At 41.4% G+C, this 72,089-nt stretch overlaps 1 protein-coding gene across 2 annotated transcripts; it reads left to right on the top strand.

Moving 5' to 3' along the window:
• The first annotated feature begins 27,960 nt into the window (after positions 1–27,960).
• Positions 27,961–62,863, top strand: LOC121283316. Of its 2 annotated transcripts, none has more exons than XM_041197764.1 (11): positions 27,961–28,123; positions 33,563–33,916; positions 36,407–36,733; positions 39,790–39,906; positions 44,393–44,815; positions 47,760–48,122; positions 52,290–52,601; positions 53,717–54,043; positions 57,312–57,629; positions 58,454–58,751; positions 61,397–62,863. In XM_041197764.1, the coding sequence occupies exons 1-11, from the start codon at positions 28,048–28,050 to the stop codon at positions 61,440–61,442; spliced, it is 2,961 nt and encodes a 986-aa protein (XP_041053698.1). In that variant the 5' UTR covers positions 27,961–28,047; the 3' UTR covers positions 61,443–62,863. The 2 variants fall into 2 exon arrangements, with proteins under 2 accessions (XP_041053698.1, XP_041053699.1); XM_041197765.1 differs by having other exon boundaries at positions 27,962–28,123; positions 58,454–58,761.
• Positions 62,864–72,089: the final 9,226 nt, after the last annotated feature.

The following is a 72,089-nucleotide window of genomic DNA, read 5'->3' as shown; positions in this document are numbered from 1 at the left end:
GCCACTGAAAGTCAAAGGGAGATGGTCAGATTCTCTCTTGTTGGAGATGGTCATTGCCTGGCACTTGTCTGGTGTGAATGTTACTTGGTATCCATTTTTGTCTAACTATACTTCTCTTGAGTGCCTTGAGACATTCTATTTTGTTAAAGGTGTTCTATGAATGTAGCGTATTGTAAATTTCTGACACCTTTGTTCAAAATTTGCTAACTTGTTTATGAATTGTAGTTGCTAACTCTCCTCTTCAAGGTTGCCCTTGCATCTTAATTTAGATTTGCAAATTCTGTAATCAAGCCACAATACCTAAATCTAGGTAGTTTGTATCCATTGAGAGTAATATCCTCAACACCGATCCCTATGTATTACACTGTTTATGTTCTTCCAGTTCAAGAACATCCATCAACAATTCCCTGTTTCTGTCCTTAAACCAACTTCCTATTCCTGCTTTCATATTAGTTTTTTTTAATATTGTATGCTTTCATCTTCTCACCTTCCTATGTACTAACATAAGGAATAGGAAAATGGAGAGACCACACAGCCCCTCGAGCCTGCTCATGATCATTTGCTTTAACTCCATGTTCCTACCTGCTTCCCATATCCCTTGATCCCCTGAGACACCAAAAACCTGCCTATTTCAGCTGTAAAATATTTCACAATAGAGCATCCACAACCTCTGGGATAGAGAATTCTAACTATTTGCAACCCTTTGAGAAATTTCTCCTCATCTCAGCTCTAAATGACTGGTCCTTTATCCTGAGATTGTGCTGCCACATTTTAGATTCCCCAGCCTCTAGACTGTCAAGACCCATCAGAATCTTAAACAAAAACAGAATTACCTGGAAAAACTCAGCAGGTCTGGCAGCATCGGCGGAGAAGAAAAGAGTTGACGTTTCGAGTCCTCATGACCCTTCGACAGAACTTGAGTTCGAGTCCAGGAAAGAGCTGAAATATAAGCTGGTTTAAGGTGTGTGTGTGGGGGGCGGAGAGATAGAGAGACAGAGAGGTGGAGGGGGTTGGTGTGGTTGTAGCGACAAACAAGCAGTGATAGAAGCAGAATATCAAAAGATGTCAACAACAATAGTACAATAGAACACATAGGTGTTAAAGATAAAGTTGGTGATATTATCTAAACGAATGTGCTAATTAAGAATGGATGGTAGGGCACTCAAGGTATAGCTCTAGTGGTTTTTTTTTTTTATTTTATATAATGGAAATAGGTGGGAAAAGGAAAATCTTTATAATTTATTGGGAAAAAAAAGAGAAGGGGGAAACAGAAAGGGGGTGGGGATGGGGGAGGGGACTCACGACCTAAAGTTGTTGAATTCAATATTCAGTCCGGAAGGCTGTAAAGTCCCTAGTCGGAAGATGAGGTGTTGTTCCTCCAGTTTGCGTTGGGCTTCACTGGAACAATGCAGCAAGCCAAGGACAGACATGTGGGCAAGAGAGCAGGGTGGAGTGTTAAAATGGCAAGCGACAGGGAGGTTTGGGTCATTCTTGCGGACAGACCGCAGGTGTTCTGCAAAGCGGTCGCCCAGTTTACGTTTGGTCTCTCCAATGTAGAGGAGACCACATTGGGAGCAACGAATGCAGTAGACTAAGTTGGGGGAAATGCAAGTGAAATGCTGCTTCACTTGAAAGGAGTGTTTGGGTCCTTGGACGGTGAGGAGAGAGGAAGTGAAGGGGCAGGTGTTGCATCTTTTGCGTGGGCAAGGGGTTGTGCCATAGGAGGGGGTTGAGGAGTAGGGGGTGATGGAGGAGTGGACCAGGGTGTCCCGGAGGGAGCGATCCCTACGGAATGCCGATAAGGGGGGTGAAGGGAAGATGTGTTTGGTAGTGGCATCATGCTGGAGTTGGCGGAAATGGCGGAGGATGATCCTTTGAATGCGGAGGCTGGTGGGGTGATAAGTGAGGACAAGGGGGACCCTATCATGTTTCTGGGAGGGAGGAGAAGGAGTGAGGGCGGATGCGCGGGAGATGGGCCGGACACGGTTGAGGGCCCTGTCAACGACCGTGGGTGGAAAACCTCGGTTAAGGAAGAAGGAGGACATGTCAGAGGAACTGTTTTTGAATGTAGCATCATCGGAACAGATGCGACGGAGGCGAAGGAACTGAGAGAATGGGATGGAGTCCTTACAGGAAGTGGGGTGTGCCATCCCATTCTCTCAGTTCCTTCGCCTCCGTCGCATCTGTTCCGATGATGCTACATTCAAAAACAGTTCCTCTGACATGTCCTCCTTCTTCCTTAACCGAGGTTTTCCACCCACGGTCGTTGACAGGGCCCTCAACCGTGTCCGGCCCATCTCCCGCGCATCCGCCCTCACTCCTTCTCCTCCCTCCCAGAAACATGATAGGGTCCCCCTTGTCCTCACTTATCACCCCACCAGCCTCCGCATTCAAAGGATCATCCTCCGCCATTTCCGCCAACTCCAGCATGATGCCACTACCAAACACATCTTCCCTTCACCCCCCTTATCGGCATTCCGTAGGGATCGCTCCCTCCGGGACACCCTGGTCCACTCCTCCATCACCCCCTACTCCTCAACCCCCTCCTATGGCACAACCCCTTGCCCACGCAAAAGATGCAACACCTGCCCCTTCACTTCCTCTCTCCTCACCGTCCAAGGACCCAAACACTCCTTTCAAGTGAAGCAGCATTTCACTTGCATTTCCCCCAACTTAGTCTACTGCATTCGTTGCTCCCAATGTGGTCTCCTCTACATTGGAGAGACCAAACGTAAACTGGGCGACCGCTTTGCAGAACACCTGCGGTCTGTCCGCAAGAATGACCCAAACCTCCCTGTCGCTTGCCATTTTAACACTCCACCCTGCTCTCTTGCCCACATGTCTGTCCTTGGCTTGCTGCATTGTTCCAGTGAAGCCCAACGCAAACTGGAGGAACAACACCTCATCTTCCGACTAGGGACTTTACAGCCTTCCGGACTGAATATTGAATTCAACAACTTTAGGTCGTGAGTCCCCTCCCCCATCCCCACCCCCTTTCTGTTTCCCCCTTCTCTTTTTTTTCCCAATAAATTATAAAGATTTTCCTTTTCCCACCTATTTCCATTATATAAAATAAAAAAAAAACCCACTAGAGCTATACCTTGAGTGCCCTACCATCCATTCTTAATTAGCACATTCGTTTAGATAATATCACCAACTTTATCTTTAACACCTATGTGTTCTATTGTACTATTGTTGTTGACATCTTTTGATATTCTGCTTCTATCACTGCTTGTTTGTCGCTACAACCGCACCAACCCCCTCCACCTCTCTGTCTCTCTATCTCTCCGCCCCCCACACACACACCTTAAACCAGCTTATATTTCAGCTCTTTCCTGGACTCGAACTCAAGTTCTGTCGAAGGGTCATGAGGACTCGAAACGTCAACTCTTTTCTTCTCCGCCGATGCTGCCAGACCTGCTGAGTTTTTCCAGGTAATTCTGTTTTTGTTTTGGATTTCCAGCATCCGCAGTTTTTTTGTTTTTAACCCATCAGAATCTTGTATGTTTCAGTGAGATCGCCTCCCATACTTCTCACTTCCAGAGGACAGGCACAATTTACTCGGCTGTGGTAGTAGCTGGAACAGAGGCCTGCTCAACAGGGTATTGTACTTGGGCATTTGGTGAGTGAGGGAATTCCGTGTTTTAAGGCTGAGGTTTGTTTTTTAAAGATCTAGTGAAGTGTTGTATTTAGCTTTTAATTTAACTTTAATATGAAACTTGTAATTTCTCCCAGTCTTAATCTATGGTGAAGAAGCTGCCAGCTAGTTGCAGCTGCACTGTTAGTTAATTAGGTGGCTCGTTAAAACTGGCTCCCTAGCCAGCAGGATCTGACTTTTTAATTGTTCACAAGATGGGGGCATTGCTGGCTAAGTGAGCATTTAATGCCCATCCCTGATTGCCCTTGAAGAGGTAGTGGAGAGTTGCCTTCTTGAACCGCTGCAGTTCATGTCGTGTAGGAACATGAGTGCTATTAGGGAGGGAGTTCCAGGATTTTGACCAAGTGACAGTGAAGGAATGGCGATATATTCCCAAGTTAGGATGGTGAATGGCTTGGAGGGGAACTTCCAGGTGGTGGTGTCCCCACCTATCTGCTGCCATTGTCCTTCTAGACGGTAGTGGTCGTGGGTTTGGAAGGTGTTCGCTAAGGAGGCTTGGTGAGTTGCTGCTACTGTACATCGGTGTTTGAGGGAATGAATGTTTGTGGATGGGGTGTCAGTCAGACAGTCTGCTTTGACCTGGATGGTGTCAAGCTTCGAGTGTTGTTGGAGCTACACTCATCCAGGCAAGTGGAGATTATTCCATCACATTCGTGACTTGTGCCTTGTAGATGCTGGACAGGCTTTGGGGAGTCAGGAGGTGAGATACTGCAGGATTCCTTGCATTTGGCTTGCAGTTGTATGCCTAGTCCAGTTCAGTTTCTGGTCAATGGTAACCCCCCCAGATGTTGATAGTGGGGGATTCAGTGATGGTAATGCCATTGAATGTCAAGGAGTGATGGTTAGATTCTCTCTGTCGGAGATGGTCATTGCCTGGCACTTGTGTGGCACGAATGTTACTTGCCACTTGTCAGTGCAAGCCTGGACATTGTCCAGGTCTTGCTGCATTTGGACATGGACCACTTCAGTATCTGAAGAGTTGTGAATGGTGCTGAAAATTGTGCAATCATCAGCAAACATCCCCAGTTCTGACCTTATGATAGAAGGAAGGTCATTGATGAAGCAGCTGAAGATGGTTGGGCTGAGGACACTACCCTGAGGAACTCAGGCAGTGATGCCCTGGAACTGAGATGATTGACCTCCAACAACCATAATTATCTTCCTTTATTCTAGGTATGACTCCAACCAGGTTTTCCCCCTAATTCTCATTGACTCGTTTTACCCAGGCTCCTTGATGCCACACTCAGTCAAATGCTGCCTTGATATCAAGGGCAGTCACTCTCAACTCACCTCGAGCTCAGCTCTTTTGTCCATGTTTGAACTCCGGCAGAACCCAAACTGAGCGTCAGTGAGCAGTTTATTGCTAAGCAAGTGCTGCTTGATAGCACTGTTGATGACCCCTTCCATCACTTCACTAATGATCATGAGTAGTCTAATGGGGTGATAATTGGCTGGATTAGATTTGTCCTGCTTTTTGTGGACAGGACATACCAGGGCAATTTTCCACATTGCCGGGTGTTGTAGCTGTACTAGAACAGCGTGACGAGGGTGTGGCAGGTTCTGGAACAGAAGTATTCAGTTTTATTACTGGAATATTGTTAGGGCCCATTGCCTTTGCAGTGTCTAATGCCTTCAGCTATTTCTTGATATCATGTGGAATGAATCCAATTGGTTGAAGACTGGCCTCTGTGATGCTGGGGCCTCTGGAGGGGGCCAAGATGAATCATGAGTTTACAGATTGTGGTTGAGTACAATTCTGCTGCGCCTCATGGTCGCCCAGTTGCTAGATCTGTTGAAAGTCTATCCCACTTCATCTCCACAAGCACTGTGTGGTGGTCCCTTTAACCAGTACTGTTATGGCCAGATGCATCTGTGGCGGTCAAGTATCTTTTCCCTTTTGTTGGTTCCCTCACCACCTGCTGAAGACCCAGTCTAGCAGCTATGTCCTTTAGGGCTTGGCCAGCTCAGTCTGTAATGATGCAACTGAACCATTCTTGGTGATGGATATTTGAAATCCCCCACCCAGAGTACATTCTGCATCCTTGCCACCCTCAGCACTTTCCAATTGGTGTTCAACATGGAGGAGTATTGATTCATCACCTGAGCGGGGTGTGGTATGTTGTTATCAGCAGGAGGTTTCCTTGCCCATGTTTGACCTGATGTCATGAGACTTCATGAGGTCAGAAGTTGATGTCGAGGACTCCCAGGGCAACTCCCTCCCGACTGTATACCACTCTGCTGCCACGTCTGCTGCATCTGTCCTGCTGGTGGAACAGGACATGTCTAGAGAAAGTGATGGTGGTGTCTGGGAGGTATGATTCCATGAGTATGACTATGTCAGGCTGTTGCTTGACTAGTCTGTGAGACAGCTCTCCCAATTTTGGCACTAGCCCCCAGATGTTAGTAAGGAGAATATTGCAGTGTCGACAGGGCTAAGTTTGCCATTGTCGTTTCCAGTGCCTAGGTTGATGCTGGGCGGTCTGACTGGTTTCATTCCTTTTAGACTTCGTAGCAATTTGATTGACTTGCTAGGCCATTTCAGAGGGCTTTTAGAGTCCACCACATTGTTGTGGACCTGGAGTCACATGTAGGCAAGATCAGGTAAGGACAGCAGATTTCCCTCCCTAAAGGACATTAGTGAACCAAATGGGCTTTTATGACAATCAACAATGATTTCAGGGTTATCATTAGACCTTTAATTCCGGATTTTTATTGAACTCAAATTTCTCCATTGACCATGATGGGATTTGAGCCTGGGTCAACCAGAGCATTATCCCTGGGTCTCTGGATTACTAGTCCAGTGACAATACTCCAATGCATCTGCTGCCCTTCTGGTGGTATAGGTCATGGGTTTGGAAGGTTCTGTCAAAGCCTTGGGGAGTTGCTGCAGTAGGTCTTGTGGATGATACGTATTGCTATCACTATGTTGTGGTGGAGGGAATGAATGTTTAAGATGGTGGATGGAGTGCCAATCAAGCAGGCTGCTTTGTCCTGGACGGTATCAAGCTTCTTAAGTGTTGTTGGAGCTGCACTCAGCTGGAATTCCACTTGCCTGGATAATATAAATACAGGAGGTTTATCACGCATGGAGTAAGTAATATGGAGGCCAGCTCAATGGAGTACTGCTCGACAGATTACTGGACTTGGGAATTTGGTGGCTGAAGGAATTCAGCGCAGTGAGGGAAGAGACATTGGTTTAGTCTTTACAGAAGAGAGAGAGCGAGAGCCACCACAACATGAGACCTCAAGCAGGAGGCATTAACTACATGAGCAGGTAAATATTTCGTTGATAGGTTTTATGATTCGTTTTTCCTCTAAACAGGGGCAGTAGTTTAAAATAGTGCTGAAGAGACATTAGTACTGTACTAAATTTATAGTTTAACCAGTTAAACTACTTTGACTATTATTGTTAAGTGGTATTTCTAAACTTGAAACACCAATCAGTGTTAGGTTAGTAAATCAGATTTAATCTGTGGTTAGGGAAGGGGAGGCTGTGACTACGAGTGAGGCAGGTACGGGGATCCAGAAGGTAGCACCCAAGGAACCTTAGCTCTTCCACTTGTCCAATAGATTTCAAGTTCTTGCAGCCTGTGTGGATGAGAACAGTGACTACAGGGAGAATGAGCACTGCATACAGCACTGTGGTATAGGAGGCCATTCAAATGGGGAGAGCATATATGAATATAGTATTCGGGGACAGTATAGTTAGAGGGATAGGTGCTGTTCTCTGCAGCTGAGAGAGAATTACTGAAGACTGTGTTGCCTGCCCAGTACCAGAATTAAGGACCTCTCCACAGGACTGGAGAGGAACTTAGGGCGGAATTTAATTCCCTCTCCCATGACTACTTTGGTGGTGGGAAGGACATTTAATCAAGCAAGAAGGTGGCAGTTGGTAGCCCTGCGAATTTCTCATTTCCATCCTGATTAAGTTCATGCTGGGAAAGTTCATGGACAGCTTCCCCTGCCCACCATCTCTCCCCCTTCCCATTAAGAGGACATATAGGACATATAATTTGACTAGGGTCATGACAAATTGTATACCTAAGGATGTAGAAAGGGCTTTAAACTAAATAAAGGGAAAGATTTAGAAAGTTAATGAGAAAGGATGAGTGCAGTGTTGCAAAATGGGGAATGATAACCAGAGTGTAACAAGAAGGAACAAAGCATACAAACATAAGAGTATACCAGCAAACTGGATCAGAGTAGGGAAAAATGTTAAAAAGACAAATAAAGGTTCTTTACCTGAATGCATGCAGCGTTCATAGAAACTAGGAGCCTGCTCCGCCATTCAATAAGATTGTGGCTGATTCTCTATCTCAACGCCATATTCCCGCTTTCTCTTCATACCCCTTGATGCCCCTACTATCCAAAAAAAATATCAATTTCTTTCTTGAGTATACTCAGTGACCTGGCCCCTGCAGCCTTCTGTGGTAGAGAATTCCACAGGTTGACCATCCTCTGAGTGAAGAAATTTTTCCTCATCTCGGTCCTAAATGACCTGCCCCGTATCCTGAGAGTGTGGCCCCTGGTTCCAGAGTCCCCAGCCAGGGGAAACATCCTCCCTGCATCCAGTCTGTCTAGCCCTGTTAGAATTTTATACGTTTCCATCAGATCTCCTCATATTCTTCAAAACTCTAGTGAATACAGGCCCAGTCAAACCAATCTCTCACCATATGACAGTCCTACCATCCCCAGTATTAGCCGATTGAACCTTCGCTGCACTCCCTCTATGGCAAATATATCCTTTCTTAGGTAGGAAGACGAAAATTGCACGCAATACTCCAGGTGTGGTCTCACCAAGGCCCTGTATAACTGTAGTAAGACACCCTACGTCTGAACTCAAATCCTCTTGCAATGAAGGCCAACATACCATTTGCTTGCTAATTGCTTGCTGCACCTGCCTATTTACTTTCATTGACTGGTGTGCAAGGAGACCCAAATCCTTTTGTACATTCACATTTCCCAGTATATCACCATTTACATAATACTCTGCCTTTCTGTTTTTCACACCGAAGCATATAACTTCACATTTATCCACGTTACACTGTATCTGCCATGTGTTTGCCCACCCAGAAAACTTGTCTAAATCGCCCTGAAGCCTCCTTCCATCTTCCTCACAACCCCATCCAGTTTTGTGTCATCAGCAAACTTGGAAATATTGCATTTGGTTCCCTCATCCAAGTCATTTATATATATATCGTGAATAGCTGAGGCCCAAGCACTGATCCCTAGTCACTGCTTGCCACTCAAGAAAAGACCCATTTATTCTGTTTCTGGTCTATTAACCAATTCTCAATCCATACCAGTATAGTATCCTCAATCCCATGTGCTTTAATTTTATTCACTAGCCTCTTATGTGGGACCTTATCAAAAGCCTTCTTGAAATCCAAATACACCACATTCACTGGTTCTCCCTTTTCTATTCTACTAGTTACTGCCTCAAAAAACTCCATTAGGTTAGTTAAGCATGATTTCCCTTTCATGAAGCCCATGCTGACTTTGTACAATTTCGTTAATGCTTTCTAAGTGTTCTGTTACCATGTCTTTTATAATAGACTCTAGTATTTTCCCAAAACAAAAACAAAAACAGAATTACCTGGAAAAACTCAGCAGGTCTGGCAGCATCGGCGGAGAAGAAAAGAGTTGACGTTTCGAGTCCTCATGACCCTTCGACAGAACTTGAGTTCGAGTCCAAGAAAGAGTTGAAATATAAGCTGGTTTAAGGTGTGTGTGTGGGGGGCGGAGAGAGAGAGAGAGAGAGTGGGAGGTGGAGTGGGGGTGTGGCTGTAGGGACAAACAAGCAGTGATAGAAGCAGATCATCAAAAGATGTCAACAACAATAATACAAAAGAACACATAGGTGTTAAAGTTAAAGTTGGTGATATTATCTAAACGAATGTGCTAATTAAGTATTTTCCCCACTGCTGATGTTAAGCTAACTAGTCTGTAATTCTCTGTTTTTATTCTCTCCCTCCTTTTTTAAATAGTAGGGTTACATTTGCCACTCTCCAATCTGTAGGAACTGCTCCAGAGTCTGTAGAATTTTGGAAGATAACCACCAATGCATTCAATATTTCCAGGGCCACTTCCTTTAGTACTCTGGGATGTAGATTATCAGGCCATGGGGATTTTTCAGCCTTTAACCCCATTAATTTCTCCAGCACCATTTTTTTTACTAATACTGATTTTCTTCAATTCCTCCCTCTCACTAGCCCTTGGTTCCCTAACATTTCTGGTAAATTATTTGTGTCCTCTTTTGTGAAGACAGAACCAAAATATGTGTTCAATTCTTCTGCCATCTCTTTGCTCCCCATTATAATTTCCCCCGTTTCTGACTGTAAGGGACCTACATTTGTCTTTGCTAATCTTTTTCTCTTCACATATTTACAGAAACTTTTACAGTCAGTTTATGTTCTTGTAAGTTTACTCTCATACTCCATTTTCCCCTTCTTGATCAATCTTTTTGTCCACTTTTGCTGAATTCTAAACTGTTCCCAATTCTCAGGCTTGCTGCTTTTTCTGGCAATTTTATATGTGTTCTCTTTGGATCTAATAGTATTCCTAATTTATTTTGTAAGCCATGGTTGAGCCACCTTTCCTGTTTTATTTTTTGCACCAGACAGAAATGAATAATTGTTGTAATTCATGCATTCATTCCTTAAATATTAGCCGTTGCCTATCCACTGCCAACCCTTTTAATAAGGTTCCCCAATCCATCATTGCCAACTCGCACCTCATAACCTTGTATTTCCCTTTAGCTTCAGGAGACTGATTTTGGATTCAACTTCTTCACTCTCCATCCTAATAAACAATTCTATTATTTTATAGTCACTCTTCCCCAAGGGACCCGCACAACAAGATTGTTAATGACTCCTTTCTCATTGCACAACACCCAGTCTGGGATAGCCTGCTCTCTAGTTGGTTCCTCCAGGAGTACACACTCCAGGAAATCCTCCTTCACGGTATTATTGCTAGTTTGGTTTGTCCAATTTATATGTAGATTAAAGTCACGCATGATTACAGTTGTACTCTCATTGCATGTGCCTCTAATTTCCTGCTTTCTGCCTTCCCCTAATCTCCATGACTGTTTGGGGGCCTACAGACAACCCCCAGTAATGTTTTCTGCCCCTTGGTGTTTCATATCTCCAGCCAAATAGATTCCACATCATGATTTTCTGAACCAATATCCTCCCTCACTATTGCATTGGTTTCCTCCTTTACTAACAATGCTACCCCACCTCCTTTCCCTATTTGTCTGTGCTTCTTAAATATTGAATACCCCTGGATATTCAGTTCCCATCCTTGGTCACTCTGTAGCCATGTCTCCGTAATTGCAACTATATCATAACCATTTATATCTATTTGTGCTGTTGATTCATCTAGCATATTGTGAATTAAGAGACAATGCCTTTAGATTTGTCTTTTTAACCCTGTTAGTCACCTTAGCTTTATTTTGTACTATGACCCCATTTGTTTTTCGCCCTTGTTTTTTCTGCCTGCCATTTTTGCTTCTTACTTTTCTGTCTTTTGTTTTTATCCTTGTTTCCCCCTCCACTGTCTCCCTGCTCAGGTTCCCATCCCCCTGCCATTCTAGTTCAAACCCTCCCTGACTGCATTAGTAAACACCCCCACCCCGTGGACATTGGCCCCATCCTACCCGGATGCAACTCGTCCTGTTTGTACCGGTTCCACCTTCCCCAGAACCAGTCCCAATGTTCTATTTCTTCAGCCAAGTATTCATCTGATATATCCTGTTATTTCTATTCTTGCTAACATGTGGCACTGGTAGTAATCCTGAGGTAACTACCTTTGAGGTTCTGCTGTTTAATTTATGTCCTAACTCCCTACACTCAGCTTGTAGGAACTCATGCCTTTTTTTTACCTATGTCAATATGTACCACGACCACTGGTTGTTCACCCTACCCCTTCAGAATGCTCTGCAGCCTCTCCGAGACATCCTTGACCCTGGCACCAGAGAGGCAACATACCATCATGGAGTCTCTTTTGTGGCCACAGAAATGCCTGTCTGTTCCCCTTACTATTGAATCCCCTTTCACTATAGCCCTGCCACTCTTCTTCCTCCACTCTTGTGCAGCAGAGCCACCCATGGTGCCATGGACTTAGTTCCTGCTGCTTTCCCCTGAAAAGTCATCTCCCCCAACAGTATCCAAAATAATATGTCTGTTAGAGAGGGGGACAGCCACAGGAGACTCCTGTACCACCTGCTTTCCTCTAGTCTGCCTGGTGGTCACCCACCCTTTCTGCCTGTATAGTCTTTACCTGCGATGTGACCACCTCACTGAACATGCTGTCCATGATAATCTCAGCATCGCGGATGCTTCTCAATGAATCCACCTGCAGCTCCAGCTCTGAAATGCGGTTAGCCAGTAGCTGCAGCTGGATACACTTCCTGCACACATGGTCACCAGGGACACTGGAAGTGTCCATGACTTCCCACGTAGCGCAGGAGGAGCATATCATGGATGTGAGCTCTGCTGCCATGACTTCTCTTTAGATTAAGCTCGTTAGTTACTCCCTTTAAAGGATACTAATTATGCTAAGGGCCTTATTCCACTCCAAACACTCCCACTACAGTCCAAAGTCCTCACCTTATTTTGTTTAAACTAATGGACTGCAGCAATTTAATCAGTAGAAAAAGTAGATTTAGAAGTACTCACTTGACCCTATTTACCAATCACCTGCCTCCCCTGCATCACGTCATTTATTGAATCATGACATCCTCGAATCGCTTTCAGCCCCGAGTCTCCCCGGAACTCTTGCTCTGTCCTCAGACTGCTTTATGCCCTGAATCTCCCTGGAACTCTCGCTCTGTCCTCGCATCACTTTCAGCTCTGTGTCCAGCTCCCACTCTTTTTAAATCTCTGCTTCTGCTCTTTTTAAATCTCCGCTCTGACTCTCAGCTCCCACTCTTTTTGATGGCTGAATTCCTAGCACAAATAGAAATAAATGGGTATGGTATGATTGTCAATACAGAGATGTGGTTGCAAAGTATCTCAGACTTGGAATTGAATATTCAAGAGTCTTTGACATTTCGGAAGGATAGGAAGAAAGAACAAGTTGCTGCATTAGCTCTGTTAGTAAAGGATAGTATCAGCATAGTAATGAGAAATGATCTTTGCTTGGAAAATCAAGATATAGAATCAGTTTGTGTGTAGATTAAAAAAAAATAGCAGTGGAAAGAATTCACTGTTGAAAGTGGTTTATATGCCCTCTAACAGTAGCTACATCATCGGATGGAATACATATCAAAAATGATGGGGCTTGGCAAATCAAATTGGTAAAGGTGGCTTTGAGGGTATTTGGGACAATTCCTTAGAACAATATATTCTGAACATTCTAGGGAATTGGCTATTTTAGACATGGTAGTGTCTAATAAGCTAGGATTAATTAATGATCTCATAGTACAGGATCCTCGAGACAAGAGTGATCAATATATCATAGAGTTGCACATTCAGTTTGAGGGTGAGAAACATGGGTCCAAAATTTGTGTCTTAAAATTCAAAAGGCAATTACAAAGGTGTGAAAACAGAGTTGGCTACAGTGGACTAGGAAATAGGTTAAAAGGTAAGACAGTAGATAAGCAGTGATAGACATTTAAGGAGATACTTTAAAACTCTCCACAAAGACATATTCCATTGACTCTGGGAAGTTTGCACTATTTGTGATGAAGGAACTTTTCAAATTGAAAGAAAGGAGGTACAGTGCTGAGAACTGCTAAGCCTGGTGAGTGAGGGAGATTTAAGGGTTGATTTCTTTCTAAAGTCTATTTTTTCCCTTTAATTTAGCAATCAACTAAAATTACTCAAGTTAAGGGAAGCTATGTTTATTCCAGCCTTAAACAGGGATATAGCAGCTCTGAGAGCAGCTGCAGCTAACTAATTAGGTAGCTATCTTAAACTGGTTTTCAGAAGTATAAAAACAGGGGTTCCTCAGTGCTGCTTAATTGTACAGAGGGTCAAGCTGGGGGTTGGGTGGGTGAGTGAGTGAAGTTTCAGCCTCCTATTTTGGTACAGGGAAGAAGCTGATTGGTGTGTAACTGATAAGTTCTTCTACTTATTCTAATTGCAATACATAGTTTTTAAAGTTACAGTATGGCAGGTCACCTCAGCTGAGTGGAATGTACATCCTGAGGTATGGAGAAAGTTGTGGATGCACCATTTGTCCTAGATGAACACATATGCAGGAAGTATCACTGGCTACAGAAGCTTGAGCTCCCAGTTTTGGAACTCCAGCAGCAACTCGAGTCACTGTGGTGCATCTGTGAGGCGGAGCACTAAGTGGACAGAATATTTAGGGAGGGGGTCACACTGCAGCTTAGGAGCATGCAGTCTAAGAGAACCAGGCAGGTAGTGCAGGACTCTCCTGAGTCTATCTTGTTTGCTAATTAGTTTTCTGTTTTGGTGAGGGCAATGCTCCGCAGGGGACTGTAGCCAGAGCCAAGTCTGTGGCACTATGGGTGGCTCAGCTGCACAGGACTGGAGGAAGAAAAGTGGAAGAGTAATAGTGATGGAGGATTCGATAGTCAGGGGATCAGACAGGCATACCTGCGGCTGTAGTGCTCCCTAGTGCCAGGGTCAAGGATGCTGTGTGCAATCAGGTAGAGTGCCCTTAACTTTGTGGCTGCAGGACATCCTTCTGGGGGGATGGTGAACAGCCAGAGGTTGTGGTCCACATTGGTACCAATTACATAGATAGGAAGAGGGATGAGGTCCTGAAAGCAGATTTTAGGGAGCTAGGAAGGAAATTAAAAAGCAGGACCTCAAAAGCAGTAATCTCAGTATTACTCTCAGTCTCACATGACAATGAACATAGGAATAAGAAGATTGAGCAATTGAACATACAGCTGGAGAATTGGTGTAGGGGAGAGGATATCAGATTTCTGAAGCATTGGGGCTGATTCAGGGACAGGTGGTACCTGTACAAGATGGACGGGTTACACCTTAACAGGATCAAGACTAATATCCTAGCAGTGAGATTTGCTAGTGCTATTGGGGAGGATTTAAGATAGCTTGTCAGGGGTGTGGGAATCTGAGGGATAGGTCAAATTTGAAGGAATTGAAGCTGGTAACAGGAAGTATAAAAGTAGCAAGCAAAATTAGAAGGTGGGGAAATGAAAACAGGCATTAGCTAGGCTTAGAAATTAAAAAGACAAAGTTAAGGGCACTCTACCTGATTGCACACAGCATTCACAGCAAAGTAGATGATTTAAAGGCACAAATAGAGGTAAATGGGTATGATCTAATTGCTCTTACGGAAACATGGCTACACGGGGATCAAGACTTGGAAGAATATTCAAGGATATTTGACATTTAGGAAGAACAGGCAAAAGGAAAAGGAGGTAATGTTGCACTGATAATAAGGGATGGGATCAATACATTAGTAAGAGAGGATCTTAGATTGGAAGAACAAAATGTGGAATCTGTTTGGGTGGAGCTAAGAAACAGCAAGGGGCAGCAAACATTGGTAGGAGTTGTTTATAGGCCACCAAACAATAGTGGTAGTGTGGGGCATGGTATTAATCAAGAGATTAGAGAAGCATGTAGCATGGGTAATACAGTAATTATGGGTGATTTCCATAGAGTCATAGAGGTCTAGAGTGTAGAAAAAGGCCCTTCGGTCCATCGAGGCTGCGTCGGTCAAACAAGTACCTAACTACTCTAATCTCATGTTCCAGCACTAGGCCCATAGCCTTGTATGCCATGGCATCACCAGTGCACATCCAAATACTTCTTAAATGTTATGAGGGTTTCTGCCTCTACCACCCTTTCAGGCAGTGAGTTCCAGATTCCCACCACCCTCTGGGTGAAAAAATTCTTCCTCACATCCCCTCTAAACCTCCTGCCCCTTACCTTAAATCTATGCCCCTTGGTTATTGATCCCTCCACCAAGGGGAAAAGTTTCTTCCTGTCTACCCTATCTATGCCCCTCATAATTTTATACACCTCAATCATGTCCCCCTTCAATCTCCTCTGCTCCAGGGAAAATACCCCCAGTCTATCCAATCTCTCCTCATAACTAAAACTCTCCAGCCTAGGCAACATTCTGGTAAATCTCCTCTGCACTCTCTCTAGTGCAATCATATCCTTCCTATAATGCGGATTCCAGAACTGCATGCAATACTCTAGCTGTGGCCTAACCAGCGTTTTATACAGTTCCAGCATAACCTCCCTGCTCTTATATTTTATGCCTCAGCTAATAAAGGCAAGTATCCCATATGCCTTCTTAACCACCTTATCTACCTGCCCCGCTACCTTAAGGGACCGGTGGACATGCACACCAAGGTCCCTTTGATCCTTGGTACTTCCCAGGGTCCTACCATTCATCGTGTATTCCCATGCCTTGTTTGTCCTGCCCAAGTGCATCAACTCACATTTATCTGAATTAAATTCCATTTGTCACTGATCAGCCCATGTGACCAGCCCGTCTATTGCCCCCTGTAATCTAAGGCTATCCTCCTCACTATTTACCACCCCACCAATTTTCATGTCATCCGTGAACTTACTGATCAACCCTCCTACATTCAAGTCTAAATTGTTTATATATACCACAAACAGCAAGGGACCCAACACCGATCCCTGTGGAACCCCACTGGACACAGGCATCTAGTCACAAAAACACCCCTTGACCATCACCCTCTTCTTCCTGCCACTCAGCCAATTCTGGATCCAATTTGTCAAATTGCCTTGGATCCCATGGGCTCTTACCTTTGTTTCAGTCTCCCATGAGGGACCTTATCAAAAGCCTTGCTGAAATCCAAGTAGACTACATCAAATGCATTGCCCTCGTCTACACACCTCTTCAAAAAATCCAATCAAATTGGTCAGATATGACCTCCCCTTTATAAAACCATGCTGACTGTCCTTGATTAATCCCTGCCTCTCCAAGAGTAGATTAACTCTGTCCCACAGAATTGCTTCCAATAGTTTCCCCACCACTGAGGTTAGACTGACTAGCCTGTAGTTCCCTGGTTTATCCCCCACCTCCCTTCTTGAATAATGGTACCACATTGGCTGTCCTCCGGTCCTCTGGCACTTCTCCTGTGGCCAGAGAGGTATTGAAAATTATTGCCAGCACCCCTGCTATCTCCTCCCTTGCCTCACTCAATAGTCTGGGATACATTTCATCTGAGCCTGGAGATTTATCTACATTTAAGCCTGCCAGACCACCTAGAACTTCCTCCCTTTCCATGCTAATTTCTTTAATTATATCACAGTCCTTCTGCCTGATTTCCATACCCACGCCGTCCCTTTCACTTGTGAACACCCACACAGAGTATTCATTTAGAACCCTACCTATGTCTTCCGGCTCCACACACAAATTACCACTATGGTCCTTAAAGGGCCTTACTCTTTCCCTAGTTATCTTCGTACTCTTCATCTACTTGTAAAATAACTACAAGTACGATCTGCATATAGACTGGGTAAATGTAATGAGAATTAACGTTGTGTAGAATGAGTTTCTGCAGTGTGTTAGGGATGGTTTTCTAGAGCAGTATGTTGGGGAACCAACTAGAGACCTAGTATTATGCAATGAGAAGGGGCCAATTAATAATCTTGTTTTAAAAGAGACTTTGTTTGTATGTTTGAAAGTGAGGTAGTTCAATCTGAAGCCAGGGTGTTGAATTTGAACAAAGGAGATTATGAAGGTATGAGGGGAAAATTGGCTGAGGTGGTTTGGGAAAACACATTAGAAGTTATGATGGTACACAGTCTTTAAAGCATGCTTACATAGTTTACAGCATTAATACATTCCTTCAGGGCACAAAAATTCAAGGAGAAAGTCAGTCAACTGTGACTAATAAAGGAATTAAGATTAAAAGAAAAGGCCAAAAGGTGCCAGAAATAGGAGTAAACTGGCAGATTAGGAGCAATTTAGAATACAGCAAAGGGCAACCAAGAAACTGATAAAGGGAGAATAGAATATGAATGTAAACCAGCAAAAAACATTAAAAATGAACTGTAAAAGCTTCTTTAGGTATGTGAAAAGAAAACATTTGGCTAAGACAAATGTACGTCCATTACAGGAAGAGTCAGGAGAATTTATAATGGAGAATGGCAAAATGGCAGAGAAGCTAAATGATTATTTTGTATCTGTCTTCACTGAGGAAGATGCAAGAAATCTCCCAGAATTAGAGATCCAAGGGACTAGGGAGAATGAGGAATTGAAGGAAATTAGTATTAGTAGGAAGGTTGTACTGGAGAAATTAATGGTTCTGAAGGTTGATAAGTCCCCAGATATTATCCCACATCCTAGAGTGTTGAAAGAGGTAGCTGTGCAGATAGTGGATAGTGATCATCTTCCAAAATCCTAAAGATTCTGGAATAATTCCTGCAGATTGGAAGTTAGCAAATGTCACCCCACTATTTAAGAAGGAAGGGAGACAGAAAACGAGGAACTACAGACCTGTTAGTCTTATATCAGCAGTATGGAAAATGCTGGATCCTGGAAAGGACATGATAAATGGACACTTAGATAATAATGATCTAATTGGGCATTGTCAACGTGAATTTATGAATGGGGAATCATGGTTGATGAACCTGTTGGAGTTTGTTGAAGATATTACTAACAGAATTCATAAAGGGGAGTCAGCGGACGTAGTGTACTTGGATTTTCAGAAGGAGTTTGGTTAGCAAAATTAAAGCACATAGGATAGGAGGTAATATACTGGCATGGATTAAGGATTGGTTGACAGGCAGAAAACATAGTAGGAACAAACAGGTCATTCTTGCGTTGGCAGATTGTGACTAGTGGGGTAACGCAAGAATCAGTACTTGTGCCCCAGTTGTTCACGATATAAGTCAATAATTTGGCTATGGGGACCAAATGTTTTCCAAGTTCATGGATGAAACAAAGCTGGGTGGAAATGTGTGTTGTGAGGAAGGTGCAAAGAAGCTTCATGGGGATTTGGACAGACTTAGTGAGTAGGCAAGAACGTGGCTGGTGAAATATAATGCGGAAAAATGTAATGTTATCCATTTTGGTACGAGGAACAGATGTGCAGAGTATTTTTTAGATGGTAAGAAATTAGAAAGTTTAGATGTATAATGGCCTGGGTGTCCTCATCAATAAGTCACTGAAAGCTACCATGCAGGTGCAGCAAGCAATTAGTCTTTATCACAGAACGATTTGAGTGCAGGAGTAGCAAAGTCTCATTTCAAATGTGTAGAACCTTGGTTAGACAACACCTAGAGTACTGTGTGCAGTTTTGGTCCCCTTAACTTAGAAAGTATATTATTGCCATAGAGGGAGTGAAACAAAGGTTCACCAGACTTGTTCCTCGGATGGGAGGACAGTTCTATGAAGAGAGATTGGAGAAACTGGGTCTGCATTTTCTAGATTTTCGAAGAATGAGAGGTGATTTCATTGAAATCTACAAAAATACTTAAGGATAGACAGATTAGATGCGGGTCAGGTGCTTCCCATGGTTGGGGAATCTAGAACCAGGGGACAGAATTTCAGGGGGAAGCCATTTAGGAGCGAGATGGGGAGAAACTTTTTTACTTCGAGGGTTGTGAATCTTTGGAATTCTCTACCCTAGAGTGCTGTGGAAGCTCAGTTATTGAGTATGTTCAAAGTAGTCATTTCTAAATACCAATGACATAAAGGGGTATGGGAAAAGGCATTGAAGTTGATGATCAGCCATGATCGTATTGAATGGCGGAGCAGGCTCAATGGGCTGAATGACCTACTCCTGCTCCTATGTTCCTAAGGCTGCAAAGATTAGTGGTAAGCCAGAAGATTGGGAAAACTTTAGAAACCAGCAAAGTATAACTCAAAAAAAAGGAAGAAATTAGAGTATGAGAGTAAATGAGCAAGAAATATGTAAACAGACAGTAAGATCTTCTACCAGTATATAATAAGGAAGAGTAGCAAAAGTAAGCATTCGTCTCTTGGAAGATGAGACTGGGGAATTAATAATGGGAAACAAGAAAATAGCAGAGAATATTTTGTATCTGTCATCATAGTAGAAGACACAAAAAGCATCCAAAGAATAGTTGAAAATCAAGGGGAAAACGAAGGACGGGACCTTAAAACAATCATTATCGTTGGAGACAAAGGACGAGGTAAACGAATGAGACTAAGAGATGACAAGTCCCCTGGGCCTCATGGCCTGTATACTAGGGTCTTAAAAGAAGTGGCTACAGAGGTAGCCACTGTAACATTCCAAAATTCCCTAGATTCTGGAAAGGTCCCAGTGGTTTCGAAAACCACAAATGTAACACATCAGTTTAGACAGGAGTGATACAGATAGCAGGAAACTATAGACCAGTTAGTCTAATGTCTGTTAATGGGAAAATGCTGGAATCCATTATTAAGGAAGTACTGGTAGGAAATTTAGAAAATCATAATACAATCAAACAGAATCAACATGGTTTACAATTGTGAGCTTTATCAGATTATTATGTTTTTGAACTGTATCTTTTGGTTTGTATGATTACTATAGTTTAGAATTGAGCTTTAAATGTAAGGAAAGGGGATGTCTGAATATGCTGACAGTTTGCCCAACGATAAGCCTGGATGGTTTAATTGTTAGTGATCAAAAGGACTCAGATGGTGCAAGGTATTTAAGCTTGGAGACAGTGATAACAGTTTCTAACTCTACAATGAGCAGACCCTGAGTCTTCCAATATCCAGAATGGTGTTATGGATATCAAGTTGCACACAGTTGTGCTGTAAGTTATCCCTTTACTCCTCAGATAAAAGGAAGTTGGGATCAAAGTTAACTGATTAGCTTTGTATCTAAGTAGAAATGCTCATTTTTCCTATTGCAATGGAGCAGAAGATAGGGGAAGCCATTGTGAGATCAGGTTACAAGCTTCTCTATAAATCTTGAAATATCACAGACAGATAGTGGTTGCAGTTTTGTCTTGTGTGGTCTGCAACTAAATAAGAGATGAGAATAAGAGATAGTAAGAGCCAGGTGTGCATATGAAGTAAAGAAAATGCTGACTATCATTCACCAAGCATAACATGGGTGGGAGTTCATACACAGATTGAAGATCAAGTTTGTGAGGAGTTAAAAGAGGCTGGGAGACTTGCCTAGCTTGGAGCTAGAAAAAGAAATTTACAATGTAACCCTCATTGTGAGAAAGAATTCTGTAATTAGAAGTCACCCAGTTGGAAAGTAAAAAAAAAAGCAACCCATGGGACCCTAGGAGCAACTGTGAACAGTTTTCAGAGTGTAATGTACAAGTAATAAGGTATCGTTATTCCTTTAGTTTAAAGTATAAGTTGCCTACAAAAGAAAATAATTTTTAGGCAATACCGATTTTTTTAGTCATTCAATACAGTAAAATTTTTAAAACATGAAATCTTGACATGTCATTCCTTCAGCTCATTACTAGAAGTTATCAGTTTCTACGAGATCATAATGGTTTTATGAGAGGGAAATCATCTTTGACAAATTAGTGATCTTTGAGGATGTAACAAGCAGGATTAATAAAGGGGAACAAATAGATGTAGTGTATTTGGATTTCCTAAAGGCATTCGATATGGTGCCATATTAAAGATTACCATACAAAATAAGAGCTCATGGTGTTGCGGGTGATATATTAGCATGCATAGAGGATTGGCTAACTAACAGGAAACAGAGTCAGGATAAATGGGTAATTTTCAGGTTGCCAAACTGTAACTAGTAGGGTGCCACAGGGATCAGTGCTGGGCAATTATTTACAATCTATTTGATGCTTTGGATGAAGGGACTGTGTGTATTGTAGCCAAATTTGTAAACAGTACAAAGGCAGATAGGAAAGCAAGTTATGACAAGGAGGCAGTTTGCAAAGAGATATAGATAGCTTAAGTCAGTGGGAAAAATGGAGTGTAATGTGGGAAAATGTGAAGGTATCTACTTTGTAAGGAAGTATAAAAAAGCAGAATATTATTTAATTGGAGATAGACTACAGCATGCTGCAGTACAGAGGGATCTGGCTGTCCTTATACATGAACCACAAAAAGCAAGCCTGTAGGTACAGCAAGTAATTAGGAAGGCAAATGGTATGTAGACCTTTATTGGAAGGGGGAAAAATATAAAAGCAGGAAGCCTTGCTACAACTGTACAAGTGATTGGTGAGACCACACCTGGAATACTGTAAACAGTTTTGATCTCCTTATTTAAGGAGGTATATACTTGCAGTTGGAGCTAGTTCAAAGAATGTTTATTAGGTTGGTTCCTAGAATCAAGGGGGTGAAGGAAAAGCTGAGCAGTTTGGGCCAATACTCATTGGACTTTGGAAGATGAGAGGTAATATTATTGAAAAAAATTAAGCAGGGCTTGACAGATGCTAGATGCTGAGAGGATTCTTTCCCCTTGTGGGGGAATCCAGAATTAGGGGGCACAGTTTAAAAATAATGGGTCTCCCATGTAAGATGGAGGTGAAGAGGAATTGCTTCTCTTGTGGGTCATTAATTTGTGGAATTGAATACCCTGGAGATCAATGGTGGTTATTTAATATATTCAAGGCTGAGTTAGTCAGGTTTTTGATCTACAAGGAAGTCAAAGGCTATGGGGGAGGAAGAAATGTTGAATTAAAGCCACAATTGGATCAGCCATGATCTATTAAATAGCAGAGCAGCTCTGAAGTGCCAAAAGGCCTACTTCTCCTATTTCTTATGTTCTCTTATCATAGGACAATCCTTTCATCCCAGGCACCAATCTGGTAGACCTTCGCTGTACCATCTCCAATGCAAGTATATCCTTCCTTAAATATGGAGACCAAAAACTGCATTGTGGGTGGAATCTTCTGTTCTTTCTACTGGTGAGCTGGGAGTTGGAAAGGGCATTTATTTAAGTGGGATAGCAGTGTACTGGAACCCCTTTGCCTGTGCTAGAATTATGTTCTGGGCACGAACGCCCATGGTCAAAAATTGAGTTCCCCAAATGAGGCCCTTAAGTGGCCAATTAATGACCAGTTAAGGACCTAATTTGGCCGCTGTTGGTATTAACCCAGCTGCAGGTGACCTATCACCATTTGGCATGCACAGCGGCTAAAACTGTGCAGCCAGCTTGTCCCTCAATCCAAGACACTCAATGCCTGACTGGACAACGGGTAGGGGGTCTGCTGAAAACCAACCCCCTGCCCTTGTTGCTGACCACCCCCCCGCACCCCTCTCCCCATGACACCCTCACCCTGTGAAATCCAACCCCCCACCCCCGCCACATTACTTACCTGTGGCCTGGTTTGCTGCATGATCCTGGGACTCCAGTGCCTGCCTTTCCAGCAGCAGCCATGGCCTCCCCAGTGGTGCTGCTGATCACTAGAGCTACAGACCTCTGATTGGCTGGCAGCTCTCAGTAAGTGAGACTTCCATTCCTGGGGGTCTTGATTCCAGGGGACGGCCCCCCACTGCCTGATTGGCTTGTGATTTGGCAGGTCTTCCCAAAAAGAGGCAGCACAGATCTCTCGCCAGCTCTCCAGTCAGCAGGCAAGAACCCCAATGCCTCAATAAGATTCTGCCCAGTATTCCAGATGTGCTCTCATCAAAGCATTGTACAATTGTGGTGAGATTTCCTTATTCTTGTATTCCAGTTGCCTTGCAATAAAGGCCAACATGCCATTTGCATTCCTATTCTATGGAGAGAGAGAGAGACAGAGATAACGTTTCAAGTCAGTATGACTCTTCTTCAGATTTAAAGAGAGGTAGAGATGTGGTGAAATATTTACTGATTAAGGGGGGTGGGACAGGTGAAGCTGGATGGAGGGCCAGAGATAGGTGGAGGCAAAGGAGAGATGGCAAAAGATGTCAAAAACAAAAGTTCAAAGAGTTGTTAATGGTGGTGGTACTGGCTAAGTGAGGTGCTAATGGTGACATTAAGAAAGCAAAATGTGATAATGGCTGGACCAGGGTAAGCACGCTGGAAAGTGACAGATGACCCTGGTGGGGGTGGGATGGGAGGAGGGGACGGTGGTGGGAAGAAAGATCGAAAATAGGTTAAAAGCTGGGGATAAAACAATGAATGAAAATGGAAATAAATTTTAAAAATAATAATGAAAATAAGTGGAAAACAAATTAATAAAAATGAATATGGGAAAAAAGAGGGATGTAAAAGGAGGATGGGGATGGAGGAGAGAGTTCATGATCTGAAGTTGTTGAACTCAATGTTAAGTCTGGAAGGCTGTAAAGTGCCTAATCGGAAGCTGAGTTGCTGTTCCTCCTGTTTGCATGAGCTTCACTGGAACATTGCAGCAGGCCAAGGACGGACATGTGGGCAAGAGAGCAGGATGGGATGTTGAAATGGCAAGCAACAGGAAGGTCTGGGTCATGCTTGCAGACAGACCAAAGGTGTTCTGCAAAGCAGTCACCCAGTCTGTGTTTGGTTTCTCCAATGTAGAGGAGACCGCATAGGGAGCAGTGAATGAAGTAGACCAAATTGAGGGAAGTGCAAGTGAAGCAGCGGAGTGTTTGGGCCCTTGCACAGTGAGGAGGGGGGAAGTAAAGGGGCAGGTGTTGCACCTTCTGCGATTGCATGGGATGGTGCCATGGCAGGGGGTTGAAGTGTTGGGGGTAATGGAGGAGTGGACCAGGGTGTCCCAGAGGACACTATTTGTATTCCATGACCGAGTATACCAAAGTCCCTCTGAACATCAACATTTACACATTGCATGCCTTTTAAAAAATATTCTGCTTTCCCATTCTTACTACCATAGAAACATAGAAACTAGGAGCAGGAGTAGGCCATTCGGCCCTTCGAGCCTGCTCCACCATTCATTATGATCATGGCTGATCATCCAACTCAATAGCCTGCTCCCGCTTTCTCCTCATTTCCTTTGATCCCTTTCACACCAAGAGCTATATCTAACTCCTTCTTGAAAACATACAATGTTTTGGCCTCAACTACTTTGTGGTAGTGAATTCCATAGGCTCACCGCTCTCTGGGTAAAGAAATTTCTCCTCATCTCAGTCCTAAATGGTCTACCCCATGTCCTCAGACTGTGACCTCTGGTTCTGGACTCCCCACCATCGAGAACATCCTTCCTGCATCCACCCTGTCTAGTCCTGTTAGAATTTATAGGTTTTTCTGGGATCCCCTCTCATTCTTCTGAACTCCAGCGAATATAATCCTAACCGACTCAATCTCTCCTCATATGTCAGTCCAACCATCCCAGGAATCAGTCTGATAAACCTTCGCTGCGCTCCCTCTATAGCAAGAACATCTTTCCTCAGATAAGGAGACCAAAACTGCACACAATATTCCAGATGTGGTCGCACCAAGGCCTTGTATAATTGCAGCAAGGCATTCCTGCTCCTGTACTCGAATCCTCTCGCTATGAAGGCCAACATACCATTTGCCTTCTTTATCATCTGCTGGACTTGCATGCTTACCTTCAGTGATTGGTGTACAAGGACACCCAAGTCTTGTTGCACGTTCCCCTCTCTCAATTTATAGCCATTCAGTTAATAATCTGCCTTCCTGTTTTTGCTACCAAAGTGGATAACCTCATATTTATCCACATTATACTGCATCTGCCATGCATTTGCCCATTCACTCAGCTTGTCCAAATCACACTGAAGCATCTCTGTATCCTCCTCATAGCTCACCCTTCCACCCAACTTTGTGTCATCTGCAAATCTGGAGATAATACATTTAGTTCCCTCATCTAAATCATTAATATATATTGTGAATAGCTGGGGTCCCAGCACTGATCTCTGCGGTACCCCACTAGTCACTGCCTCCCATTCAGAAGAAGACCCGTTTACTCCTACTCTTTGTTTCCTCTCTGCCAACCAGTTTTCTATCCATCTCAAAACACTACCCCCAATCCCATGCATTTTAATTTTACACACTAATCTCTTATGTGGGACTTTGTCGAAAGCCTTCTGAGAGTCCAAATAAACCACATCCACTGGCTCCGCCTTATCAACTCTACTAGTTACATACTCGAAAAATTCCAGTAGATTTGTCAAGCATGATTTCCCTTTCGTAAATCAATGCTGACTCTGTCCAGTTCTGCCACTGTTTTCCACATGTTCAGCTATTAAAGCTTTTATAATGGGCTCTAGAATTTTCCCCACTACCGATGTCAGGCTGACTGGTCTATAATTCCCTGTTTTCTCTCTACCTCCCTTTTTAAATAATGGGGTTACATTAACTACCCTCCAATCTGTAGGAACTGTTCCAGAGTCTATAGAATCTCAGAAGATGACCCCACCAATGCATCCACTATTTTTAGGGCCATTTCCTTAAGTACTCTGGGATGTAGATTATCAGGCCCTGGGGGTTTAATCGGTCTTCAATCCAATCAATTTCTCTACTAATGCTGATTTCTTTCAGTTCCTCCCTCTCACTATCCCCTGTGTTCCCCAACGTTTCTGGTATATTATTTGTGTCCTCCTTTGTGAAGACAGAACCATAGTATGTATTTAGTTGGTCAGCCATTTCTTTGTTCCCCATTATAAATTCCTCTGTTCCTGACTGTAAGGGACCTACATTTGTCTTCACCAATCTTTCTCTCTTCACATATCTATAGAAACTTTTACAGTCGGTTTTTATGTTCCCCGGAAGCTTACTCTCGTACTCTATTTTCCCCTTCTTAATCAATCCCTTGGTCCTCCTTTGCTGAATTCCAAACTGCTCCCAATCCTCGTCTGCTATTTTTACTGGCCATTTTGTATGCCTCTTCCTTGGATCTAATACTATCTCTAATTTCCCTTGTAAGCCATGGTTTGGCCACCTTACCTGTTTTACTTTTGCACCAGACAGGAATAAACAATTGTTGCAGTTTACCCATGCGCTCTTTGAATGTTTGCCATTGCCTTTCCACCTTCATCCCTTTAAGTAACATTTCCTAATCCATCTCGTGCCTGATACCATCGTAGTTTCCTTTATTAAGATTCAGGACCTTAGTCTCAGAATCAACTACGCCACTCTCCATCTTGATGAAGAATTCCATCATATTATGGTTGCTCATCCCCAAGGGGCCTCACACAGCTAGATTGCCAATTATTCCTTTCTCATTACGCAATAACCAGTCTAAGATGGCCTGTTCTCTAGTTGGTTCCTCAACGTATTGGTCCAGAAAACCATCCTGTATACATTCCAGGAACTCCTCCTCTACAGTATTATTACTAATTTGATTTGCCCAATCTATATGCAGATTAAAGTCACCCATAATAACAAATTTTCCCTTATTGCATGCATCTCTAATTTCCTGTTTAATGCCATTCTCAACATCACCACTACAGTTTAGGGGTCTATATATAATCCCCACTAACATTTTTTGCCCCTTAGTGTTTCTCAGCTCTACCCATACAGATTCCACATCTTCAGAGCTAATATCTTTCCTCGCTATTGCGTTAATTTCCTCTTTAACCAGCAATGCAATTCCACCGCCTTTTCCTTTCTGTCTGTCCTTCCTAAATACTGAATATCCCTGGATGTTCAGTTCCCATCCCTGGTCACCCTGCAGCCATGTCTCCCTAATCCCCGACTACATCATACCTGTTTACATCTATTTGTGCAGTTAATTCATCCACTTTATTGCGACTGCTCCTTGCGTTAAGGCACAAAGCCTTAAGGCTTGTCTTTATAACATTACTTGTCCTATTCCCATTATTTTTTACTGAGACCCTGTTTGATTCTTGCCCTTGATTTCTCTGCCTATCACTTATCTTATTCTCCTTTCTGTTTTTTTTGCTCTTGTCTTTGATTCCCCTTTCTCTGACTTCTTGCATTTTAGTTTAAACCCTCCCCAACCACCCTAGCAAATATTCCCTCTAGGACATCAGTCCCGGTCCTGCGCAGGTGTAACCTGTCCAGTTTGTACTCATCCCACCTCCCCCAAAACCTGTCTCAATATCACCACAGTGCATAAACTCACAAATGTAGCATCTTATTAAGCCTTTTGAGAATCCATACATACAACATGTACAGCATGTCCTAAGTAATATAAACTGACCTTTTCTATATCATATCAACCTTCACTAAAGCTGAAGAAAATAAAGAGCAAACTGTTTCCTTCTAAACTACTTATTAATTTTCCTTTAAAATGACAAAGCTATGAGATCAGATAAATCAAATATTTATGTCATAAATATTATAATTTATATAATTAATATAAATATTTATATGAATCAATTATTTAGCATACCTGTGCTTGTTTTTATGTACTTCCTCCAGTATCACCCATCTGCATTGTTTTTTTCAGGGAAGCATCTTTGGCTCCTCTGGCCTGTCGACATTGAACAAGTGACAGGCAGCGCCCTCCAGCGGTAGAGGCGGCAGCCTACAAGGAGAGGGTGAGCGTGCAAACCCCGCCCGCTCCCGGCGAAAGTGAAACTTGCGCGGAGCCGAGGCTGTTCCGGCTTCTTGCTGACAGCGAGAGAAACTCGGAGCCGACCGAGAGAGAGAGAGAGAGAGAAAGAGAGGGGCCATGGGCTGGTCCGAGAACTCGTTGCCGTTCCTGGTACAGGTCGTGGTCGCGCTGGTGACTCTGGCACCGCTTTCAGGTAAAGGACGGGAAGGGACGGGCGGCGGCGGGAAATGGACGGAGCCCTAATCGGGCCGGTTTCAGGCTGGGCCGGAGTTCGGGAACCGCAATCTCTTCCCCCCCCCTCCACCCCCCCCCCCCCCCCATGGTGGGGGCAGGGCGTTGAACTTGAACTCAGGTTGACTGCTGGGGTTGGAGAGTGAACTACAGCAGCCATATCGAAGCCGGCTTGTTAGAGCGAGAGCAGCAACTGATCAGTTCACTCAGGTGCTCAGCCGTCCCTGGGTACCTTCCCACAGGGAGAGCCATTCGGCCCCTCGAGTCTGGGAGGCCCGCTCTCCACGCATTCGCCCCATTTCCCACTTCAACTATTTAGCTCCACTTTCCTTGCTGAAGCTTATTATTGAGCCCGCTTTAATGCAGTTTACAATTTCAAAATAAGAAGTTTACCGGAGACATAGAGGAGGATTTTTTTTCCACATGAGCGTTGTTAATTTGGATTTCCCAACAGTGCAGTGGAGGCTGGGTCATTGAATACAAGAAACATTTTTGATCTACAGGGGAGTCAAAGGTTATTTGGGGCGAGGAGCGGTGGGTGTGGTACAGGCAGAAAATTGGAATTAAATCAACAATCAGATCAGCCAAGATCTTTTTGAATGGTGGGACTGGCTCGAGGGGATCAAATGGCCTACTCCTGCTCCTGTCTCATGTTCTTATGATAATTGGAGGCATAATTTTTATTTTTTTATTAATTCATGAGATCTGAGTGTCAAGAGCAAGGTCCGCATTTATTGCTAGGTTGGAAATTAGGTTGCTCCATTTGTGTCAGAGTTTGAGGAGGCAAACAACCAGAGTTCTTCAAACTAATTAGATCAGCTATGGAAATTGTGAAAAAAAAATTGATATATTTAAATACATTATCTCACATTACATTTCAGATATTGCACCTCAGTCAAAAAAATCCTGAATGGTTTTGAGTTGGGAAAGGGGGGCTTGAGTTGCCTTAATGTACCTTCAGTTATGTTATATCGCTGGTTCAGAAGGTTTCATCAATGATTGAATGAGCCAGGGTAGGTCCTCTGCATCATTAATTTATGTCAGGAGGAGTGCCAATAAGATGGTACTTCTAGCTTTAGCACTGGGACTTAGAGAAGTTGAAGCCTTTTTTTATTCATTCATGGGATGTGGGTATCACTGGCTAGGCCAGCATTTATTGCCCATCCCTAATTGCCCTTGAGAAGGCGGTGGTGACCTGCCTTCTTGAATCACTGCAGTCCATGTGGTGTAGGATCACCCACATTGCTGTTATGGAGAGAGTTCCAGGATTTTAATCCGTTGACAGTGAACGAATGGCGATATATTTCTCAGTCAGGATGGTAAGTGGCTTGGAGGGGAATTTCCAGTGGTGTGCCCATGTGTCTGCTGCCCTTGTCCTTGACGGTAGTAGTCGTGGGTTTGGAAGGTGCTCTCTAAAGAAGCTTGGTGAGTTTCAGCAGTGGCTCTTGTAGATGGAACACGCTGCTGCTACTGTGCATTGATGGTGGAGGGAGTGAATGTTTGTGCCAATCAAGCGGGCTGCTTTGTCCTGGATGGTGTCAAGCTTCTTGAGTGTTATTGGAATTGCACTCATCCAGGCGTGTGGAGAGCATTCCATCACACTCCTAATTTGTGCCGTGTAGATGGTGAACAGGCTTTGGGGAGTCAAGAGGTAAGTTATTGCCACAGGATTCTTAATGATTACCATCACAGTTTTTATATGGCTGGTCCATTTCAGTTTCTGTTCAATGGTAACCCCCAGGATGTTGATAGTGGGGGATTCAGTGATGGTAATATCATTGAATGTCAAGGGGTGATGGTTTGATTCTCTCGTTCAAGTTGGTCATTGTCTGGCACTTGTGTGGCGTGAACGTTACTTGCCACTTGTCAGCCCAAGCCTGGATATTGTCCAGGTCTTGCTGCATTTGGACATGGACTGCTTCAGTATTTGAGGAGTAACAAATGGTGCTGAACATTGTGCAATCATCAGCGAACATCCCCAGTTCTGACCTTATGATGGAAGGAAGGTCGTTGATGAAGCAGCTAAAGATGGTTGGGCCTCGGACACTCCCTTGAGGAGCTCCTGCAGTGGTGTTCTGGAACTGAGCTGATTGACCTCCAACAACCACAACCATTGTCCTTCATGCTAGTAAGACTCCAACCAGTGAAGAGTTTTCCCCCTGATTCCCATTGACTCCAGTTTTGTTAAGGTTTGCTTGATGCCGCAGTTGGTCAAATGTTGCTTTGATATCAAGGGAAGTCACTCTCGTCTCACCTGGAGTTCAGCTCTTTTGGCCATGTTTGAATCAAATCTGTAATGACGTTAGGAGTTGACTGACGCTGACAAAACCCAAACTGAGCGTCAGTGAGCAGTTTATTGCTAAGCAGGTTTTGCTTGATAGCACAGTTGACGACTCCTTCCATCACTTTACTGATGATCGAGAGTAAACTGTTGGGGTGGGTCATTGGCCAGGATCTGTTTGTCCGGTGCTTTGTGTACAGGACATACCTGGGCAATTTTCCACAAAACGGGTTGATGCCAGTGTTGTAGCTGTACTGGAACAGCTTGGTCAGGGGTGCAGCAAGTTCTGGAGCACAAGTCTTCAACACTATTGCTGGAATATTGTCAGGGCCCATAGCCTTTGCTGTATCCAGTGTCTTCAGCCATTACTTTATTATCATGGGGAGTGAATCAAATTGCCTGAAAGCTGGCATCTGTGATGCTTGGGACCTCTGGAGGAGGCAAAATGGATCATCCACTTGGCACTTCTGGCTGGAGATTGTGGCAAATGCATCAGCCTTATCCTTTGCACTGATGTGCTGGAGACCCCCATCTTCGAGGATGGGGATATTTGTGGAGCCTGCTCCTCCACTGAATTGTTTAATTGTTCACTACCATTCATGACTGGATGTGGCAGGTCTGCAGAGCTTAGATTTAATCCATTCATTGTGGAATTGCTTAACGCTGTCGCTCTGCTGCTTCTGCTGTTTGGCACTCAAGGAGTCCTGAGTTGTAGTTTCACCAGGTTGATGCCTCATTTTTAGGTATGCCTGGTGCTGTTCCTGGCATGCCCTCCACTCTTTATTGAACCAGGGTTGAGCCCCTAGCTTGGTGGTAATGGTAGAGTGGAGGATATGCTGGGCCATGAGGTTACAGATTGTGGTTGAGTACCATTCTGCTGCTGTTGATAGCCCACAGAGCCTCTTGAATGCCCAGTTTTAGCTGCTAGATCTGATCAAAGGTTATCCCATTTAGCACAGTGGTAGTGCCACACAACATGACGGAGGGTATCCTCAATGTGAAGATGGGGCTTTATCTCCACAAAGACTATGTGGTGGCCACTCCTATATTAGTTGTCTGATGTTCTCAGCGCTGATTGGTGTTGCTGATGAATTACATGTGTGAACGTTAGGTAAAGAGAGGATCATGTTTAGTTTTGATATCTGTGCTGGTGTTCACTGTAAAGACTTGCAGTTAAATAGTGATTATTCAATAGGTGAGTACCATAAAGTAGCTCATTCCTCTGGAAATGCAGCCAAGCAAGGACTCACTTTTATGAGAAAAGAAAGGAAGGGAAAAACTTGGTGAGAAGATACCCAAAAGTTGCTCAACTAATTTTCAGCATATATGTCATTAATTTCACTCAAAGTCCTTCAAAGCTCTGTCTCCCTCACAAAGAATTTTAACTCCTCTTCTGGGATTTAGCCTGACCCCCAGCAGCAACACACAACCAACCCAAGTTCCACAAGCTCACAAAAAATGACATACATGTGCTGAACCACCTCGAATCTGCTTAGGATGGTCTGGACGGTTAGGATCCACCAATGTTATCTTCAAGTAACAGAATCATCTGCAGCAACTGTACATTTCCCTGGTCTGAGCTTCTGGATCTAGGCTCTGTTGTTTTCAGCCTGCATGTATTGCACCAATTGGATCATCATCTGAGCTCAAATGGATCCTGTGTCCTTTTATATGTTTTCAACCAGTTTCAGTCACCCAGAAGTTTTGGTTTCCAATCTTAGTTTCCTTAGCAACCGGAAGGGTTAGTTTCCTTTTCACTTTCCCTTTTCAACTAGGGTCTGTCTCAAAAAATACAAGCTTTGGAACCACGGATTCCATCACACTTCACAGGAACATTATCAAACTGAGCCACAAAGGAATGTTAGGACATTGCCTCTCTTTTCAGCAATGTTGTGCATGAATTACAGTGCCACTATGACACCAGATACGTAGGCCAGACGCCCCAGTGATTGGCTGATCAAATCAACGAACATATTCCTGCAGTCGTTTATAATAGGCAGCGTACAGATCGTGCTGAACCAGCCAGCACTTGCAGAATTCAAAACAAAATGTCTGCTGTTAATTATGATTCTGTGATTGTTCAAGTTCTGCCCAATCTGGAGTGTGTTAATAGCCATATAAACAACCAATTTAAGGTGATCAGTCAAGCTGACATGGCTCAATTACTCTTGCTAGAAGTGACATAAATTCATATGCAGGGACCTGTTCTCTGCAAATGAGGAACATGTTCAAGCCTTGTGCCTTTTTTGAATTACCTGGAAGCTTGGGAAGCCAATAGTTTCTTGTTGCTTTCTCCATGGCAGAGTCGACTTGCCAACCAATCAGCATCCTTTTCTCCTGTGGTATAAATTGTTGTGATTATTTGAAATTTGACACACTTGGGTTTATCCTGATGAGTGCAAGATGAAAACCTTTAGCAACTTGTCTCTCTTAGTAATATTTCAATTCTATACTGCCAAGCAGCTGGTTGATAGTAGGACAGTTGACCAAAAGCTTGGTTAAAGAGATATGTCTTAAGGACCGTCTAAAGGAGGAACCAGAAGTGGAGAGGTTTAGGGATGAAAATTCAGAGCTTAAAACTTAGCCAGCTGAAGGCATGGCTGCTGATGGTGGAGTGATTAAAATTGGGGATGAGCAAGAGGTCAGAACTGGAGGAGTGGAGAGATGTCAGAGGGTTTTAGGGCTGGAGAAGGTTACAGACATAGGAAGACTCTGGTGGGATTTGAAAATAATGAGAACCCCTCGTCTTGTTGGACCTGTGTAGGAGGTCGGCAAGCACTGGGGTCAAGTTGGATAAAAGGTGAATGGGACTTGATGTCAGTGGGACATGGGCAGCAAAATTTAAAATGAGCTAAAGTTTATGGAGATTGGAAGATGGGAGACTGACCAGGGCAGCATTGGAATAGCTAGATGAGCAAATGAGGGAGAAAGGAATGGAAGGTTATGCTAATGGGGTTAGATGAAGAAGCATAGGAGGGGGCCAATGTAGAGCTGTTAAGCTGAATGGTCTTTTTATGTTCTTCTGTACATTCTGTATATTTTTTGTAAATTGAAATAAATGTAGACAGTCCTGTTTGGTGGACACTAACAAATAGCCTTATGTTCTTCTTAAATCTGCAGAAAGCAAGTTGGAGTTGAGCGTCAGTCAAAGTCCTGTGGAAGTAATTTATAATGAAAGTGGTATTCTGCAATGTGCAATTGCTGAATTCACTGGGTCTACATTGAACTCAAAGAACTTGGGTGTTTTATGGTCTTTCACTAGTGGCACTAAAAAATCAAAGGCCTTTGTCTACACTTCTGGAGTAATAAGTGAAGCATGGAAAGAAGCTGAGCTTTTGGAAAGCTCCATTCTAAACGGAAACATGTCATTGTTGCTAAAACATGTCACGTTTAAACACACTGGACAGTATCAATGTGAAGTTTTCATTCCACCAAATGATAAAGCCTCTAAGACAATAAAGCTTGAGGTTTTAGGTAAGCCGATTTATGTGCAATTACTGTAAATGATTTATACTTTGCAGTGTCACACAATGTCATCAGTTTCATATTATAACAGTTTGTCTTTATATCTTTTAAAAACATAACCTTGCAGAGGAAATGCCCTTAAATATAAAAGCAAGCTACTGCAGATGCTGGAAATCTGAAATGACAATGCTGTAAATGCTCAGCTGGTCAGGCAGAATCTGTGGAAGGAGAAGCAGAGTTAGAGTTTCAGATCAATGACCTTTCATCACAATGATTAAAAAAGAAATAGTTTGCACCTGATGTTTAATGCTTTCTGACCTAATTTGTGTACTTATAATAATGGCCAATAGTATATGTGTTTAGAAGTTGCCATCTGAATGATCGATCCTCAGATGTTGAAACTGTTCATCTGCGTGATGTGCAGTAAAATCTTAACAGTTGACCACCGAAAAGACGAATCAAAGGTAGCTGATTCAGTAAGGTGCTTGAATTAGTGGGAAATAAAATACTTGGTGAAGCTGACTACTAATTCTATGATCATGGGTGGAATTTTACATCAGCGAGATTTTACTGTCCTGCCGAAGTCAGTGGACATTTGAATGGCTCGCCGCATTTCGGGTCCATAAAATTCCACCCCAAGAACGTAACATTAAAATTAAAGTTTGGAAAACATTCTAACAGCTTTCGCCCTAAAAGATGTGAGAAGGAGGCTTTATGAGCAATTTTCCTTAACTTTCACTTGCACACCATGAAAATCTGTTCCTTCTGGCACACTATGGCTGATACAATAATAAAAGTTAATAAATCCTGCCCATTTTTCAGACAGCCATGCAGAGTTTACTATCTATCTCTTGTGGGAAATATTCCAGATTTACAGATCTCTATGTGCTTGATGTTTTCCAAATTCTAATAGTGGAATGAAGGAAACGTAAAACTAAATCAATTCAAGCTTTTACACAATATATTTATAGAAATGCAGGAGTTTCTCTTTTACAATTCAAACTCCTTGCGTATAGGGCATGCAATTAACTGTAGCTAACAGAACAAAGTAAGATCGATGTAAACATCACAGCTTGGCCAGATTTATCCTCAGCCATGTTCCTTTATATATTTAACAGTAAAAACTACAAGTTAATACTGATTGGTATCACACTATGCACTTTTTTAAGTACATTGTAAACCATCAATTAATTGAATCAATAGCAAGAATAAAAGTTAAAATTGAAAGTGTCAGCTCTGTCAGGCAGCAGTTCAAGAAAGAAATAAAACACAAGTGTATGCTTGTTTGAGGAAGTGGCACTTGCCTCAAATAAGTACATTGTTGCCCAGGGATAAGCATGTTATATTACACTGAATTAGTTAAATATGATTAATTATCTGCAAAAGCCTTTTAATGGTTTTCACATGTGCAACTGAAATAGATTAAAAGCTTCCACATCAGTATTCAGGCTTCTCTGAAATTTAAATGTAACTCTCTGTACCAATAAAGAAAAAACTTGCAGTTTGTAGAGCTTTTTTACTTCCTGAAGATGTCACATCCACCGAGTTACATTGAGCTTGCACCTTTTGGTCCAACTGGTCATGAAACTTTTTTTGTTATGTTGAAGACATCTATCAGGTCACCCTCAGCTTCTCACTTCTAGAAAAAAGACCCCCAGCCTATTAAGTTTCTCCTGATAGTTATAACCTTACAGCTCTGGTATCTTTGTGAATCATTCTCTGATGCCTCTATATCCATTTTAAATATAGAAACCAGAATTGTGCACAGCACAGTGAGATATAATCAGGTTTCTATGCAAATTTAACTCTTTTTCAATTCTATCCTTCTAGACATGATGGGTTTGCCTTTTTTAATGGGCTTATTAACTAGTGTTACTTCTAGTGATTAGTGCATCTGAACCCCTAGATTCTGTTTCTCCTCTACCCTATTTCCACCCATTATCCAACCAGTTTGTGGCTTCCTTATTCTTCTTACTAAAATGCACTGCCTCACTTACTGAAATTCATTTGCCTGCACACTCATTCTGCAAGTTTATTAATGTCATGTATTTTTGTCACTTCTTTGTGTTGATTACAACCTTTGGTTTGCTGCCTTCTGCAAATTTTGGAATTGTACTTCCAGTTCCAGAGTCCAATTTGTTAATATAAACGGTGAACAATAGCGGTCCCAGCACTGATCCCTGACGAACACCACTACCCACCTTTTGTCAATCTGATTAGCACCCCTACCTCTTACACTATGCTTTCTGTTTGGCTATCTACTCAGCTATGTGTTCAACTCTCTTTTTAAACATAGGAATCATTGGAGGATGCCCTCCAATTCTGTAGCACTATTCCATTTATGAATGATTTTTAATGTATATAATATATATCATCGAATAGTGCCTCTGCTATTTCTCTACTAATTTATTTTAGTGCACTCATATCCAATCCAATGCATTACTTTTGAAGTATAGCCATAGTTAGTAGTGATGCTAACATACCTGTTTATTTTGGCAGCACGTCCCACAGTAACTGTGGTTTCAGAAAAAACTGTGGAAGTTGGCAAAGGTGGAGAAATGGTCTTGGGTTGTCAGTTAAGTGGATATTATCCTTGCGAGGGCAGTGCTGAGTGGTTTCAGTCAACCCCATCACAAGCAGAAACAAAACTATTAACTGACATTTGCATCACTCCGCCAGTGAAAAACCCTGATGGAACATGTAATGTAACCACTGAAGTTAGATTGGAACCTCGTATAGAAGACATTGGCAGCACTTTCAAATGCTTTGTCTCACACAAGACGTTTACAGAGCCTTTCTTTGTTGAAGCTTTGGTGACTTTGAAAGGTCAGTTGTAGTGATTTTAGTTTTTTTTCAAATGCAAAGTATAAAACGTTTTGGTTAAGTTTATATTGAAAAACACCAATGTTAACCAATGGACTGCAGTTTTAACTTCTTGGAGAAGCAATTTAATGTGAAATTTTTAGATGGATCAGATTTATACTGACAGCTAGTGAATTTTGAACTTTTTTGTCTTTGTTAAAATGTATTTTTATAAAGCATTTTAAATTGGTGTCAATATGAAAATCAATCAACAACATTCTATTGATGTGAACAAATTAGATTACATGTATATTATATCTTATTTTGCTATGGTTTTGAGCATGTTGTGGGAGGTTTATCAAATGCATAGGTTTGTATTATTAAGTATGAGATTTGTGTTCCACTTTTTCCATACCGAACATCTATTTCTGACTGCATGATTCTTGAGAAAGTTTAACTGTGGTTTGTTTAATTGATTTTAATTTTCCACTTCATTGCTTTAACAAATCTTTTGAGTGGAAAATTAGCCTATGGCCATTATTACGATCCCAGCTGATGTTACCACTAGGTGAGCCAGATCTGTGTGGAACCCGGCTTGATAGATCCTAACCTCTATTTTTTGTTTAGATACGTTGAGTATGGCTACTGAACAGAGTAACAGGAGTCAGCTGATAACTCTTAACAAAAGAATAACATATTTATTGAACAAGTAAAGATTACAATACTCCTTCGCCCACAACTATATACAGATTTGTAAGGATAACACAAGTTAACAAAAGTTATCTTATACTTGAACGTTTACGATAAGTACACAGTGCGTGTAAACCAATAGGTGACCTGTGGTCAGACACACCACATTCTGAAACCAAGTGACAGATGCCACCCCAAACAGATATTATGGATCTCTCCTCAACTCCCCCCAGGCGCTTGTCACACCGTGAGCCAGCTGGTCTCACTGAAACTCCACCTTTCACACAAGGGTTTCCAATTTCCACTCTGGAAGAGCTCGCTCTGGAATCTTCTCCCAAACAACACCTCCTCTCAAACGCCTTCCAAAAAGGTCCACCTCCAGGATTTAGAACTCTCCTTCCGATGTTCCTCTCCCCAGGATCGCCACGTGCATTCAAGTTTCTTTCCATGCACTCTCTTCTCATTGACTTAGCCATGTCAACAGAACACCACTGCTTCACATGCCCGTAGTAAAGAGTTAGACTTTCACCTGTCTCTTTGGATCTTCTGGCTTCTCACAAGCTGTTTTTGCTTTAAGTCTGCTTTCTGCAGCTTTTCTCCTCTTTAAGCTTGGAGCTTTCCTCTCTTACTTTCACTTCCTTACTTTCACTTCCAAGTAGCAGGATCTTTTCCAGATTCCTGTCCTTGATCTTTGACTAGACTGTCCTCTTGGGACCTTCCCACTCCTCTAGATTTGGGGACTTCCCTCTTTAGTTCCTGGATCCTGCTGCCTGTATCCTGCTTCTCCTGGCAGCTGGTTTCAACTTTAGTTTGGGACTTGCTATCTCTCCCTCTGCTGTCTGGCTTTAACTGAACTCAAACTGCTTTGTTTTAGTTTTCTGTGTGCATGGGGCCTTCCTTTCTGAGCTCCTGTTGCTAGCAAAGGCACAGTTTTTTTTCCTACTCTTGTTTGTTTCAACTTCCTTTCAAGAGCCGTACAACTCATTAGAATGCAAGCACACAAACCAAGCCTTAGAACTGCTGTCTCCACTCAAAAATTAAACTAGATCCCTAGTTTCACCTTTTTAACCCACACATAGAAAAAAAAATAAACTTAGATATACCTTATTCTTAACACAACCAAATACACATATAACTCTCTTAAACTACCTCTATTTCCTAACTCCATAGACTTGTTCCAATTGTAACTAAGATTTTTTTACATAACATCATAAAGGATATACAGCACTGAAAGAGGCCATTCAGCCCAGCTCTTCTGTTGAAGTTTATAGCCATACTTTAGTTTCCTCTGCCTCACCTCAGCCTTTTAGCATATCTTTCTGTACCTTTTTCTATTGTCTACTTGTCTAGTTTCCTTTTAAAAGCATCTAAGCTGTCCCAGTCACTTCCTCTGGCAGCGAATTTCTCATTCTAATTGCTCTCTTGAGTAAAGAAATTTCTCCTTATTCTGTCATTGGATTTGTTAGTAACTATCTTGTATTTATGACCTTAGATTTGAATTCTCCTGCAAGTGGAAATATTGTCTCCATTTCTACCTTGTCCAACCCATTTGTGATTTTAGAGACGTCTCTTAGGTCACTCGTAAGTCTTTTTTCCAAAGTTGAAGGCCCCAACCTATTCAATCTTTTCCCGATAGCTGTAATCTCTTAGTTCTAGTACCATCCTGGTAAACCTTTTTTTAAAAACTTTCTCCCGTGTTTCTATGCCCTTTTTCTAGCAGGTGACCAGAACTTTGTACAGTACTCTTTATGTGCAACCTGACCAGGTTCCTATACAAGTTTAACAAATTTTGTACCGCTAGAAATAACTCAGAGTTTCCCTGACATTTTTAATGGCTTTGAGTGATTTGTTCAGTTTCCCTAGATTCCTTTGCATGTTTACTCCATTCAGTTTTTATAACTTTAAAGTGTAGGTGATATTTCTGTTTTTCCCCTCAATTGTACCACACGTTTATTGATGCTGAAGTTTAAAAGCCACTTAACTACCTGGCCTGCAATTTTCCAATGCCTTCTCTCATTATGTTGCATTCTTTTTCAGTGTTAGCTGTACCAACCCATTGGTTTGGTATCATTTGCAGATTTCGATCTTGAATTACTTGTCCTGAGCCCAAGCATGAATGTGAATTATGAATAGCAGTGGTCCCAGCACTTGTGGAACATTGCGTTTGCGTTACATACAGCCAGTTTTCCAAGTAACACAACTGGCTTGCAAACAAGATGCGACGTTCGGGTGTGAAAATTAATGCCTATCATCTGTGAGCACTGGCTGGCCCAGAGCTGTGCTACATATTTATCTGCTATACTTCACTCAATTATACAATATTGCACTAAAGAGTAATGGGACAATTAAAAACAGTCAAGTCTGAGAAATGTGCAACTTTTATTTTACAGAAGCAGAAATTCGTCTGTCGACTAGATCAGTAGTTGCGAGTGTGATTGTGAGCATCATTTTTTCAGTTGCCGTAATAGCACTAGGAATTTTCCTCTTTATGCGGTTCCATTATAAAGGTAAAGCTGCTTTCTGGGTTGTTTGCTACTTCGGACAGTTTAGTGAATAAACTTTGTGTAAAATTACTCAAAGGAAACTTGGGTTATGGACTGGGGAGGGAGGCTGTGCATTGAAAACTCTTAGAGCTTCATGATTGCTGTTATTGAAGAAAATTCTTGTACCTTCTGGTTAACCAATGATATGTCAAATTTGCTACAATGTCGGTTTTTTTTGCTTCAGCTTGTAGCAGTTCCAATCAAACTGCTATTAAACAAAAATGATTAGTCTGTCAACAAGAGCATTTAATTGAATTGCAAACTACGTATGAAAAGTTTAACCATGAAGTGTTCTGGATACTTTTCATAAATTTTCTGCCTGGCATCTTTGTTTTACTTCAAATATACTTGCAGGCACTTTGGCGCCTTGAAACCATTCCATAGGCTTGGAATGCAAATAGGTAATTATTTTTGCATTGCTGTAAAAAGAGACAAGCTGTCGAAGGTTTTTGCCTTGCACTCAGCAGGATAGAATTTTAAGAATACCAAATTTCAAAGGGAACAACAATTTATACTACATGCAGAGAGAGTGCTGATTGGTTGGCAGGTGCATGCTGATTGATGAAAGTGTTGCCATGAAGAATGAAAAAGGCAACACTTATTCCCAAGCTTTCGTTTAAATTCAAACCAGTCAAGTGGACTCTGGTCATAGTATTTCCATGGGCAAGGCCCCAGGGAAATGTTGCCCCCCCCCCACCCCCACGGTTCACCTCTTCCAGGCTTTTCTTTGGTTGAAAAAGTTGCAATGCCTGGACATATTCTTTTTGTTTACAGAGGACAGGGCCCTGCGTGTGGATAGATGTAGTTTCTAGCAAGCGTAAGTGAGCCCCATTATAAGCCCTACTGATGATCTTGAACTGGTTGTTAGTGTAATTCTTAGCATGCTCGGGATTGTTAAATAAGTGCTGCCCAATTGCAGAATCACATCTAATGTTGGACCTATGTTCTGAGTTCTGCAAAAACTGACTGAGTGCAGTTAGTACTCTGCTTGAAGTGAACAGCCAAAGGGACATGCTATTTGATATGATCCATCAGCCGTTGGGACCTAAGGCCTACATACATGGCATCACACCGGCATGGAAATTCATATGCCACATTACTCATTAATGTGGTAGGCAGAACATCTTTTTGGTACAATGGCAGCATTCTGTTAGTGACGAGCACCACTCATGTTGCTACTGCATAGTAGCAGTGTGAAATGGCTAACTTCACCTGTTGCTCAAATTTTTGAGATACCAGGATAATCAGAGGTAGACTGGGCACTTTTCAGGACCGAAAGTGCAGCCTTAGGCCCGTTCATGAGTTTGTGTGATTTAGAGCAAGCAATGATCTGATCAAGGTAGCCAATTTCCTGCAAGATAGCTTTGATTCGCCTTATTCCAGCATCAGGCTTTCATGAGCAAATGGCTTGGGCCTTTACTTATGAGGTTGCCGATAAGGCAAATCTTATGGCATGTAGAGCTGTAGGAGTCCCAAAGCGTTTATTGACCAATGAAGGTAGGCCTGTGGTAGACAGTAGCAGAGAATCCATTAGCATATTTGTCAACCAGCACATCGAGGAAAGGAAGCTCATTAGACTGCTCCACTTCAAAGGTGAAATTGAGTCCAGGATGGAACCCATTAATGCTTGTAAGGGAATTCTTACGTGCAGCTGCATATTCAAGCATAGCAAGCATATGATCTATGTATCAGAAATGTGCGAGGGATAGGAGGTTAGGAGTCATTCAAGTAAAGCTGCATTTCTCATGGAAACTGACAAAAATGTTAGCGAGAGCTGGGCCAAGAGGGTATTCCATGGCAACACCATCTGTTTGGTCACAAATGGTGTTAAAGCTGAACTCAACTGTGCAAGTTGGTCTAGATTGCCATGATATGGTAACATGGCACAAATGTCTATGGCTCCCTTGACTGGCACATTGGTGAATCGGCTAGCAATGTTGAATGAGCACATGGATATGACATTGTTATCAATGTGCAGGTCTGCTTGGAAACAAGTTACAGAAATGCTTGTTAGACTTGCGAAAGGGTAACAAGCTGCCTGGTGGTGTATATGGTAGGATTCACCCCCAATGTTCACTGCGTCCACATATGTATGGGTTGCTCAAGATGCACAAAAGTGATGTCGCTTTATGCCCTACCTTATCTATGATTGGTTCTGCACAACATGAATTGGCTAAATGGTTAAGTGAGTTGCTACAACCAGTCCTGAGTGAGTTTTCCACGCACAAGGTTAAGGAAGGATTCCTTCATCTTTGCAAAGATAATACAAGACCTGGTGAGTGCAAGATGTAAAGCTTCAACAGCATGTGTTTTTTACAGCAATGCTCATGTCCTGTACTACTAAGCGTCATAACTATTATTTCTCATTTGTTTTTTAATGTTCTGTTCTATTTTGCAAATTTTTCTGCACTGCATTACCTAAGTCCTCTCCTGTCTAGAACCCTTTCCTGTTGCTTTATTTTTTTCATCTGCCACATCTCTAAGCTTCTAATATTATTTTGAACTGCACCATCATTGACTCTATTTCAAACATACGAATTAGGAACAGGAACAGGCCCCTTGAGCCTGCTCCGCCACTCCACAAGATCATGGCTGATCTGATTTTAACCATATATTCTTGCCTACTCCCGATAACCTGTCACCCCCCCCTTGTTTGTCAAGACTCTATCGACCTCTGCCTTAAAAATATTCAAGGACTCTGCCTCAACCACCTTTTGAGGAAGAGAATTCCAAAGTCTCTCAACCCTCTGAGAGAAAAATTTCTCCTTCATCTCTCCTAAATGGGCGACCCCTTATTTTGAAACAGTGATCCCACATTCTGGATACTCCCACTAGAGGAAATATCCTTTCCTTATTCACCCTCTCAAGTACCTTCAGGATCTTATGTTTCATATTTTCAAAGAGCATTTAGTTTTTTTTTGCTTAACTCTATTTTGAACTTAGCCTGTCGATGTTTGTGCTCAGCTCTTTTCTGGATTAACCACCATCCAGTAAACTGATAAGTTACCATAGAAAATATTCTGCATGCACTTGTAATGAAATTGTAACAGCATTCTTCATAAAAACAAAAACAGAACATGCTTGAAAAACTCAGCATGTCTGGCAACATCTGTGGAGAGCGAAACAGAGTTAGCGTTTCGAATCCGTATGACTTTTCTTCAGAGCTAAAGAGAAGTAGAAATGTAATGGATTTTATACTGTTTAAGAGGGGGTGGAGCAAAATAGAAGGTCAGAGATAGTTGGGAGCTTAAAAAAATTGACAGACATCATGGACACAGGACAAAAAGAGTGTTAATGGTAGTGTTCAAGACTAAAGAAGATGCTGATAGTGGCATATAGGTAAGATAGCAGAAAGTGTTAATAGATGAACAAGGGTCAGTGCTCTGTGAAAGCAAAACATAAGAACAAGTGCCAGATGGCCCTCTGCACTGGGGGTGGAGAGTCGGGGGCCACGTTGTTGCGGGGTGGGATAGTTTGGAGCACCTCATCTTCCGGTTAGGCACTTTACAGCCTTCTGGACTTAACATTGAGTCCAACAATTTCAGATCATGAACTCTCTCCTCCATCTTTACTACTTTTTTAATCCAATTATTTTTTTATTTTTATTTATATAAAAAAACTTTTAATTTTTAATTCCTTTCTTCCCCAAAACCCCCAAACCCTGCACAGGGTCATCTGTCACTTGTTTTGATGTTTTGCTTTCACAGAGTGCTGACCCTTGTCCTACACATTCTGCTATCTTACCTTTATACCACTATCAGCACCTTCTTTAGTCTTGAACACTACCATTAACACTCTTTGTCCTATATCCATGATATCTTTGTTAAATTTCTCTTTAGCTCCCACCTATCCCTGACCTTCTATTTTGCTCCACCCCCTCCTTAAAAAGTATAAAATCCATCACGCTTCTACTACTTTTTAGCTATGAAGAAGAGTCAGACAGACTAGAAACAGAGTTAACGTTTCACTCTCCACAGATGTTGCTAGACCTGCTGAGTTTTTCCAGCATTTTCTGTTTCTATTTCAGATTTGCAGCATCCGCAGTATTTTGCTTTTTTTTTCTTCATAATGTTTGCAATATTGCTGTGTCTCGTGCCCAGAGAAAAGCTTCCTCCTCCAATAATTAGGCTATTCAAGTACATGCCAGATCAAGTGAACCTAAATATGCATGCAATTCCTTTTAAATTTAGAGTCGAAAACAGGGTTTACATAATATTGACGAAACTCCCCTGTCTGACTGAGTAATTCCACGGGGGATCTGCTGATGTTTCATTATATTTAAGGTGCTGTATAGCTAAACTTGATGGTGGACATTAAATATGACAATTAAATCAAATGATTGCATTTCGCAATCAATGAAGAATAGTTTATCCCATCCGATTTTTTCAGGAAGCGCCATTGGTCATGTGGAATAATCCAACATGAAATTTATTTATTTCTTTGTTCCTAGTTGCCCCAAAAGTGTCGCAAATTCAAAGACCTGCCCAACTTATACACCAAGAACTTGCAGAATTTACATGTCAAGTATCTGGATATCGACCTAATGTTATTACTATCAGTTGGTATTTGAAGAGGTGTAATGACACTGAAGAGAAGTTGATTTCTGAATGGCAAGAGGACTACCCATTCCACTTATCTTTCATAATGGGCAAGAAAATAGAAAGGGCTGGAAAAAAGAATGAAACTGACATTGAATGGAAAGTCAAGGCAGCCAGTATCCAGAAAAATTATGATGGAACATTCAGCACTTCCAGCATTCTTGAGGTTTATCCTGACATCAGTCTGGATAATGAAGCAGAAATCATCTGTAAAGTGATCCATCCATCCAACAGTGAAGGCATCTCTAGAAAGATCTGTTTAAAAATTGATGGAAGTAAGCTTTTTATGAGTCAATCAAAGGTCACTATTCCTTTAGGTAGAATATCTGGATGCTGTGTTCGGATTGATCACGACTCCAGTCGCCACTGTTGTCTTGGGATTGCAACATTTAATGTAATCGTATGACATGTATCCTAGCACTGACAATCTTGAGTTTTCAAATTAGTGCTTTATGGTATTTCCTGCAACTTTTATGGATGCCTATTTTGAACAGTATATCATATCCAAGAGGCATTCACAAATTGATACTTCTGGGGTTGAATATTGTCACAAGATATCAGTGAGTTATGTGAGAGTGGGCCTCTTGACAAAGTTTGTTGTCCTCTCCTAGGTGACTGGGTTAAAATTCTGTCTGTTGTAGTAAAATCCCCTGTCTAGAATTCCATCAGAGTGCTTTTAATTGATGATAGTTACTGATTAAGCAAAAAAAGCTGCATGAAATTGAAAGGGAAAATAGAGGTGCTGAAACATTCAATATAGCATCAATAGATGAGAATATATCTGGAACCAAAACTGTAGGCTGTGAGATGTTGCAGAGGAAGTGGGGAAAGCTACAACAATCCAGCAGAGAACCTAATGCAGCTCAAAGGAAAACTTTTATGCAACAGTTGCCATATACATGGTATAAAACAAGGTTCCCTTCATAGCTCATGGTGTGTTTTCTTTTGACTTGCCAAAACACAGTTCTGTAGATTTTTTTTCCATCAATAACATTATGAATTACTTTTTTAATTTATGCCACAAATTAGGATAGAAGTGTTTTACCTTTGTAATTGTATTTATTAGAAGGAAATAGTATAGACTTCAACATTATATCGTAACCATTTTCCAGCTTTTTTGACCTTTTTACTCTCTTGACCTCACTTTATATATTTTGATTTTCTTTAACATCCTTAGTTCTTGTTTTAACATATTACTCTTTTTTAAGTTTCAGTTTAGCTTTTATCTCCACTCTTTTCTTTGATGCATTCTTTTGTGCCTAATAAAAATACCTTTTCTATACCCTTTATCTAACATTTGAAAATTTTCACTGCTGATCCATGGCCCCGTTTACTAACTTCAAATCGCACCATAGAATTGACCAATCATTCTTGTGTGTCTCTGAAATGTTGACATATTTCCTCTAGTATCTATCTCTCCTATTTGATGACCGACAACAATACAAGATTATAACATCTCTCTTCCTTAACTTTATCCATGTAGATTCTGTCCTAACCTAAGCATTTAAAATATCCTTACATTTTAACACTGGGATAGAATACTTTAATACTACACACCCACCTCCCTTTTTTGCTTTTGCATCTCCCCTTAAGAAGTTTAATCAGGAATATTAAGTTCCCCGTTTGTCCAAAGCTTAATTTATTTCTTGATTGTAGCTGCTGCTACATAACCTTAAAGCTACCAGTGAATCCAGTTTGTTTTGAATGTTTTGACCATTCACCTACATACCACTCAACCCTGAGTCCAATTTTTTGGGGGTTTATTGACCTTTTTTCCTCTAATTCTCTCATTTAAGTTTTTGTTATATTTTATTTATTTTGCAAACATATTTTTGCTTCCCATTAACATCAAAGCCCCTTTCTCTCCCTTTCTTGTCCAACATTTTCCCACCATATCAGCTATGCTTTCTACTTCTACTCCAACAGTTTTATTCATTCTGTTGTCCCTCTCTAGTCTTGAACCTAATTTTTTTCCACACCCCAACATACTTGTTATATTCTTTCCGCTGACATATTCACCCTCTTCACAAGGATGTCGGTGTCATATTGGATTGGATGAGGGCTATTTGGCTTCAGTTTGGCCTCATTCTGCGGCTTCGGTGCTTGAATTGGACATAATGTCCATTTTCAAACCTATCAGCTTTGGGTTTAGCCATAAATTAAAAGTTGTTTTATTGGTAGATTAGGAAAGAAATGGTTGTTGGGGTGTTTTGTGTTGAGAAATGTGAGGCTATTTATCTGATTTCATCAGCTGAAGGTGATTTTAGACAAATAATGCAATTGAGTTATTGGAAGTGGCTCCTTTTGTCTGCCTCTCCCTTCTCTTCCCATATTCCACCAGGCTTACAATCTCCTATTCCTGTTGCTGCCAGAGGTGGGGTTCTGACCTATAAGTAGCTGAAAAAAATGGCTATTTTTCCCCACTGATGAAGGAAAGAGCCTAGAATTTTGGAGCAATAGGGCTTGGATGTAACTCCTAGGTTCAGAAATGGCATTCCAGCATGTCCAGATCTCTTGTGAGCATCCTACTTGCTTCCTTTAGTGTTGATGTCTGCATCAGCAGTGCAATGTCATTGACATAGATGAACTCTTTTCCCCCAAAAAGCTGTTGAGGTTAGGTCAATTGAAGATTTCAAAATTGAGATTGATAGATTATTGTTGGGCAGGTGTGTTGAAAGAAAGGGCTTGCATTTTTATATAGTGCCTTTTACAATATCGGGATATGCCAAAGCTCTTTACATCCAATGAAGCATTTTTGAGGTATAATCCCTGTTGTAGGAAATGGGTTGTGGAGCCAAGACAAACAGCTGGAGTTAAGATAAAGATAAGCCAAGATCTAGCTGAATGGGGGATTAACCTTTTACTGCTGTTTCCAGGTTCCTAACTCCGTCCTGAGTGACATTTTTTTGCTACACTTATCCTGAATTTGGAACGACATTGTTGGCATTTTGGGAAATTGGTATGATTGAAAGAAAAATGAGAGCTGCAACATGGGTTAGGATGGAGGAAGTGGAACAAAGAACAGACCACTTGCATGATTTCCAAAGAGAACTGAAAAGGCTTAAGATTAGTGGACACAAGATTGTTTGCTTAATGCATATAAGGATAGTGGCCTTTACTTTTGTGAGTAATGTGTGATAAAAAGATAAAGCAATAACATTTATCTTTGGAAATTGTGTGTCATTAAAACTGAATGTTTTTTGTTTTTTTTCTCTTCAGTTCCTCCTAAATTGGCTGACATAATTAAACCCCCAGTTGTGCATCATAACAATTCTGTGATGCTGACTTGTCCAATAAATTTCTTCAAGCCGCGTCCTCTAAAGGTTACATGGCATAAAATAATAGCTGGAAAGAAAAGACCTTTGCTGAAGTACGCCAATGAAGCTGAAAATAATTTATATCCAGGCAAATATTCCCATTGTATGAGTGAGTTTAGTTATCCTGACTGTACTCACAGTGTCTGCAGTATGCTGCTCTTTAATGCAACAATCCAAGAAGATGATAACAGTCAGTATTTTTGTGAAGTTGGACACATTGGTTTGAAAAATCCAGCAGAGAAACATGTTCAACTGAACGTAAAAGGTAACACAGATGCAGTTTTTGTTTTGTTCAGTCTCTTTTAAAATGTGTTGGTGTTTTCTTTCCTGTGATTACATTGCTATGAAGAATTTCAGTACAAGGAATAGAACGAACATCCATCCCAGGCATCTGTTGTCAGGATGGAGTGCTTCCAAGTGTTTAATTGTATGGATGTGACCAGCTATTGCAAATTTGATAATTTCTTAAATTAGTTATTCCTGTGGCCTTTCTGGGTGGAATTATTCAATTTACAGTCTGTTTTATTCCTTGAACCCCAGACCATTAAGTATAATGTTGAGCTGACTCCAACTTTGCTCATGTAGGATTCTTATAGGCCTGTTTTCATCCTATTTTCTTTGAATATATTTTTAAATCCAGGTACCAGAGGCGAAAGAATAATATGCAAAGTCATGGCGCCACTTTATTCCAGCTCTTCAGATTGCCTATATCTTCCATAAATTTCTATAAATTAAGTTTATTAAACACAATGATCTAAATTCCATAAAGAATTACGCTTGTGAATATAATGTCTAGAGTACTTTAGAAAATAGGGGCAGGAGTAGGTCCTTTGGCCCTTTGAGCCTGCTCCACCATTCAATGTGATCATGGCTGATCCTCTTTCTCAATGCCATACTCCCGCTCTCTCCCCATACCCCTTGATGCCTTTAGAGTCTAGAAATCTATTTCTTTCTTAAATATGTTCAGTGACTTGGCCTCCACAGCCTTCTGTGGTAAAGAATTTCACAGGTTCACCACCCGCTGAGTGAAGAAGTTTCTCCTCATCTCGGTTCTTAATGGCCTACCCCATATCATAAGACTGTGACCCTTTGTTCTAGACCCTCCAGCCAGAGGACACATCATCCCTGCATCCAGTCTGTCCAGCCCTGTCAGAATTTTATATGTTTCACTGAGATCCCCTCTCATTCTTCTAAACTCCAGTGAATACAGGCCTAATCGGCCCAACCTTTCCTCATAAGACGATCCTGACATCCCAGGAATCAGTCTTGGGAACATTTATACATTATCCAAGGAAACAGTCTAAACTTATTGTTGTGGTGTGAAGCATTCAGCTTTTGCTTCCCCATGATGTTCCAGAGATTCTCAAGACCAAATGCACCCACGTTTTTATTAAATGGATGATGTTGATGAGATGAAGCTGATAAGTAAGAGTTTTGTACAGGGTGAAAGCCAAGTATTTTAGGTGGAGGTTAAAAGTATGTCACCTTTGCCTGACACAACTGTTCTCTGAATTGGGATGGAGATGCTAGGTTCAGAAGTGGCATCCCAGCGTGTCCAGGTCTCTTGTGGGCATCGTACTTGTTTCCTTTAGTGCTGATGGCTGCATCAGCAGTGCATTGTCATTGGCATAGATGAACATCAGGAATTTGGTGCAGGCCATGTTGCTCTATAGATGTGATAGATGATCCTGCAGTTGCAGATGATGATTGTGGACGTGCCAGGGACACTTAATTTCACTCTAACTGGCACCTGGTGCTTTTTTAAAAAATTCATTCATGGGATGTTGGCTTTGCTGGCTGGGCCAGCATTTATTGCACATCCCTAGTTGCCCTTGAGAAGGTGGTGGTGAGCTGCCTTCTTGAACTGCTGCAGTCCATGTGGTGTAGGTACACCCACAGTGCTGTTAGGAATGGAGTTCCAGGATTTTGACCCAGCAACAGTGAAGGAACAGCGATATATTTCCAAGTCAGGATGGTGAGTGACTTGGAGGGGAACTTCCAGGTAGTGGTGTTCCCATCTCTCTGCAGCCCTTGACCTTCTGGATGGTAGTGGCCATGGGTTTGGAAGGTGCTGCCTATGGTGCCTTAGTGAATTCCTGCAGTGCATCTTGTAGATAGTACACACTGCTGTCTCTGTGCATCAGTGGTGGAGGGAGTAAATGTTTGTGGATGTGTTGCCAATCAAGCAGGCTGCTTTGTCCTGGATGGTGTCAAGCTTCTTGAGTGTTAGAGCCGCACTCATCCAGGCAAGTAGGGAGTATTCCATCATACTCCTGACTTGTGCCTTGTAGATGGTGAACAGACTTTGGGGCGTCAGGAAGTGAGTTATACATCGCACGATTCCTAGTCTCTGACCTGCTCTTGTAGCCACAGTATTTATATGGCTAGTCAGTTCAGTTTCTGGCCAATGGTGACCCCCGGGTTGTTGATAGTGGGGGATTGAGTGATGGTAATGCTACTGAATGTCAAGGAGTGATGGTTAGATTCTCTCTTGTTGGAGATGGTCATTGCCTGACACTTCTGTGGCGCGAATGTTACTTGCCACTTGTCAGCCCAAGCCAGGATGTTGTCCAGGTCTTCCTGCATTTGGACATGGACTGCTTCAGTATCTGAGGAGTCGCGAATGGTGCTGAATATTATGCTATTATCAGCGACCATCCCCACTTCTGACCTTATAATGGTCGATCATTGATGAAGCAGCTGAAGCTGGTTGGGCCAAGGACACCACCCTGAGGAACTCCTGCAGTGATGTCCTGGAGCTGAAATGACTGACCTCCCACAACCATCTTCCTTTGTGCTAGGTATGACTCCAACAAGCGGAGTGTTTTCCCCCTGATTTCCATTGACTGCTGTTTTGCTAAGGCCCCGCGATGCCAAATTGGGTCAAATGCAGCCTTGATGCCAAGAGCACTCTCTCCTCACCTCGGGAGTTCAACTCTTTTGTCCATGTTTGAACCAAGGCTATAATGAGGCCAGGAGCTGAGTGGCTCTGGCAAAATCCAAACTGGGCATCAGTGAGCAGGTTATTGCTAAGCAAGTGCTGCTTGATAGCACTGTTGATGACCTCTTCCATTACAATGCGCTGCCCACATTACCCTGCCTCTCATTCATAAGGGCTGGAGAAACCACAAAGAAAGCCCTTAAAATCGCGCTGATCTTCCTGTGATACTGCAGCTAATATTCATATACTACCCAGATGGACAGAATCGTGGATGCATGCAACATAAAGAACCAACATCTTATCTCTGAACCAACAGCAGGGGTCTCTGGCTTTGATGTCCCTCAACAACAGTGGATGGCACGCAACCCAATCCGCAGTGCGTGCTCGATGAGGGACAACCCAGGTGCGATTGTGACTATCAGTCCCTGACCATGTAACATATGGTATCAACCTTTTTGCTAACATATGTTGCAGGAGGCACCTTATTTATTCAGTCAGAAGCCTTCGAATGGATAATAGTAAAACTAGACATCCCATCATAAGCTGTCCTTGTCGTACAAGAATAATAATAGTGAGAAAATGGAAAGTTGTGAAAAAAAAGCTCATTCACCTGGAGCTGACTTCCTTATCAGGCTATCCTGCATCGAGTTGATTCTACACCTTAACTTAGAATGCTAAATGTTCCTGGCACACAGTTAGTGGAAAAATGGCACTATTGCAGTACCTGCTCCCTTCATCTTGAGTCCATACTTAAAATAATAACTTGTCCTTTTACAGATGCTGCTGTTTATTTCTAGCGTCTTCTACTTTTAATTCCAATATGCCATCTCTTCTTTTTCATGTTGTTGTAATTTATTCTACTGACATCACAAAAAACACACTCAGGTCATTATCGCATTGATACTTGTGCAAATTTGCTGTGCACAAATTGGTTGCTGTGTTTCCTACATTACAGTAATTGGCCGTAAAGCATCTTGGGAACCTTTTTCTTTCCTTTTCTATTGTGATTTATAACTAATTGTCTCCTTCCCCACATCACCCCCCACCCCCCCACCCCCCGGCACCCCCACAACAGGTGGATCCCAGATTGTGAATCGCCTAAAGATACTTGTAACAGTCATCACGTTTGAATCCTTTTTCTATGCATGCTGACACTGTTACATATTTTATCCAAATTTACCATTTCCTGTTCCAAAATTTTGGCATAGTTGGTAGTTGAATGTTGTATATTCAAACCACATTCTAGGCTGACTCTTCAGTACGGTAAAGAATGAGTGCTGCACTGCTGGGGCATCATCCTTTGAATAGGATGTTAAATTGAGGCCCTATTTTCCTCTTGAGGCAGATGTTAAAGATCCTATTATTTGACTGTAAAGTAGAAAGGTGGTGTTCTGGTCATTATTGAAGATGAGAGAGTTTATCACAAATATGAAAGAGATATGTATGTAAATGTATATATGTACTAATGTTCTACTGTTCTTTATTTTACAGCTTATCCTTCTGTTAATGCCATATTCAGTGAACCAGTGAACCCTGTAATTGGAAAAGAATTGATTCTGACCTGCAAAGTGCATTCATTTTATCCTAAAAATATTACTGTTCAATGGTTGAAAAATGAAGACATCATTATGGATGCAGAGACACCTGAAATAGTTCAAAATTCCAAAAATGAGTTATATGAACTTACCAGTTCATGCACAATTACTCCAATGGTATCAGATCTACAGAGTAAATATAAATGCCAGGTTCAACATGAGAGTCTTATGTATCCAAGGTTTGCAGAATATATTCCTGAAAATTTAGGTATGTTTATTCTTATTTTAAAAGCATTTCTGCAATATAAAAATTGGGATTTTTTATTTATAAATATATTGCATTCTAATTTCATAAAAATCTATTCCGTGAAATTAATGATGTCATTGCCCACCTTTCAGCAGGATGCTTTAATTTAGTTGTCTGTGTGCAAAATAGTATTACAGGAATTTGAAAGCGGTCTAATGGTACAGAATGGTTTGGTGAACCTCATAGTATTCCAAATAGGTTTGTAAGAGAACTTCACTACTAAAAGCAGTTTTTCAGAGGGGATTTCAGCTGAGACACAAGTTATGCTGGTGGCCATATTACTCTATGGTAAAATCAACTCCCTGTCATCAAAATGAAATTAAATTTTAATGTTAGTCATGCATTGATGGGACATTATGCTTCCCAGACCACATTTTTATAAATTTTAAACATTGAAATGCTATACTTAAAAATAATGCAGGGGAAAAGGGACAAAATTGGGTTACATTGTTACTAGGCATATTAAAAGTAGATCTGGTATTGGTGAAATGGCATGGGACATTAAAATGCCTTATTTCTCAAAAATATGAACTGGGTTCAGGAAATAATGCTTGACCAAATATTAAGTTCTATATGAAGTATTATTACCGGAAGGCATTTTTTTTTGCCATGGAATGATGGATTGAAATGTATCAGCAGTAAAATGATTGCATTGTCTACATTCCCAGTGTTTGAAATTATATAAAACACAATTACTGTTTTTGAAAAGCTTGCAAATGCAGATAATGTGCCAAATCCTCGTGACAATCTTACGATAGTTCAACCTATACTCTCAGTTGAAGCTACAATTTTCCTGATCTGCATTTTCTCCTAAAATGTAATTGTTAGTTGGAAAGTAGGACTGAGTAACTACTTCAATGGAGTTTTGTAATGATAAACTAGCATGGCGAATAACATTAATCTAAAATACTAAGACATGTTTGCATCTGTAGAGCTGTAGGAATGTCTGCTGCTTTCCAAGTACAAACCTTAGTAAATTTAAAATAGTTTGTTACACAATTTTTGCTACTTCTATTGGTAACAAAAATTGGAAAGATGTACTTCAGCTTTTATTAATGTTTTTCTTTTTAATTCAGTATCTTTCCCTAAAGTATCTGAAATTACCTGCGATCCTGCCACCCCTGAACTAGAGAAAGAATTGACTTTAACCTGTAGAATAAGTGACTTTTATCCAGAGAATATTCAAATTGAATGGTTCAGAAATGATGTGAGAATGAACAATGATGGAAAACAGGGAAGAATTATGGAAAGATCATTGTGTGAAAATGGTCTGCACAGCAAAATTGCTACAATAACCTTGACTCCAAGTACTGATGATCATCAAGCTGAGTATAGAATTGAAATTTGTCATTCAAAATCTTCAACAAAACCTTTTAAGCAATGTTACGAGCTACTTCTTAAAGGTGAGTTAAAATTTTCTGTTTGAAGAAGATGAAGTGAGTTATATTGACAACTTTTCAAAGACCATCATAAAAAGGCTGTCCTGAATTGATTGCAGGACTTGTGCTTGCTCTGTGAAAGGTTAATAGAAATGTATTTGAAATGCTAAAAAATCTTAATTGTGCAATTATATATTTCTTTCCATTTTCTTTGTTCTGAATAAGGATAGCTCAATTTACCATGGGCATTTGCTGCTTATTTGACATTATTGAAAACTATCCAAATTGTACAATTTGTCAACGTTTGTACCATTTTCTGCTTCATCTTGACCTGTGGAGGCTGAGGAAAATGTGTACAGCAATGAAAGGTCTGCTTACTGCATATTGATATGTTTAACTTTTGAATGTTGTTCCGACCAGATTAGCAGGGGTGAACTGACTCCTCGCTTTATCCCACTCCTGAGTTGGTTATAACGAGTTTGAATTTAAAAGGAAGATGATGTTGCCATTCGATATATATTTAACTGTGTATAGCACAGTGCAAGAAATAAGCCAGCCTGGTCCCTTAAATAAACAAGTAAAAAGTTAGTTTTATTGTTAAAATTCGCTCAGGTAAAGATGCAGAAATTAACAAAAGTTTAAAATGTACAAATATGTTCAACTACACACCAATGCAAAAACAACACACACACAATCCCTCCCAAGTGTGTACAAAAAGAGATAAAACTCTGTAGAGTATCGGATCTAAAGAAAATAACTTGGCCAAGTAACAAGTAAAGTTTAAATCAAAATTGTTTGTGGATGGTCCAGAGGATTGTTTACAACTGAAGGGTTCCTTTCCACAGTGGAGCAGCCACCTGTAATCATGGCTGGTTGATTTGGAATTCTCCTTTAAGACCTCTTAGCTTGCAGCAATGAGGCCTTCTGATGGGTTTTTCAAATCACAAACAACTTAGCTTTGATGAGAGTGGTTTCAGAAGAAAGTTTTTTTTATTCATTCATGACGTGTGCCCTTTGTTGGCAGGGCCAGCATTTATTGCCCATCCCTCGTTGCCCTTGAGAAGGTGCTGGTGAGCTGCCTTCCTGAACTGCTGCAGTCCAGGTGGTGTAGGTACACCCTCAGTGCTGTTAGGAAAGGAGTTCCATGGTTTTGACCCAGCGACAGTGAAGGAATGGCAATATATTTTCAAGTCAGGATGGTGAGGTGACTTGGAGGGGAACTTGCAGATGGTGATGTTCCCTTGTCTATGTTCCCTATCTGCTGCCCTTGTCCTTCTAGATGGTAGTGATCGTGGGATTAGAAGGTGCCGTTGAAGGAACCTTGGTGAATTCCTGTAGTGCATCTTGTAGATGGTACGCACTGCTGCTACTGTGCATCAGTGGTGGAGGCAGTGAATGTTTGTGGATGTGTTGCCAATCAAGTAGGCTGCTTTGTCCTGGACAGTGTCAAACTTCTTGAGTGTTGTGGGAGCTGCACTCATTCAGGCAAGTGGGGAGTATTCCATCATGCTCCTGACTTGTGCCTTGTAGATGGTGCACAGGGCATACCCAGGATGGTGATGGTGGTGTCTGGGACGTTATCTCTAAGGTAGGATTCCATGAGGGTGACTATGTCAGGCTGTTGCTTGACTAGTCTGTGAGGCGGCCTCTCCCAATTTCGGCATTAGTTCCCAGATGTTAGTAAGGAAGACTTTGCAGGGTTGACAGGGTTGAGATTGCCTTTGTCATTTCCAGTGCCTAGGTCAATGCTGGGTGGTCTATCCAGTTTCATTCCTTTTTTGTTACTGTAGCGGTTTGTTACAACTGAGTGGCTTGCTAGGCCATTTCAGAGGGCATTTAAGAGTCAACCAGGCTAAGGCTATTGGCGCTGTGGCAGTCTCTCTGACCATCCTAAATCCAATAAAAAATTTTTACCCAAAAGTTAGATCATGTGACCCCTCTGAGAACTCCGTAGAGTCTGTGTCTCTGGAGGCAGCTTGTGTCTTTCATTAATGCTATATCATAGCAGCTGTATTTGGTTTCGTATCAAAAATAGTATCCTTTTCAAAAAAATTCAATCCATGTCTAGCTGATTGCATTATAAAGTAATGTATGTCCAGCTCATCAGCATTATAGATTAATATTTTATATAACATACCTTCATAACAGTATGATCATACAAACATACGAAGTGTAGGTGTAGGCTACTCAGCCCCTTGAGCCTGCTCCGCCATTCAATAAGATCATGGCTGATCTAATTTTAACCTTAACCTCAACCTCACGTTCTTGCTTACCTCCAATAACCTTTCACCCCCTCGTTTGTCAAGAATCTATCTACCTCTGCCTTAAAGATATACAAAGGCTCTGCCTCAATCACATCACCTTTTGAGGAAGAGAATTCCAAAGTCTCTCAACAGTCTGAGAGGGGCAATTTTTCCTCGTCTCTGCCTTAAATGGGTGACCCCTCATTTTTAAACTGTGGCCCCTAGCTCTAGATTCCCCTTTCCACATCCACCCTGTCAAGCACCTCCAGCAGATTCAAGCCTAGCCTGTCCAGCTTTTTCTCATCAGACAATCCACCCATTTCAATATTAATGAAGGAAAATCTAACCACATCCTCTTGATATTCAATGGCGGCATCATCATCATTGAGTCCCCACCATCAATATCCTGGAGTCACTAATGGCCAGAAATTCTGTTGGACCAGTCACATAAATGTCTCAGCCACTAGAGTAGGTCAGAGGCTGGACGTTCTGTGGTGAGTGGCTCACCTGACTCCTCAGATCCTCTTCAAGGCACAAGTCTGGAGTGTGATTGAATAATGTCTATGTATTTCTTTGAGTGCACTGCAGCACACTGAAGAATCTCAACTCCAACTAAAATAAGATAGGCTGATTGATACCCTGTCCAGCATAAGTATCCACTCATTCTACCTCTGGTGTGCAGTGGCTGCAATATGTACTAGGTACACATTTTAGTGCAACAAGTTGCCAAGACTTCTTGAGCTGAACCTCCCAAACCTATGATTTTCACCAGCTAGAAGGAGGAGGGCAGCAGGTGCATGGAATACCATTGCCACTAATCTTCCGTCCAAGTCAGTTATCCTTCATTATCATGCCAATCCTTCATTACAGCTGGGCCAAATTCCTGAAATTCCCTACCTGACAACACCTTGAGGTGAGTAACAAATGGCAGCCTTGTCAGCAAAACTCATATCCAAAAAATTGAATTAAAAATTCGTCTTGGCAGATAGGATGTGGCTTAGTTTGGCTTTTTGTATCAATTAAATATATTATTTTCTATATGTTTATAGGATTACCCAAATTTTCAGAGTTCAGAATGGAGCCAGAGAACCCTTTGTATGGCAAGAATTTATCTGTGTCGACTTCAGTGTGTGGAATTTCTCATAAAAATATTACAGTTGAATGGTATAAAGCATCTGAGCACATTAAACATGGAATCACAAATTCAGAGCCCATGCTTACCAATGAAAACACTTACACGATAAACAGTTGTCTGAATTTTACAGTGACTGCAGAAGACTTTGAAAGAGAGTTACGCTTTCAGTACAAAGACAATTCAAAAACTGATAGACCTGTATTCAAAAGACTTATTCAACTGCCTCTCAAAGGTGAGTGTATCTTCTGCTTTATATATGTTTTGAAAAGCTAGTATTGATAATTGATGTTAAAATATACATATGATACACCATTGAAGATAATCGCCTTGTTTTGCTAAATGACAAAGGAACAGTTTTTGCTGTTCACCTTGCATATATTTCTCTCAAACTTTTAGTGGGTTTGTCAGTGGAGATTTCCTTTCTTCCAGCATCGTTTGAAATTTGCAGGGAATGTGTGAGCAGGCCAAATAACACGGAGACTATCCAACTAATCAGATTGAAGAATCCTCACTGACACACACATAGCAAACCAGGAAGTAAAATCAAAAGGAAAAATAGTTCACATTAAAAGTGTACAGGAAGCAAAATAAAGAATGGGATTAATGGAAATACATAAAATGTGCAAAACAGAAAAACATGATAATATTTTTAAACTTTTGTATTTCTTCTGAGGGAGGGAATGAGACTCCACACTTGTCAAAATAAATTTTTCAGGGCTGTTAAAAACTCAGTTACTCCTGATTGAGCGAGTCAACTTTTTAATCAATTTTTAAAGTGAGAATAGTGGGCAATTAGCTTCCATTAGAATTCGATTCCATTGACGAAGTCTGTACCAGCGCAGCCTAAGGAGGGGCAGGATATCCCTAATAGCATCATTTGTTTGTCCAAGTAGATTGTAAACATAATACACCACTTTTTGGAACTTAAAATATTCAACTTGAGCAGTCACTGAGAAAGCTTTTGAACCCTTGAAACCATTAAAATAAGTTTTTTTCAAGAGTCTGATTGTAGTGATATTTTTGAGAATTACATTTTGTTTCTGCATTTTTTCACAGCTGTGCCTCCCAAAGTATCAGAAATCAAGTGTAGCCCTGCTCACCCCAAAAAGGGTGAAAAAGCAATTCTTACTTGCAATGTTGAGCATTTTTGTCCAATGGATGTACATGTTATTTGGAGCAAGGGATGGACAGAATACAAGGATAAACAAAGCGTCGAAACACCCAAAATTGATTGCAAAGGACTTTACTCAACAGTGACAAATTTGCCTATTGTCGCAAATGAAGGCACAGCAGAGTACACTTGTGAAGTTTGGCACGCAAAAACCAATGATATTATAGAGAAGATGTATATTCTGTGAGTTTAGGTATGTTCTGCAATTTCAGTGCACTTTAATAATTTGCTTTTAATATGAGCCATTTTTGAACAATTGATCATGATAAATCCAACTAATGGAGGTGGAGGGCAGCACTCTCTTTACCTTAGAAGCTCGTTAAGACATTCTTATGTTTATTTAGTGCTTTTAAACTAAAACTTTTGTCACTGTGGTCTTCATCCAATCAAAAAAGGTCCTCTATTACAAAGTGTAATATAATTAACAGATATAGCAGCTTTTTTATTTGTGCGTCATGACATTAAATGCATAAAAGTTGCAGTTTGAGGATAGAATTATGGTACAGCCCATACTTTATGGAAAATTTTGTTCTAGTCCACCTCCACTAAGATGCTGATATTGGCCAGCAGTGGGAAAACCAGTTGTTTCTCATAAGAAATAAAGCAGTTTTGAGGGAGAATCATCACTGGGCTGCGTTGGCATTCTTCTGAAGCTCAACTCAAATAATATAGCACTAACTTTCTTTAGGAAACTCATAATCTGAGGATTTAAAAAAAGCCTTAAAAAAGAATGGTGTCAGTGATACCATTTTGTCGTAAACTATGCATTCACTGTAACAGTGAAAACTGATCCATGAATGTTTTCAAATTGAGTTGCTAAGTTGTCATAATCTTATGAGAATGTGATTTGATATCAACAGTTCAGTTAAACCAGTTTTATTTTACTGACGTACAAATCCTCACTTTTGAGGCATGGTTTTATTTTGTAAATAAGAATACACTGAAAGCTTGGTCTCTTCAGTGGGCTCTTGTCGAGCAATTTTACTTAGTGCAACAGCATTTTTGGAACACTCCAGGACATAGCATGTCACACATAAATCCATATATTGCAGCTGCTCGACCACCAACTCTTGCAATGCATTTTCTATTCTTTAGTAACTAATGCTTGTCTCTTCATCCAATCTTTTGTCAGTCATGGGTTAGTTGGTAGCAGTCTCTCAACTGAGTCAGAAGGTTGTGGGTTTGAGTCCCACTGCAGGACTTGAGTACAATAATTTAGATTCATCCTATTGAGGGGTTGCTACACTGTCAGTGCTGCTGTCTTTTGGATGTGACTCTAAATCAAGGCCACACCCCTGCTCTCAGGTGGACATAAAAGATTCCATGGCACTATTTCGAAGAAGAGCAAGGGAATTATCCCCGGTGCCTTGGCCAATATTTATCCCTCCATCAGCATCACTGAGAAACAGACAATCTGGTCATTATGATGTCACTGTTTGTTTGAATTCACGCAAATTAGCTGCCATGTCTTCTACATTACAACCCTAACTGCACTTCAAATGTACTTAATTGGCTGTAAAGTGCTTTGGAACATCCGGTGGTAATGAAAAGCACTATATAAATGTACATTTTTTTTCTTTAAATCAGTTTTGATTCCCTAAGACATTACATGAGAAATGACCAATGCCAAGAAGTTTTACACATTGGATGAAATACAAAACCTAATTTTGTTGACCCAAATAAGAACTCCTTGTATGAATGTATTTCCTCCCCCCTCTCCGGCACCATTCCCTAAAAAAAAATTGTATAAAAGGTGAACTACAGCAGTTGGTTAGCTAAGGGTAAGTTTTTTTCCTTTCAAACTTAAGCATTGTATTTATTCATTATTCTAAAATATGTTCCAGTTCTTAATTCATTTATTCTACATATATCTATAAATTGGCCCATTATCCTGACAATCCCCTCTTGTAAATTAACAACACAGTATCATAAATTGGTATTTTTGATTTTCTTCAGGTATGAAAAAGGCACATTGAGCTGCTCCCTAAGTGTTTCTGTTTTTCTGTAACATTGTGATGGCTTACTGGCACTCTGTACTTGTGATTTATGTCCCCTTCCTGCTATTAAATAGATAACTAGATGAGAAAGATTGCAAATATGTTTTCCTCTAATTCAAACTTACAAAGTCTCTGTCTGGACTAATATTTTGGCACCTGGTGTTGAACTTGGGTACAGAGAATGAAGAAAACTGTACTGATGGTGGTAACTTAATTTTCAAATCCTTGTAAAAAATGAATTTGAACCAGGGAAAGAATTCTATCTCCAGAATGTGGATTTAAAACTTTTTCTTAGCTGTACTGATTGGAACAAGAGCAGACCATTCAACCCCTTGAGCCCATCTGCAATTTAATAAGATTATGGCTGATGTATATTCTAACTCCATTTATATGACTGCTATTGCTGCAGTTATTACAGCTGAAGCAGCGTACCATCAGGAACTAATGGGGTTTGGTAAACACAATAGGAACATGAATACAATGATTTTGTTTTCTTAAATGTTTTAAATTTTTGAACATTTACAAATTATAGTTTATATGCTACTTTGGATTTGGATATAACTCCAACAAAGCTAAACAGTTGATAAGGGAATGTGGAACAAGAAAATAAATGGTTTCTAATATCTGACATATCATTACTTCATTATAATCCAAACTTCTGGATTAATTTTGTGGACAATCTCTTGCCTCCAAAAATTTCATATATTTTTGCAGTTTGATTATTGCAATATTGAATCCTTTTTTTTTTACTATTCGTGAAAGTTGAAAAGTTACTCCAATGTGTTTTATATCTATGCAAAATACTAACCCAAATCAATTTTATTTTTCCAGATTCTCTATCCTACATAAACAAGAGAAAGACACTGTAGTGAAATGAACTGCTTGGATTTGCATTGAGGTGTGCATATTAAGAATATCCTCTTTTATTAAAGTACCTTAGCACACCCATGAAACCCAGTTCAACAGAGATTCTGTAAATGTCACAATGCAAACTATGGAATTGAATTTAACAAAGCTAATAACTTGTGTCTCGCACCAGAAGAAACATGACCGTAGAGGCTGCTGGACTTTGAGGGACTGTAATCCCACACTAGATGACTTATTTCTAGTAACATACTAACAACTTCAGGTCTCAGAAGATCTTTGGTCTCTCTAATCACCTAGTATTGCTTTGGTGCATTTAGTGCCTTCTGAAGTGGCCTGGCAAGCTGACCAAAATAGGAATTGATGTTAAATGTGGCCTCACTAGCATAACCCACAACTTTTTAAGGAGGTGTGACTTGGTCGGTTATTTCTTCTTAAGCAGATAAACCCAGAAATTTCCATGAATGTATTTAATCCTGGAACATTTTTTGTTATGGAATTAATGCTTGCAACTCGAGAACGCAAATTGCTTCAGGACTGAGAATGGTAATGTTAAACAGCCGTTTCAGAAACCTCTGTTATCCAGACTCTGAAATGTTCAGCGCCTTTGTTTGCCTTACTTGCATTCAATAGTTCCGGCACCAAATGCAACTTGCATTCTTAAGTTGCCTACTTTTATTGAGGGAAGGGTGTATAGGCTGGGTCTCTTATCTCCTGGAAAGAGAAGTCTGAGGGGTGACCCAATAAAGGCATTTAAAATTGTGAAAGGTTTGGCCATAGAGGGGCTGAGTTTTTGTTTGATTGAGTTGTCAAGACTGGAAGCAGGCAAGGCATGTGCCTGAGAGGCATGCTGGCATTTCCCAACTCCCAGCGATTTTGGAAGAGGCGATTACTCCTGCATGTCGGCCCAACATTGGTTGATAATGAGTTAGCCCTTTGAGGGTTTAATTAAGATCACTTTCCCCACCCCATCGTGTCAAGAGGCCATCTGTAACACCATGGCAGCCTCCCAGCAGCAGGGTGGATAGACATCAGAGCTGGAGACTCCAGTCTGTTTGGAAGGCGCGCTCTGTAAATCGACCACATTATAGAATGTCACAACACAAATGGGCCATTCAGGCAGATCAAGGTATGTGATATATGCCCTGAATAATGACTGTGATGTGAGATAGCCAAGTTGTTCTATTCTGATTTATGGCCAAGAGGATCTGAACTAAATTAACCATAAAACTGCTTTGAAAGTGCTCCTGAGCACTACTGAACTGTTGAAAACATGCAGGCATTTTTAATCAACCTAGATCCATGATTTTCCCTTCTTGACTAAGGTTTCCTAGAATCGCCATTATTTTTTTAACGGCCAAAGAATTTTATTTTCTGAAATGAAAGTAATTCATTTTTTATCACGTTAACAATAAATAACAATGTTTGAATAGATCATTGAAACAATTGTTTAATTATTGGTAGGTACATTTTTAGACAGCCGAAGAAATGGCATTTTATATACAATTGTATTCAAAGTATGAGGAAACCTCTTTATCTTTACTATTTTATTATTATGATGCTTTATATTGAAAAGTTTGTACTGAAAAGGACCCAGTCAACCTTGGATTACCCTGGAAGGACGAGGTGTCTCAAAAAGTTGAGCAATAGGTGAAGCTAGCTGTTTCACGCTGCTACTATGCAGTAGCAACATGAGTGGTATTCACCACTAACAGGATGCTGCCTTCAAGCCATAAAGACATTCTGCCTATCACACAAATGAGTAATGTGGTGTATGAAGTGCAGTGCCAGTGTGATACTAGGTGTGTAGGCTGTACGTCCCAAACACTGGCTGATTGTATCAAACAACATGTCCCAGCCGCTGTTTGCAACGAGCAAGCTAAAGACCGTACCCAACCAGTCCGTCCTTGCAAAACTCAAACCACAGTTCCCGACACTAGATTCTGCGATTAAACAACATTTGCTAAATAATCCTCAGTGTGCTAAGAACTATGTTCACAGCCAATTTAAGACAGCATCAGTAGGAGTGACCACTGCACAGCCTTTGTGGAGACGAAGTTCCATCTCCACATTGAGGATACCGTCCATCGTGCTGTGTGGCACTACCACTGTGTTAAATGAGAGAGATTTTGAACAGATCTAGCAACTCAAGACTGCGCATTCGAGGCTCTGTGGGCCAGCTCAACCACAATCTGTAAACCCCTGGCCTGGGACATACCCCACTCTATCATTACCATCAAGCCAGGGGATCAACCCTGGTTCAGTGAAGAGTGCAGGAGGGCATGCCAGGAGCAGCACAGGCATACCTAAAAATAAGGTGTCAACCTGGTGAAGTTACAACACACCAGGCATGTACCAAACAGTGTAAGCAGCATGCAATGGACAGAGCTAAGCCCTGCAGTCTTGTCACATCCAGTTGTGACTGATGTTGGACTCGTTGGAGGAGGAGGCTCCATCTTGGCCTCCTCCGGAGCTCCCAAGCATCACAGATGCCAGAACTGGCTGAAGACACTGGAGGCTATGGCCCCTGACAATATTCCGCAAATAGTACTGAAGAATTGTGCTCCAGAACTTGCCGCGCCCCTAGCCAAGCTGTTCCAGTACAGCTACAACACTGGCATCTATCCAGCCATGTGGAAAATTGCCCAGGTGTGCCCCATCTACAAAAAGCAGGACAAATCCAGTCTACTCTCGATCATTAGTAAAGTTATGGAAAGGGCCTTCAACTATGCTATCAAGCGGCACTTGCTTAGTAATAACCTGCTCACTGACGCTAAGTTTGGGTTCTGCCAGGCCCACTCGGCTCCTGACCTCATTACAGGTTTGGTTCAAACATGGAAAAAAGAACAACTCCAGAGGTGAGTGACTGCCCTTGACATCAAGGCAGCATTTGACAGAGTGTGGCATCAAGGAGGCTGAGCAAAACTGGAGTCAATGGGAATCAGGGGGAAAGCTCTCCGCTGGTTGGAGATATATCTGGCACAAAGGAAGATATTTGTGATTGTTGGAGGTCAATCATCTCAGTTCCAGGGCATCACTGCAGGAGTTCCTCAGGGTTGTGTCCTCAGCCCAACCATCTTTAGCTGCTTCATCAATGACCTTCCTTCCATCATAAGGTCAGAACTGGGGATGTTTTCTGATGATTGCACAATGTTCGGCACCATTCTCGACTCCTCAGATACTGAAGTGGTCCGTGCTCAAATGTAGCTAGCCCTGGACAATATCCGTGCTTGGGCTGACAAGTACCAGGCAATAACCATCTCCAACAAGAGATGATCTAACCATCGCCCCTTGACATTCAAAGGCATTGCCATCGCTGAATTCCCCCACTATCAATATCCCGGGGGTTACCATTGACTAGAAACTGAATTGGACTGGTCATATAAATACTGTAGCTACAAGAGCAGGTCAAAAGATAGGAGACCTACAGTGAGTGACTCACTTCCTGACTCCCCTAAGCCTGCCCACCATCTACAAGGCACAAGTCAGAAGTTTGATGGCATACGCTCTACTAGCCTGGATGAGTACAGCTCCCACAATGCTCGAAGCTCGACACCAACCAGTACAAAGCAACCCGCTTGAGTGGCACCCCTTCCACAAATATTCACTTCCTCCACCATTGAAGCAAAGTAGCAGCAGTGTGTACCATCTACAAAATGCATTGCCGGGGCTCACCAATGTTCCTTTGACGGCACCTTCCAAACCCATGGCCCTTACCATCTAGAAGGACAAAGGCAGCCGGTACATGGGAACACCACGATCTGGAGATTCCACTCCAAGCCACACACCATCCTGACTTGGAAATATATTGCCATTCCTTCACTATCGCTGGGTCAAAATCCTGGAACTCCCTATCAGCACTGTGGGTGTAACTACACCACTTGTACTGCAGCAGTTCAAGATGGCAGCTCACCACTACCTGAAGGGCAACTAGTGATGGGCAATAAATGCTGGTCCAGCCAGCGATGCCCACATCCCATGAACGAATAAACAAAAACTTCAATTCTGTTTTTTGTTCTTACTTTTTCTTTTAAAACGTTCAAGTTCACTTTGGTTTGAAACAGTATATTTCCTTAAGAGTAAAAGATGATCAACATTTTAAAATTTTAAGTAATATAATTTGTACTAATATATCCATTTCTTATATTAATTTATAGCATAAATTTTAACCTGCAGATAACATCAGAAATGTTACACCAAAAACTGAAGTCTGATAAATGTCAGTTTGGGATTTTTATTAGATTTTGTTAAATGCGAAACAGAAAAAATTAGTTTGTGTCCAAGAATTTCTGGAGTTTTATTTATATTGCATGACAATTCTTAGGATATAAAATAATGTAATAACTTAACTCATTATATTCTGCAAGACCTCCCACTGAACAAAAACACAAATGGGTAGGGTTCTCCATAATTATTTCAGGCCCAAAAGTACAGGGCTTTGATTCTGGTGGCAAATTCAACCGTGAAAATTTGAGAAGAAATATTTAACTCTTGAGATAAGTTTAAGTATTACAATCCCCAACTGAGGTTACCACTGGACAAGCCTGATCCCAGGGCGGAACCCAGCTTGATAGATCCTAACTTTTATTTGTTTGTTTAGGTACACGGTGAGGGGCTACTGAACAGAGTCACTGGAGTCAGCTAATAAAGTTTTAAAAGCATAAAACTTTTATTGAACAAGAAAAGATGAGCTATTACAGTACTCCTTCACCCACAACTATACCTTTACAGATATAAACAGACCTGTAAAGATAACACAACTTACAAAAATTATCGTATACTCTAATGTCCGCAGTAAGTACGCAGTCCATGTAAACCAATAGGCACCTTGTCAGATACGTCACCGTCTGAAACCAAGTGACAAATGATATAGATCTCTCCTCAACTCTCCCCAGACGCTTGTCACACCATGAGCCAACCAGTCTCACTGAACTCCATCTTTCACACAAGGGCTTCCAATCTTGACTTTCCAAGAACTCACCTTGTAATCTTCTCCCAAACTGATAGTTTCTCTCGGACACCTTCTGCAAGGGTTCACCTCCAGGGTTTTGAATTCTTCTTCCGATGTTCCTCTTCCCCAAGTCACCACATGCATTCAAGCTTTCTTCCACACACTCTGTATCACCGACTAACTGTCAACAGTACACCACTGCTTCACATGCCCATAGCAAAGAGTTACAGACCTTCGGTTGCCTCTTTGGACCTTCTGACTTCTCACAAGCCTTTATCTCTTTAAGCTTGAAGCCTTTCTCTCTGCTCCTTACTTACACTTCCACAGAACAGGACCTTTTCTAGGTTCCTGTCCTTCCTTGACTAGAAGGTCTGCTTGAGACTTTCTCCTGTTCCACTCCCCTGGATTCTTGGAGACATTCCTCTTTAGCTTTGGGCTGGCTTTCTGTCCCCTTTACACCAGTCTCTCCCTGCAAGCTACTTTCAACCAACTTTAGCTTAGGACTGGCGACCTGCTCCTTCTAGGCTGCTTCTGCTTGACAGCTGTCTTCAAAACAAGTGAACTCAAGCAGCTGTTAAATGAAACTGCTGTTTCTAGTTTCTTTTGTGCATGTCTGTGGGAGGGACCTGCCTCTCTGGACCCCTTCTTGCCAGGCAACAGCTCAGTTTTTCTACTTGTGTTTGCTTAACTTCTCTTACAATCGTAAACTCTTATTAGAAATGAGGGCACCTTTGAAAGTGAAACTAAAACTCAACTTGACCTTTTCTTAACACACAATACAGAAATACAAATTAAACTTAAACATTAAAGCTAAAACTCATTCCTAACACCCATAAATACTAACATAACTTGCTTAAACTATCCCTATCTCCTAAAAATATGGTTGTGAGAGTTTAGCAGAGGTTGGGGGCTTAACACCCTGATCCCAAACATAATACTCTTAATGGCCTATCCTAATTATAACCCTAATGCACTGACCCTAACCCCCAAACCCCTAAGCCCTAGCGTTAACGATATCCTTAACTTTAACCCTAGCATTACCCCTAGCTCTTAATTCTGACCTTGAACCCCTTATCCTAACTCCTATCCCTAATGCAGTAAATAAAACTAAAATTTTAAATTTAGCATTAGAAAAGCAGCAGTACTGTTAAATTAGCTGAGATGAGCTCTTGATAAGCACCCATCCACCACCTTAAATATTCACTCCTTCTACAACCAATGCACAGTGGTGGAAGTGTATACCATCAATAAGATGCACTGCAGCAACTCACCAAGCCTCCTTTGACAGCACCTTAATTGTATTCAAACCTCATTTTATTTCGAGGTTTTAATTTTTACATATACAAATGTATAGCTACCATACAGATCCACCGGATGGCAGTTTTGTAATACTAAAAGGGCAGGTTTTTTAATAGAGGCACAATGCATAAGCAACATTTTCAAATGGACCATAACACATTCAACACTTAATAGTTTGAGCGTGGGTTTTGAATTCTCCACGGAGCACATCCAACATAGGAGGGGTTAGCTTTTAGACCATAAGACATAGGAATAGAAGTAGGCCATTTGGCCCTTCGAGTCTGCTCCGCCATTCAGTGAGATCATGGCTGATCTGATAATACTCAACTCCACAACTCCACTTTCCTGCCTTTTCCCCATTACCTTTGATTCCCTTACTGATTAAAAACCTGTCTATCTCAGCCTTAAATATACTTAATGACCCAGCCTTTACAGCCCTCTGCGGTAAAGAATTCTGCAGATTGACTACACTCTGAGAGATGAAATTTTTCCTCATCTCTGTTTTAAGTGGGCGCCCCCTTACTCTGAGATTATGCCCTCCGGTCCTACACTCTCCCACAAGGGGAAACCACTTCTCAGCATCTACCCTGTCAAGCCCCCTAAGAATCTTATATATTTCAATAAGGTCGCCTCTCATTCTTATAAACTGCAATGAGTACAGGCCCAACCTACTCAACCTCTCCTCATAAGAAAATACCTCCATCCCCGGGATTAACCCAGTGAACCTTCTCTGGACTACCTCCAAAGCCACTATATCTTTCCTTAGGTAAGGGGACCAAAACTGTTCACAGTATTCTACGTGTGGTCTAACTAGTACCTTGTATAGTTTTAGCAAGACTTCCCTATTTTTATACTCCATTCCTTTTGGAAAAAAGGCCAACATCCCATTTGCCTTAACTATTACCTGATGAACTTGTATGCTAGCTTTTTGGGATTCATGCACAAAGACCCCCAAATCCCTCTTCAGTCTTTCTCCATTTAAATAATATTCAGCTCCTCTTCTTCCTGCCAAAGCGCATAACTTCACAGTTTCCCACATTATATTCTATCTGCCACGTTTTTGCCCACTCACTTAACCTGTCTATGTCCCTCTGTAGACTCACCACTTGCCTTCCCACATATTTTTGTGTCATCCACAAACTTGGTGATAGTACATTCATTTCCCTCATCCAAGTCAGTAATATATATTGTAAATAATCGTGGACCCAGCACTGATCCCTGTGGCACTCCACTAGTTACGGGTTGCCATCCTGAAAATGCCCCAGTGTCCCAACTCTCTGTCATCTATTAGTTAGCCAATCCTTTATCCATGCTAATATACTACCTCCAACATCATGGGTTTTTATCTTATTAAGTAGCCTTATGTGTGGTACCTTATCAAACGCCTTTTGGAAATCCAAATAAATTACATCTGCTGGTTCCCCTTTATTCATCTTGCTTATTAACTCCTCAAAGAATTCTAATAAATTTGTCAGGCATGATTTCCCCTTTATGAAGCCATACTGACTCTGCTTGATTAGATTATGCATTTCTAAATGCTCCGCTATTACATCCTTTATAATAGACTCCAACATTTTACCAATGACAGATGTTAAGCTAACTAGCCTATAGTTACCTGTTTTTGTCTCCCTCCCTTTTTGAATAAGGGTGTTACATTGGCAGTTTTCCAATCCTCTGGGACTTTTCCAGAATCTAAGGGTTCTTGGAAGATTATTATCAATGCATCCACTATCTCTGCAGCTATTTCCTTTAATATCCTAGGATGCAACCCATCAGGTCCAGGTGACATATCAGCCTTTAGCCCCATTCGTTTCCCGAATAGTTTGTCTCGAGTGATAGTTACTGTATTTATTTCCTCCCCCCCTTTTGCCTAAAGATTATTCCTACCCCCTCCTTTTGCCTAAAGATAATTTAGTATTTTTGGAATGCTTTTAGTATCTTCCACTAGCAAAGTATTTTTTCAACTCCTCTGCCATTTCCTGGTTCCCCATTAATACTTCCCCAGCCTCATTCTCTCAGGGGCCTATGTTCACTTTAGCCTCCCTCCTTTTTATATATTTAAAGAAGCTTTTACTGTCTGTTTTTATATCACTTGCTAGTCTATCCTCAAAGTTTATTTCCTCCCTCTTCATTTTGTTTTTGGTCATCTTCTGTTGGTTTTTGAAACTCTCCCAATCCTCTGGCTTACCACTAATCTTTGCCACATTATATGTTTTTTCTTTCACTTTGAACTATCCTTAACTTCCTTGGTTAACCATGGTTGGTTTATCCCCTTCCTACAATCCTTCTCCCTCACTGGGATATATCTTTGTTGTAAGTCATGAACTATTTTCTTAAACATCTGCCATTGTCCATCAACTGTCTTTTCTGCTAAACTCCTTTCTCAGTCCACTCCAGTCAACTCTACTCTCATTCCTTTGTAATTATCCTTATTTAAGTTTAGCACAGATGTTTCCAAACTAACTCAGTGTTGAATTCCATCATGTTATGGTCAATGTTTCCTAGGGGATCTTTTACTCTGAAATCATTTATTAAACCTGCCTCATTACACATAACCAGATCCAAAATAGCCCGATCCCTGGTTGGATCCACAACATGTTATCCTAGGAAACTGTCCCGAATACACTCTATGAATTCTTGCTTGTGGCTACCTCTGCTAGTTTGATTTTCCCAGTCTACATGGAGATTAAAATCACCCATGACTAATATACTACCTTTTTTACAGGCCCTCATTATTTCCTGATTTATTCTCTGTCCGACAGCATAACTACTGTTAGGGGACCTATAGACTACTCCCTCCAGTGCCTTCTTCCCCTTGTTATTTCTTACCTCCACCCATACGGATTCCATATCTTCTGATGCAAGATTATTTCTTGCTATTGCACTTATTCCATCTTGTACTAACAAAGCTACCCCACCACCCTTTCCCTTCCTACATTTTGAAAAGACACATACTCCTGAATATTTACTTCCCAGCTTTGATCTCCCTGTAACCAAGTATCTGTAATGGCTATAAGATCACACTTATTAATCTCTATTTGTGCTGTTAATTCATTTATTTTGTTCCAAATATTACATGCATTTAAGTAAAGAGCCATTAATTGTGCCTTTTTACCATTTTTCCCCCTTTGACCCTATTTGCTGCTTTTTTTTAATGTTTGTAACTCTGTCTTTTCCTGTCACACTCTGGGCATCATTACCCAAGTAGTTGCCCTGCAATGCCGTAATATCCTTTTGCTTTGTAAGCCTACGTATCCCCTCTCCAGAACCACCCTCTCCTTTCCACCCCCCCCCCCCCCCTTTTAGTTTAAAGCCTCTCTACAGTCCTAGTTATTCGATTCACCAGGACACTGGTCCCAGCATGGATCAATTGAAACCCATCCCACCAGAACAGCTCCCTTCTACCCCAGTACTGATGCCCTAGGTTCTTCAAGCATTTTCCATGAGGATCATGTGCCATTCTCCCTGAAGAAGCTGTAACTAGCAATGAAAAAATGAGATTTGATTCAGAGCTAGAATAATGGGCAAACCTAGGAATTTTTTTGGAGCAGCCTGGAAAGAGCAGGAGATTGGAGCAGTTTCGAACCTACTCAAGAATCAGCTCCCTAGTATGTTTGTAGTTGCTAATGGATACCCCACAGTAACATAAACACTGCGACTACAAGAGCAGGTCTGAGGCTGGGAATTCTGACCCCCCAATCTCCTGACTCCCCAAAGCCTGTTCACCATTTATAAGGCACAAGTCAGAGTGTGATTGTGGCAATCTGATGTGGAATATACCTTTAAGAAGAATGTTATAATGGAAGGTCACATGATCTTAGTATCCAATAGCAGAATAGCATGTGCTACCTCAGTAGTCAATCATCAGTAGTCTTTAGTTAGAGTCTGTGATGTAAAGACAAGGTTTTAGTTTATAGCACATAAGTGTAGCTGCTGAGTTCCTTTGTAAATAAATAGAATGTGTTCTACTTAAGAACAGTCTGCTGATCTCTGCCTATGGTACCAATTTGGCCATCCCAAAACAAGTGTGCAACCCGGATCCATAAGTGCAAACAAACTTGTGACTAGGATCCACCAGTGATGGAATGCTCTCTATTTGCCTGGATGAGTGCAGCTCCAACTACACTGAAGGAGCTTAACAGGACAAAGCAGCCCACTTGATAAGCACCTCATCCACCGCCTTAAACATTCACTCCCTCTACCACCAATGCACAGCGGCAGCAGTATATACCATCCACAAGATGCATTGAAGCAACTCACCAAGGCACCTTCCAAATCCACAGTGTCTACCATCTAAAAGGACAAGGCAAGCAGATGCATGGGAACACCATCACCTGCAAGTTCCCTTCCAAACCACACACCATCCTGACTTGGAACTAAAAAGCTGGTCCTTTACTGTTGCCTGGTCAA

Source organism: Carcharodon carcharias, chromosome 10 (genome assembly GCF_017639515.1).
Source record: "Carcharodon carcharias isolate sCarCar2 chromosome 10, sCarCar2.pri, whole genome shotgun sequence".
Lineage (NCBI taxonomy): Eukaryota > Metazoa > Chordata > Chondrichthyes > Lamniformes > Lamnidae > Carcharodon > Carcharodon carcharias.
Note: the sequence above shows the minus strand (reverse complement) of the source record. Positions and strands in the feature narration are given on the sequence as shown.

What these genes read in the sequence shown, in the direction of transcription:
- LOC121283316 (XM_041197764.1), top strand. Translation starts at nt 28,048, where the DNA reads ATGGGCTGGTCCGAGAACTCGTTGCCGTTCCTGGTACAGGTCGTGGTC. An exon ending in TATGCGGTTCCATTATAAAG is followed by an intron (nt 39,907 to 44,392) that starts GTAAAGCTGCTT and finishes CTTTGTTCCTAG; the next exon opens with TTGCCCCAAAAGTGTCGCAA. An exon ending in TGTTCAACTGAACGTAAAAG is followed by an intron (nt 48,123 to 52,289) that starts GTAACACAGATG and finishes TTTATTTTACAG; the next exon opens with CTTATCCTTCTGTTAATGCC.